At 40.9% G+C, this 72089-nt stretch overlaps 1 protein-coding gene across 1 annotated transcript; it reads left to right on the forward strand.

The window, feature by feature from the left end:
• The first annotated feature begins 21123 nt into the window (after positions 1-21123).
• On the forward strand, positions 21124-51397 carry STMND1 (stathmin domain containing 1). The gene is made up of 5 exons (XM_003263542.3): positions 21124-21267; positions 35216-35393; positions 40862-41013; positions 49332-49463; positions 50623-51397. Exons 1-5 carry the CDS (start codon positions 21187-21189, stop codon positions 50908-50910), a joined length of 831 nt encoding a protein of 276 aa, XP_003263590.1. The 5' UTR covers positions 21124-21186; the 3' UTR covers positions 50911-51397.
• The last annotated feature ends 20692 nt before the right edge of the window (positions 51398-72089 follow it).

Raw genomic sequence — 72089 nt, forward strand, 5'->3', positions numbered from 1 at the left:
GCTGAAATGCAGTGAACCACAATGAGGATGTTCTCAAAATTGGTAAGGTACTGGCACAAGCTGGGAAATCTTTTGCTTACTTAAATTTTCATGATGAGGTTGATCAGGGTGTGTTTGTAAATCCTTGGCACATTCACGAAGGCATGTCCTGAGTCTTCCTCTTCCAAACACTGTTTACTCCATTGGCAGATATTAATATTGAAACATATTTGGGTGGAGGTTCTGGGAAAATAGATGAAGAACAGCCTCTGCCCTCAAGGGGCTCGCAGTCTAGGGAACACTCAGAAACTTACATGATCAATGGCAATACAGTGACCCTGAAAATAAGGACAAAAGGTGCCAAAAAAAGAAAAAAATCACTGACAGGAAAAGCCTGACTATTCAAGAAAGTTTCAGGGAGAAAGTGTCATGGCTGACTTTTGCAAGACAAATAAGAGTCGGCCAGTTGGAGAAGGATAAAGGATGGATGTTTGCGGCAGAGGAGACGGCTGGACGAAGATGGGGATGCATAAAAGAGCATGCTGAATTCAAGCACTTATAAAGTGAAGATCCTATTCTGAAGATCCTGTATTGCTCATTTTCTTTTATTCGCACTTAGGGATAGTTAGTAACAGATCAGTGGTAGGTGATGGGGAGAAGAGTAAATTGGTAACATTCTACGCATGTTCCCTGCATTATAAAATACTCCCCTTCAGTTGAAAAATACAATGTAAAACTCTGGATCTATCTATAACTGTCTCCCAAATTGCTTTTTATCTTCTGAGTCACTGCAGGGGTTTCGTGCACCTCCTTTGTACCCATGAAACCCAACCCCTTCCTAGGATGGCAATAGCACCAGCTCCAAGTCTCTTATTTCCTGCCAGTGGCGAATTTCTCCCTAATCTGATTACTACTTTGTTATTAGACTCTATTTTCATATTACCCTTTTTAGCATATAGATGGAATTTTTAGTTTTTTCTAAATGCTTCAGATAATCTTTATCCCTTTAAACACCCTTTAAATGCTTTTTCAATGAATGTTACTCATTACCATGAGATTCGTTCCCCTCTGGTTCTTTTCAAAGGGCAGAGCATTGAGGAGATAACAGATTTTGACAAGTTATTAAAGAAGCGTTAAGTCCACAGATTTCATTGTATTTTCTCGCACAGAGTCTGGAGTAATATTTTATATTTATTTTGTTACATGGGGCCTTATCATATAATCCCCCCACCTGCCACCACCACCAAAGGAACCTACTATGTGGGAGTTCCTGTGACAATATGTGGCTTGCGAGTTGCCTGAAAGAGATCAGAGAGTATCTTAGAAACAAAGTAGAATTTGTCTCTCTCTGATCACGATAACCAGAAATGGAAAAGAACACTGAACCAAAAATAGTAGCACCATTTACTCTGACAGAATAGGAAACTAGCAGCTTCTGCTTGTGAGTTTTAGGATCTCAAGCAAGCAACACCTCTGTGACTCCTTTTACTCATCTGTCAAACAGAAAGGATGATATAGATGCAAATGTATTTCCCTAAACAGAATCCAGAATTAGTACAATTTTCAGTCCAATTTGTACAGCTCTGCATTTTACCAAAAGAAAGGACTAAAATAGTGGAGTAGTCCACCAGCCAAATGGTGAGCAGAGATTGCCACGGGCTTTAATAAAATTCTATTTATAGTCAGAATTCTGGAGCCATATTCACCATTGTCTGTTAGATAAAATGAATACCTGATTATTGTATACACCATTTACAGTGTAGCTTTAATAGAACATTCTAACACAGAAATGAGCAATCTTTAAGCGTTAGATGTTATGTGGGAAGGTAGAAAAATCACATACTTTGGAGTCCAAAAATGTGGTTCCTACTCTCTGCTTGGTTTCTTTGTGAGTCTCACACCCACCATAGCCTAAGTCATTAGTTCCCAAATTTTGTCACATAGGTATCCCTCTCGGCAAAAAGGAGCAAACAGGTCGCTTGCCCGGGAATTTGGGGGAGATCCTGGAACCACCTCTTGTCATCAGAACATCCCCCATTGAAAATATTCTGATTTACTGTAAAAATCTATTTGACCTTTGTGGTCAAATCCCTTTTATATGTATTCTTGGTTTCTAAATAAAAATGTTTAAAATTCATTATTGTCATCTAAAATTTTTTAAAGTTGTTCAGAGCTGTCCCTCACGTAGCCTCCATTTCCTCACCTCCCTTCACTTTTAAAATTATTTCTGGCCAAGCATAGTGGCTCACACCTGTAATCCCAGCACTTTGGGAGGCTGAGGAGGAGGATCACTTGAGGCTGAGTTCAAAACCAGCCTGGGCAACAGAGTAAGACCCCATCTCTACAAAAACATTAACAATTAGCCGAGTGTGGTGGTGCACACCAATAATCCCAGCTACAAGGGAGTCTGAGGCAGGATCACTTGAGCCCAAGAGTTTGAGTCTGCAGTGAGCTGTGATGGTACCACTGCACTCCAGTCTGGGCAACAGTGAGACCCTGCCTCAAACAAACACAACAACAACAACAAAAATATATATATACTTATATATGTATACATATGTATACACACATTTGTATTTTAAAAATCCATGTATATATTTTTTAAAATTCAAATATTACTACAAAGTATTTATTGAAAATCTAGTCCCCTTACTTACTCTCGAAGTCCAAGTCTGCTGACCAAGGGCAAATACTTTCCATTTTTTTAGCTTTTTCTTTGGATATTTATGGTCATATTTTAAAATAATATTCTTGGACTTCAGGGAACTGAACACACAGTATGTAATCTTCTGCACATTGAATTTTTTGTTCAATGTTATATGTGTAAGAGGCAGCCATGTGGTTCATTTACTTTAATTACATGTTGTGTTGTTGTGTAACATTTGGTTCAATAATTATACCACAATTTACATATCAATTCTCTTGCAATTGGTCACTTGAACTCTTTCTATGTTTTTGCTATTATAAGCAATTTACTATGAACATTCTTATACATGTCTCCAAGGAATACAGGCAAGATTTTCTTTCCATCCTGAGATGTAGAATAGCAGGATCACCAATATACACATTATCAACTTGTGTGTTTCACTTTCTTAATAAAACAGAAATTCTTTCTTTAAAATTTTATTTTTAAATTTTTAATTACTATGGGTACATAATAGTTGTATATATTTATGGGGTACATGTGATATTTTCATACAGGCATACAACATGGAAGGATCAAATCAGAGTAATTGGGGTATCTATCTCCTCAAACATTTTCCATTTCTTTGTGTTAGGAACATTCCAATTTTACTCTTTTAGTTATTTTTAAATATACATGTTATTATTATTATTATTTTGAGACAGGGTCTCACTCTGTCACCCAGGCTGGAGTGCAGTAGTGTGATCTCAGCTCACTGCAACCTCCACCTCCTGGGCTCAAGTGATTCTCCTGCCTTGGCCTCCCAAGTAGCTGGGACTACAGGTGCGTGCCACCATGCCCAGCTAATTTTTGCAGTTTTTGTAGAAATGAGGTTTCCCCATGTTGGCCAGGCTGGTCTCGAACTCCTGACCTCAAGTGATCCACCCACCTCGGCCTCCCAAAGTGCTGGGATCACAGGCATGAGTCACCGCACCCAGCCAAATTATTGTTAACTATAGTCGCCCTATTGTGCTACTGAATAGAAACCAAAATTCTTAATATAAAAGTAGGCAAATTCATCAGTCTTAGCTTTATGATTTGTCCTTTTCTTATGTATTCAGAAGTTGTTTCTTACTCTAAAATCGTGAAAACATTCTTCCATTTATTTGTAAATAAGTCCTGAATCCACCTGTGATTTATTTTAAGTACTGTGTGTCTATTTCCCCTTCGAACCCTCTCATCTGGCTCCCAATTCCACCACATAACTGAAAGTGCTCTTGGGAAGGTAACCAATGGCCTCCACATTGCTTTATTCAATTCTCCTTTCCAGGCTTTATCTTAGATAATCACTCAGCAATTTTGACACAGACGACTCCTCCTCCTTTGTGAAAGGTCTTCTGTTCTTAGCTTCCATGAAACCACATTCTCCTCGTTTTTCTTTTACACATCAGGCAGCTCCTTCACTTTTGCATGTCTCCACTCCCTTCATGACCTCCCAGGTTCAAGCAGTTCTCCTGCCTCAGTCTCCCGAGTAGCTGGCCCTCTCTTCTTCTCTTTCTATGCTGTTTTTCCAGGCAATCTCGTCTGTTCTAAGGGCTTTATGCTGATGATCCTTAACATTGAATCTCTAGCCTATACCTTCCTCCTGAGCTCCAGACTTATAACCCCTTATGGATGTCTCTTGGCATCCAAAATTATTATGCCTAAAACTGAGCCCTTGATCTGACTTTCCCAATTCCATAAATGTCACCCACATCCACCCTGACATATACTAAATATCTGGTGAAGTCTTCCTTGACATCTCCCTCAGTATCCAGCACAATAGTGAGTCTTACTGAGTCTCACTAAAAGGCATCTGAAATCTGTACACCTCTCTCTATGCTCACTACCAAGCATTCATTATCACTCGATGACTCCTAGTCATTCTCCCTGCTTTAACTCTTGTTCCCTCCAATTTTTTTCCCAGATGAAAGCCAGAATGATCTAAAAAAAATATAATTGGATCCATGTCAATCATCTATATAAAATCCTTCAAAACTTATTATTGCATTTAGGATAAAAATCCCAAATCCTTTATGTGACCTAGAGGATACCTTGCATCAAATGATACCAGCCTCTTTATATATAATCCAGTATACCATAAGGTCAACTTACAATACCCTTTCCCCATTTTTTTTGTTTGTTTGTGTCTCTCTTCCCTCAAGATTCACATTAAGTGTCCTCCCCTCTGTTATATGATCTCGTAGTAACTTGACTTTCCTTTATATCATCTAATATGATTTGTGATTAGATGTTTGTCTGAAAATTAACTTATTTTCTGTATCCCCACTAGATCCTGACTTCCTGGGGGCAAGAACCATGTCTGCATTATTATTATTATTATTTCTCCCATACACCCTGGGCCTAGCACAGTGCCTAGCCATGTTAGGAACCCAATAAGCCCTGTTAAACGCCAAGGGCACGTGGAGAAGGCAATGCCCCTCTCTTCTCTGAGAAGACTCATAATCTCACAGAGTTCCTAGCAGCTGAGACTCAGAGTCTTGGGGTTGCATTCCTGTTTCCAGGAAGATGATGCTGGGGAATTCACTCCTCATGACTTCATCTTCATTTTTTTTTTTTTTTTTTCTGAGACAGAGTCTTGCTCTGTCACCCAGGCTGGAGTGCAGTGGTGAGATCTCAGTTCACTGCAGCCTCTGCCTCCCGGGTTCAAGCAATTCTCCTGCCTCAACCTCCCAAGTAGCTGGGATTACAGGCACGTGCCACCACACCCTGCTAATTTTTGTATTTTTGTAGAGACGGAGTTTCACCATGTTGGCCAGGCTAGTCTTGAACTCCTGACCTCAGGTGATCCGCCCACCTCAGCCTCCCAAAGTGCTGGGATTACAGGTGTGAGCCACCACATCCCCTGCCTGGGCTTCATCTTCCTCATCCGGAAGCTTCCCCGTTCCCTGCTCCTGTTTACGTCCCCTGCCCCATAGTTCCCACTACACTCCCTTTTGGGGCTAGGATTTCTTTCTAAGAGAGAAGACAGCAGAAGGGGATAAATTTTCCCCACAGAAGCCTGCCTGACTGTACAGGCTGTGTACACTGATTATTATTGTTACTTTAAATCGGAAATGTAATTAGTGTATTAGTACTTAATTGTATAGTAGTCTATTAGTAGCACAAAATCCATTCACCTAAGATTATTCTTGTGGGTGATTTGGACACAATAAAGTCAAGCTTATTACTATTTCATCATCGCTGTGGTATTATTGCCCCCTGGTGGCTATGCTAATTACTTAGCCCTCACCGACTGGGAGCTATTGCTCTTCAAACAGCAGCCAGGATGTTCCCGGAGGATTGTGGTACTTGCTTCCCTCCAAACAAACCTAGAGACAATCCGGGCGTGGTGGCTCACGCCTGTAATCCCAACACTTTGGAAGGCCAAGGCAGGCGGATCACTTGAGGTCAGGAGTTCGAGACCAACCTGGCCAACATGATGAAACCCTGTCTCTACTCAAAATGCAACAATTAGCTGGGGCGCACACCTGTAATCCCGGTTACTCAGGAGGCTGAGGCAAGGGAATTACTTGAACCGGGAGGGGGAGATTGCAGTGAGCCAAGATCGTGCCACTGTACTCCAACCTGGGTGACAGAGTGAGGCTCTGTTTCAAGAAGAAGAAGAAAAAAACAAAAACTAGAGACAAAAAGGGCATGAGAGCATTTTTTTTTTTATGAAAGTCTCTATGTCAACCCCACCCACATCTTTGTCTTTAGGGTGACCCACTCCAACCCTTTATTGCCCTTCCCCTAGACTTTTCTGTCTCTTCTTAGGCATCACTCAGCCTGGCAACAACTAGAGTCATGAAGCCATGTGGTCTCCAAGAACAACAGTTGGCGACCCCCAGTTTAGAGAACACCTGCAGTTCAACCTGATAGGCAGCATTTCCATGGCCTTAGGCTTTCAGGCAGCAAAAAAGTTTCAAATGTGTAAAATCATAGAAGCACTGCCAGTCATCAGCCAGGTGAAGTTACCTATGATAATTACTGTGCACTCTTAGGAAGTGTCACCTGTGCACTTTGGTTTAATGTTTCCAAATGCATACTCACTCTTCAAATCAGAAACTTATCCACAAGACACAATTCAGCCAGTCACAATCGTATAGCCTGGTTCTAGCCTTTAAGATGAAATAGGAGAAAGGTGGATATGGGGAATTTTGTGTCTAATCGACAGAAAATGCTTTGGCCGAGTTGAAAATATATATATAGCAGTTTTTGCTATATGTTCTTTCCAACAGAGAGAAGCATTTCCAAAAAGCCAGAGGTAGTAGCTTTTATCCAAAAAGGAAGCAATTCAGTTAAATGGTTGTTCACAAAGCAGAACCCAGGGTTCCTTGCTGCCTGCATTCCCATTTTTTTCTCTCTAGCACTGAATTAAGAATCAGACAGCAACTGGCTCTGATTCTTGATCCCTTCGTTACTAGCTGTGTAAGGCAAGTTACTCAAGGATTTCTGAGCCTCCAGATCTTCCCTTTATGTCCATAAAATGGGTATAATAATACCTACCTCATATGTTTGTTGTAAAGAACTTATGCCAGGCACATATTAACCATTCAAGAGGCAGTAGCTGTCATCATTAACATAATTATTCTTATAGTTATTCAAGACCTTATGATTGATCTCAAGGAAGAAAATAACAAAAAGCCTGTCAAAGCTCATTGTTTGCATCGGAGAACAATATTTAGTTACTTAGAAGAGATTGTGAGTAACAGCTGACCAATGATATCCTTCCCCTGCCCTCCTTTTCTGTCTCTCTGTGGCAGGTGGAATTCTCAAATGGAACCTAAAATTCCAGGCCCCTGGTATACGACCCTGGATAATCCCTTTTCCTTGGATGTGGGTAGAGCCTGTGATTATGATGGAATGTCACACTCATGAACAGGTTACACTGTATGGTAAAGGGGAAGGCATTCTGCAGATATAATTAGGGTTTCACATCAGTTGATTTTTGAGTTCATCAAAGGAGATATTATCCTGGGTAGGCCTGACCAAATCAGGTGAGCCCTTAATTTTTATTTTATTTATTTATTTATTTATTTATTTATTTATTTTTGAGACAGAGTCTAGCTCTGTTGCCCAAGCTGGAGTGCAGTGGTGTGATCTCGGCTCACTGCAACCTCCACCCTCCACGTTCAAGCAATTCTTTTGCCTCAGCCTCCCAGGTAGCTGGGACTACAGGCACACGCCACCACACCCAGCTAATTTTTTATACTTTAGTAGAGACAGAGTTTCACCATGGTGCCCAGGCTGGTCTCAGACTCCTGAGCTCAGGCAATCTGCCTGCTTCAGCCTCCCAAAGTGCTAAGATTACAGGTGTGAGCCACTGCACCCGGCCTGAGCCCTTTAAAGGAGGCTCTAGAGGTTGGAGACAGGAGAAGCAGAGCTCTCTCTTGCTGGCCTTGAAGAAGCAAGTTGCTGTGAGTTCCACAGCTGCAAGGAAATGAATTCTACCCATAATCACATGAGCTTGGAAAAGGATCTCAAGTCCCAGATGAGACCCCAGCCAACACCTTGATTGCAGCTCATGAGGCCCTGAACAGAAGACCCAACTAAGTCATGCCTCGACTCCTGACCATGAAACTGTGAAAAAAATAAGTATGTATTGTTTTAAGCCACTGAATTTGTGGAAATTTGTTATGCAGGTATAGAAAACGAATACACTGCAATACCTCGAAAAATATTAACATGGTACTCACTGGTGTTTAATTTCCCAAAGAACTAGGAAAAGAGCCCAGATGCCAAGACTCTTATCCCAGTATTTGATTGCTTCTTTGACTTGTGGGTTATTTATACAATATTTTTAGTTTCCAAACAGTTGGGAGCTTATCCAGAGATCATGTTATTGGTTTTTACATTATACTTCCAGTATGTTTCCATTTCTCCCCTCCTGGCCTCTGTGCTATCATTGTCATCACATATTGTACATTCACATATGTCATGAACTCCACACTGTATTGTTATTATTGTTCTTTAAACAATGAATTCTCTTTAAAGAAAATTAAGAAATAAGAAAAACTCATATTTACACATGTAGTTGCCATTTCCAGTGCTTTTCATTCCTTTGTATAAATCCATAGTTCCATTTGGTATTTTCCTTCCACTTGAAGGACTTAACATTTCTTATATATGGGTCTGCTGGTGATGAGTTCTTTCAGCTTTTGTATGCCTAAAAACGTATTCATTTAGCCTTTGTTTTGAAGAGATATCTTCACAGGGTATAAAAGTATAGGTTGCCATATTTTTCTTTCGATATTTTACAATGCTTAGTACTTTAAAGTACCTTGGCACATAGCATGTTTTATTTCTCTGTCTGCTTTTAAGATTTTTCTTTTTATCACTGGTTTTGAGAAATTTGATAAAGATGTTCCTTGATACAGTTTTTTTTTTTTAATGTTTCTTGTGCCAAGGGTTCCTTGGGTATCTTGGATTTGTGGGTTTATCATTTTCATCAAATTTGGCATTTGATGCCCATTATTTTTTCAAAACTTTTTCTGTTTCCACCTCCCGCCCCCACCACCTTCTCTTCTCTCCTTTGAGGACTCCAATTACATGCATATTCATTTGTGTGACGTTTTTCTTCAGTTTACTTACACTGTGTTCATTTTTGTTCTTAGTCTTTTTTCTCTGTATGTTTGATTTCGGATAGTTTCTCTTGCTATGCCTTCAAGTTCATTAATCTTTTCTTATGCAAAGTCTAACTGATCATTAATTCTACTCAGTGTATTTATTTAAATACACTCTATTTAATATTTCCTGTAGCTCTTTGAACATATGGAATACAGTAATAATAAGTTTTAATGCCCTCATCTGCTAATTTGAACATCAGCTCTGGGTCGATTTTGATCAGTATATTTTTCTCCTAATTGCAGGTCACATTTTCCTGCTTCTTTTGCATGCCTGCTAAGTTTTGTATTAGATGTCCGACATTATCAGTTTTACCTTATGGGTGCCACATAGTTTTGTGTTCCTATAAATATTCCTGAACGTTGTTTTGAGAGGCAGTTCCATTAGTTCAGTCCTTGCTTTTGCAATGTGTTAGGTGGGACCATAGCAATGTTTAGTGTAGGGCTAATTTTTCCCCACTAGCAAGGCCAAACCTGTCTGAGTACTCTAATCTATGTCTCATGAGTTTTCTGGTCTGGTTGGTAAGAACAAGCACTGTGAGAGCTCTGAGTATTATTGACTCTAGGCCTTTCTGTAGTTATTTCCCCAGCCTCAGGCAGCCTTCTCATATGCATGTATTGACCAGTCCTCTGTGGAATACTCAAGGGGATCCTCTGCAGCTCTCCGGAATTCTCCCTCTTTCTCCTATCAGCTACTTTGCCCTGCAAACTCTAGACACTTTTTCCTCCCTTGATTCTCAGCTCCTTCTCCTCAATTCAGGCAATCCACAGGGCTCCGCTGGGGTTTCCTCTCCCTGCACTACCATCTATAAACGTCTTCAAGGTAGTTAGCTGGGGTTAATCATAGAGCTCACCCTCTCAGCTTTCCATCTCTCAGGGATCATTGTCCTTCATCACCTGATGTCCAATGTCTTGACAACCATTGTTTTATATATTTTGGATTTTTTATTATTATTTTTTCCTTGAGAGGGTAAATCTAGTCTTTGTTACTCTATCTTGACTGGAAGCAGAAGTCTATCTGAACCACGTTGCATCAGAAGAAAGGGCAGAAGGTGAGAGTGATCATTCTACTGAATTTCTAGAAGCTGTCTAGATATATGATAATCATACAATTGAGATAGTTTTTCTGTTTTACTCCCCGTTTCTTTTTACATAATAGACTGAGAAAAGGGGACAGGTCAGATGCATCTATTTTTCTCTTGCAGGAATTTATAAATATTTTTAAACTTGTTTTCCTAACAGAATGAGAAATAAAAGAATTCTAAAATTATTGGTGAATTTAACTCAAAGCAAGCTAAAAGTCTAAGAAGGTAACAAGCTGAATTTTTCCTTCTAGTAGTTTGAGGTGATACCACATCTGCTCTGAACCATTGAAAGTACAATCTTACTACATTATGTAGAATCCTTTGAAATTAAGATTCTCCCTGCTAGGCGAACATCCTTGCTAAGATCACTGCAAATACCTATCACTGTTGTCCGTTTCGCATTTATCTGGTAAATATTCAGTCTAATTAATAGTTCAGTTGGGATTAACTCTAAAGGGGAACAAGAAGAAACTCAGCAGGAAAGGTTTAGGCCCTCCCATTATTGATAATTCTTCAATTACTCCTTTTAAGTTTTCAGAGACTGTGCTAAAAAGGACTGATGATGCTGTTAGCTATAAAACCTGTCAGGGGAGAAGAATGTTCCCTGCTGCAGTGTTTGCTGAAGTTACATCAATGTCTGAGCAACATCCCCATCACTAAGAACACCACCTGGTTGTAAAGTAAACTATATTTGGAAAAAAAAAAAATGAAGGCATTTTGTCATGCAATACGGTATCATCCTCTGCTGAGTGCCAGAGAAATTCTACAAATGGAATAAGAACTAGCAGGATCTGGCCGGGCGTGGTAGCTCACGCCTGTAATCACAGCACTTTGGGAGGCCAGGGCGGGTGGATCACGAGGTCAGGAGATTGAGACCACCCTGGCTAACACGGTGAAACCCCGTCTCTACTAAAAATACAAAAAAATTAGCTGGGCGTGGTGGCGGGCGCCTGTAGTCCCAGCTACTCAGGAGGCTGAGGCAGGAGAATGGCGTGAACCCGGGAGGTGGAGCTTGCAGTGAGCCACGATCGCGCCATTGCACTCCAGCCTGGGCAACAGAGTGAGACTCCGTCTCAAAAAAAAAAAAAAAGAAAGAAAGAACTAGCAGGATCTGTGCAGTCGTGGTAGACTTAGGGACAACAGGAGCAACCCATATCCTAGGCTTGTACCTTGATACATTATCCCCTTTTTGACTCTCTTGTACCTCATACAATCAATATATTAACATGTGACCTCCTCAAGGACAAAAACTAGATGGTACTATTTAATACTTCTTTTGGGGTCCCACCCAGTCCTAACAGCAATGATGCTGACATTGGCTACCTCTCTGACCTTGTCCCTCCATCTTCCAAACCCCCATGCAGCCACACTGGCCTTTATGTAGTCCCTCACATGTGCCAAATATGCTTCTGCCACAGGGCTCTTTCACTTGCTGTTCCCTCTGCTTGGAGCATTCCACTCACTTACATCTGTAACAGTCTTTCTTCTCTGCTTTTCTTGACGCTCCACCCTAAAATCACACCACCCCTCCAGTACTTTCCATCCTTTTCCAACCTTTATTTTCTGCCCAGCTCTTTTTACCACCTCACATGATATATATTCACTTATGTGTTTATTCTGTTGACCCTTAAACAATAAGGCACTTGAAGGCAGGGGTTTTATTTTGATCTTCCTGTCTCCCCAGCACCTGAGACAGCAGCTGGTGCACAGTAGGGGCTCAATAAATACTTGCTGAATGAATAAATAAGCAAGCATGCAGAACAAATTGTGAGCTAAACACATGTGTGTGCATCATAAGGAAACTGGCTTGGTTAGATGGAAGTAGCGAATGATGGTTGGTTATAAAGTTAAAATTTAACGCAGCACGTGATTGGAGACACTATTGGAGTTTGTTTGTATGGGGTCAGCTGAGATGCGGAGTAGCAATCTAGGAAGGAAATGAAGGATTCATGGGAAAATTGAGGCTGGTTGAGTCTGAGACCCTCCCTCAAGAAAGGCTTAGTACGAAGATCCTCAACCATGAATCCTGCAAAACATTCCTCAGCAGGCTGATGTACAGTTGTCCCTCGATCTCCCCAGGTTCCGGGACCCTGAAGACACCAAAATCCATGGATGCTCAAGTCCTTTATATAAACTGACATATCATTTGCATATAAACTACACACATCCTCCCATATGCCTTAAATCCTCTCTAGATTATTTACAATACCTAATACAATGTAAATGTTATATAAGTACTTGTTATACTGTATTGTTTTTAATTAGCATTATTTTTTATTGTTGTATTCTTATTTTATAAATTTTCAACCTGTGGTGGCTGAATCTGTGGATGCGGAACCTGCAGCCACCAGATACCCAGATACCGAGGGCCAACTGTATACCCTGTGGAGTGTGAAACAGCATAACCTTTTTTTGACCGACACTCTTACTTAATATTAGCACCTGGAAGTGTGGTGGCAAAGTAGGTAACCACATTTAAAAACTGACCTGAGCAGTAGTTGCACAGGACCATTTAAAAACTGAGCTAGAGTTTTCCACTGGCACATTCCCCTTCCAAAATGGCACCAACTTTGTTATTTTATTTTTTTAAGAATAAATGGCATTTTCATATTCACAGTGCATCAGTCTCGCCGTGGCTCCTCTACTCCCTTAATGGTTGTCATTATGAGGATTCCATGTGCCGACTCACAGCTGAAGGTGGGCCAACAGGAGGGCCCAGCTGAGCACTTAATAGGTGCACAACACACGTTTCAGAAATTAAAAGTGGCAGAGCCACTTCTGCAAGCAATGACGCTGGTGCCACCTGGTGTGAGGATGAAGCCCCTTCAGGCAAAGGAAGGTTGAAGAATGGAATTTCTCTTTACCAGTGGAGGCTGGTCCCCAGCACACTCATCTGTTTGGGAAAGGTGTCCCAAACCTTTCTCAATCCATCTCTCTCTCTCTCTCTCTCTCCCTCCCCTGCCCCCCCTGCCCCTTCCTTGCTTCCCCACCCCACTCCCACCCTACTAGGCTTGTACCTGAGTTTCACAGTCCTTGCAGAGAGAATTGGTGGCAGCCTCCCTGTGAGAATCTCCTGGTGAGACTCAGCAGACTTTCTAGGGGAGAAGAGCTGTAATTTTCCTCCAAGTAATTTTGACTATCAGGCCCTCACTGCAGCTTGTTCTGAAAAAGAATAGAGAACAGGCAGCTCTCTGTAGCTGCTATAATTGCAGAGCCAAATGAGAGAAGACAGAGGGAAGGAGGGTGTGAGCAAAAGAAGCGAGAATCATGGGACTTATGCAAACCCCATCCGTGCTCAGGAGGGAGCTTCCCTAGAGGAACAGTGGGGACAGCCACTGTGACAACGGTAATCCTTGAGTCTAGTTGGTGATATATGCCACACAGTACTTGCACATTTTTCTGATTTTCTTTTTTTTGTTACTTTTTATTTTTATTTCGAGACAGGGTCTTACTCTGTCACCCAGGCTGGAGTATAGGCTACAGTGCAGTGGTGCAATCTCAGCTCACTGCAGCCTCAACCTCCCAGGGTCAGGTGATTCTCCCACCTCAGCTGACCAGGTGGCTGGGACTATATGCCACCACACCCAGCTAATTTTTTGTATTTTTTGTAGAGACAGTGTTTCGCCATGTTGCCCAGGCTGGTCTCAAACTCCTGGGCTCAGTTAATCTGCCTCAGCCTCCCAAAGTGCTGTGATGGCAGGCATGAGCCACCACACCCAGCCCTGATTTTCCTAAAGCTTTGTGTCTTGATATATCAGTTGAATTATTTTGGTCTAAAAATGAGATGTAATCAAACTTGTGGTTTAAAAAAAAAAATCCTGTTTAAAACCAGATTATCTGGCCAGGCGCGGTGGCTCACGCCTGTAATCCCAGCACTTTGGGAGGCCGAGGCGGGTGGATCACAAGGTCAGGAGATTGAGACCATTCTGGCTAACACAGCAAAACCCCGTCTCTACTAACAAATACAAAAAATTAGCTGGGCATGGTAGTGGGTGCCTGTAGTCCCAGCTGCTCGGGAGGCTGAGGCAGGAGAATGGCATAAACCCAGGAGGCGGAGCTTGCAGTGAGCCGAGATTGTGCCACTGCACTTCAGCCTGGGCGAGAGCGAGACTCCATCTCAAAAAAAAAAAAAAAAAAAAAAAAAAAAAAAACAGATTATTTGACAAAAAACTTTTTCTTCACTTGCAGTAAAGCTAATTTGATAAATTTGTGAATTTCAGCCAGAATTTATAATTTTATCTACTTTACAATAAAAAATACATCTACCCTAAATGTCAAATTTGTAAATCATCTCAATTGCCATATATTGCATAATTGTTGTGCAGGAATATTGTGAAGGAAGCACTTTTCAGGGCTTTTTTTTTTCTAATTTAATTTTGCCAATAACCCTAGAAAGAAGATAGGTATTATTACTAGCTTCTTTCTTTTTTTTTGATACAGAGTGTCACTCTGTTGCCCAGGCTAGAGTGCAGTGGCGCAATCTCAGCTCACTGCAGCCTCTGCCTCCCAGGTTCAAGCAATTCTCCTGCCTCAGCCTCCCAAGCAGCTGGGACTATAGACACGTGCCACCATGCCCGGTTGATTTTTTGTATTTAGAGTAGAGACGGGGTTTCACCGTGTTGGCCAGGGTGGTCTCGAACTCCTGACTTCAGGTGATCTGCCTGCCTCAGCCTCCCAAAGTGCTGGAATTACAGCCGTGAGCCACTGTGCCTGGCCTACTATCTCCTTTCTTAAAGAAGAGTAAACTAGGACTTAGGAAAGTGAAATAACGTCCCAAGGTCAAAGTTGAAACCAGGTCAGTCTCCCTTGGAAGCCCAAGTTCTTCTCTGCTCTGCTCTCTAGAATGTGTCAGTCATCCCTGCGCATGTGAATAACCTAAGGTACTTGTTGAAAACACAGATTTCGAGGCACCAGTACTGCAGGTTCCAATCTAGCACCCTTGTCCTTGTTGCTGGGAATATGCATTGATGACAAGCAGCAGAGCCTATTCTAAAACAGATGCTGTAGTGCCTCGCTTTGAGAACCAGAGCTCCAGGAACTATTAAACATCCAGCACCTCCTAGTCCAGCCCCCAGAGATTAAATGGCTTCCTCAAGGCTGCTCCATGACAGAACAGGGCTGGGATCAGAAGGGACCCAGCCGGCCCAGCATTCTTTCCACCACATTCCAGCGGAGAAAAAATTCAAGTTTCTGAGAGAGCTTTGTTCTTCCCCTCATTTTTTCAGTTCTTCAAGCAGCCAAACTCCCCTGGAGCATCAAACAATATGTTCGAGGCCAGCACAGAAAAATCACACCACTAATTCGAAAAGTCTCAGTGCTTTGTGCCCACGTACTGCCAAAATTGGAAGCAGTGAAAATCATTTAAATATTACTTTTCTTTAATTGTGAGAATATCAGTGTGTGAAAATTGCCATGTGTAACCTTAAGAGTTGTTACAGCTTTCTAAAAAGCAAGCTTGCCTTTTCCAACTGCCATTCAGCAAGTATTGTTTCTCATTTTACACATCCCCATTAAACTCTCAGCACAGTGTTAGACCTATACAATATCTAAATGCAGTTCAGAACTGCTTCTTAACATAGATGTAAATGGAAGTCTTATAATTCTATGAGATTATTATAGCTAAATTTACTGTTACACTGCCGTTCTCTGAGTTATTACCCTGAGATTGGTGTTTTACTCTCTGTATTTACCCAGTTTGTGTTGAATGAGCAAACATCAAGATTGCTGGCTTAATGCCAAAGTTCAACAAACAATTGTTCCCCTGTTTGTGGGCTTATTTATTTATTTCTGGTTGTTCTCTGCAAGAATCTGTCAAACCAGCTCTCTTAAAGGGATACCTAAAATTTGGGGCAACACCATTCATTCATTACTGGTGTTATTGCAAGTGTTGGCAAATGAATTGCAAAAATCTTGATTACGTAAATGTGTTGTCGTGTGTGTGTGTTTTTAATGACAATATTCTGATACAAATTTCCTTTAGTAATAGTAGTTTTCTTTATCATACAACTGTTCACAGACAGATTTGTGAGCTTCCTAAACGTGCTTGGTAGAGTTACTGAGGTAACCTGCCCCAGCAGATTCAGAAGCCAGGAACTTCAGAGACCCCTTATAACTGAGCAACACAATGTATATGAGGGATGAGGGGTGACTGTTTTCAAGCAATGGAATGTTTGGGTTGAAATGTCTGGCAAAAGGATGTGAAGAACCAGAACAACATGGGATTTTAAAATTAGATCTTAGACCAGGCGCGGTGGCTCATGCCTATAATCCCAGCACTTTGGGAGGCCGAGGCAGGATCACCTGAGGTCAGGAGTTCGAGACCAGCCTGGTCAACATGGTGAAATCCTGTCTGTACTAAAATACAAAAATTAGCTGGGTGTGGTGGTGGGTGCCTGTAATCCCAGCTACTTGGGAGGCTGAGGTAGGAGAATCACTTGGACGAAGGAGGTGGAGGTTGCAGTGAGCCGAGATAGCGCCACTGCACTCCAGCCTGGGCAACAGGAGCAAAACTCCATCTCAAAAAAAAAAAAAATTTTAATTTAATTTAAAAATAAAATTTGATCTTGAATTCAAGATGACACTCAAAATGCCACCTGTTTCCTACAAGCTGGTGCCCTCTTGTCTTTTTCCAGAAGCCACGGTGCTCCCTGCACTACATCTCAGATACAACACAGCAGGGCAATACAGTGAAGTGTCGTTCCCGCCCTATAGCCCTCCTGTTGAACAGAGTGCTTCAGCAAAGAATGGGAGGGCTTATCAGCTGAACGAAGCCACTTAACATGTTTTACAGGCCTGGGAATTCTGTTATTTAATGAGATAAATTCCCTTGTGTGGCATTTATACCCTCAGAGTTTTTTGCCCTTCTGAAAGTAGCACAAACTCTTTCTGGCTGCTCGAGTTCCTTGTAGTGATTTAATAAGTTTGTGGAAGCTACTTTATCATTTTAAATCTGGGATCAGCAAACATGTTCCATAAGAGGCTGGATAATAAAGATTTTAGGCTTTGCAGGCCATATGATCTCTGCCATAACTACTCAACTCAGCCAGAAAAGCAGCGGCTGGATGATAATATGTAAACAAATGGGAATGTCTGTGTTCCAATAAAATTTTATTTACAAACACTGACATTTGAATTTCACATAATTTTCACAAATCACTAAATCGTACTCTCCTTCATTTTTTTTTTCAGCCACTTAAAACACAAAATCCATTCTTAGCTCATGTGTCCTATAAAGACAGAGTGGGCAAGATTTGGTTGGTGGGTTTTCTAGTCTTTGCTTTAGACTAATAGTAGGCTGATAAAATAGAAATGCCAACATTAGCCACTAGCTGCCCTCATTTACCTAATCCTCAACAAGCACTCAAAATATTAGCTGTTATTGTAATAATTAGTCCATTGAGACATGTTTGGGAATGAAAATCAGTACATAATTTTTCTATTTATGGAAAGATGCCAGTAAACTCGGTAAATGTGGTATTGGGATTAGAACTGATTTCTCTATGTGACTTTCCACTTCTTAGAAAAGCTTGGAGTTGGAACTGAAATCAGAAAGCTTCCACCGTGAAATTTGAAGCCTCTGGGCTGCCTATGACTCACCCTGCCCTAATACCCTGCCCTAATACGCTATTGCTGAGTGCTGCAGGGAGACAAGGTTGCTCTCTGGTTTATCCTGCATCTCACGTGGGTTAAATTTCTACCAGAACAGAGAGAAAACCGACTCCTAGGTTGGGTGATGGCAGGCGAGGATTTTCTTTTCTCCTTCACCCTGACCCACTAAATACAAAGATCCTTTCTCTACCGGGGAAGAGAAATAAGCAGCTGGTGTAACATCAGCGCTCCTAGTTGTAATTTTATGCATAACGATCTTCCTAGACTGAAAATTCCTTGATAATATGAGGCCAGTGTTTCTTTTCTTCTATACTTGATTGTCTAATGGACTTTGTCTTGATTCTTCTCCTTTATTTTCCTCCTCACTTCTTTCTCCTGTCTTCCATTTTTCTTTTCTATTTTCTGTTTTTGCAGTAATGATTTAATATTCAGAGGTGTTCTACACCCTTGCTACTCAGTCTTGTTGTATTTATTACCTATAGTTTTTTTAACATAGCTAGTTGAATTGTAAGTTTATATAATTTAATTTTAATAACAGTTGTATTTAACAACTAGGGCCAAATTTCCTGTTAATCAGCTCTCATCAGCCAGTAAAAACTGGCCCTAACAGACCCCCAGAAAAAGGGCATTTTCACAACTTTGGATATGTTAACTTAAAAAACACACACAGTATCTAGAAATGTGGAAAGGAGAGAAAACTTCATTTCTTATAAAGGGTTACAACCTGCAAGGTGGCCATCCTTCAGGCTGAGAAGCTTGCCTCATGCAAAGAACAGAGACAGGCGCTTCAAAGGAGTAGGGGTTGGGGTAACAGTTTTATCCTGAACCGGCTGGCTAAACATACATATTCAACAGGTTGTAGGAGGAGCTATGAATATTCATAAAAGTAGTTCGGAGGCATATGTATTAAACAAACATGCATGTTAACATATGACCCCATGTTCACTTTGGAGTAGAGACGGTGATTCGCCAGGTTGGCCAGGTTGGTCTTGAACTCCTGACCTAAGGTGATCCCCTGCCTTAGCCTCCCAAAGTGCTGGGATTACAGGCATGAGCCACCGCCTGTTCTGTCAATCTTCTGGTCTCTATTTTAACATTAATGCTGATCAGTTGTTGTGTCTAAACCAAGGGGATATTTAAAAAAAAAAAAGACATGTCTGACCTCTCATTCCATCATAACCAGGAACTTGGTTTTTACGTTGTTCTGGGGTCCCCTTGGCTCAGAAGGGGTCTGTTCAGTCTATGGTGGGCTTAGGATTTTATTTTAGTTTACACGCTGTAGTCCTAGGATGCTGCAGACGACACCTGCACAACACACTTGGGTACCACCTACTCGTTCTCAGCAAATCTCTGCAGAGAGCCTTAAAAGAAAAAAAAAAAAAAAAGTTGTGTGCAGTATCTTACCCTTACAGTTCTACAAACATTCATTGAACTTGTTCAAGAACATTTTATTGGTGTTCTTTGTGTTGGAATATTCTAATCGAGAATTTCCCCCAGTTTCCAGTTGGGGCATTACATGCGACTTATGACACCCATGAGTTAATACTATCACAGCTGTTCCCCCAATACCTTTTTTTTTTTTTTTTTTTTTTTTTTTTTGAGACGGAGTCTCGCTCTGTCGCCCAGGCTGGAGTGCAGTGGCGCAATCTCGGCTCACTGCAAGCTCCGCCTCCCGGGTTCACGCCATTCTCCTGCCTCAGCCTCCTGAGTAGCTGGGACTACAGGCGCCCGCCACCACGCCCGGCTAATTTTTTGTATTTTTAGTAGAGACGGGGTTTCACCGTGGTCTCGATCTCCTGACCTCGTGATCCGCCCGTCTCGGCCTCCCAAAATGCTGGAATTACAAGCGTGAGCCACCACGCCCGGCCCCCAATACCATTTTAGCTTTGTTTCAACTCTTCATTCAATAAATCTCCAATATTTCTTGCTCCATAATTATAATACTTTGAGCTGAGTTTCATTTAGTTGTCTTCCCTCTTCCTCAATTTTAGTAGAAGGAAAATTGACAACAATATACAATAACAGTGAAATGAGTTTAAATGCTGTAAGTAATCAGCTTCCTATCACAGAGCTGAGCATTAGTTTCCTTGGAAGGACCCAGGATTTTTACACCTCCAAGAATCCTCAGTTGTACTTTCCTGGTATTGTGGAGACACAGAGAAACTGAGTCAGGCCACCTAGTTCCTCATCCTACCTTCATTAACTAGCTTCCCGTTGACCTTGGGAAAGTCACTCAACTTCTCTAAAACTAAAAAAAAAAGAGTTGATAGGAGACCTCTAAGATTCCTTTTAGTTCCTGTTTTAATTCTTTAAAAAAAAATAAAAATTAAGATTAAAAGAAAATATCCAGAAAAGACAAACTTGTTCCTCATTTGAGCAGTCTTCCTGGTCTGCCTTTTTTGACGGATAACACCTTCTTGATTTAATTCTCTGCTAGAAATATGCATAGCCATGCTCTTTCCATAAAGCCTAACAGCTCATAAAATGCACCTGCCATTAAAATGATTTCCGTGACCCATTTGGCGGCTGCTGAGCTGTTTACGGTCCTAACTATATGCTTTTCTTCATCGTATGGGTTTCTGCTTGTGCGACCGTCTTTCTGAGGTCGCTTTGTGCCACTGCCTTCTGGTGCTGTCGGGGCCGCCTCCACTCTGTCCTCCGGCCCTCAACAGCCGTCTCTGCGACTGGACACCTGCCTCGCATTCCACACGATCACCTTCACTACGGACAGTGTCTAAAAACAAGGATGTGGTCCAGGCACCAGGGGTAGGGGCGTGTCACACACACCGTGTCTTACAAAGAGGAAAAATAAGAGGTTCCCGCAAGATGCTTGCGACTCTGGTACTTTTCAAAGTAACGCAGCCAGGCAGCGGGCCTTCCACCGGCCCCTCGCTCTGGATAGGGCTTTTGCATCCTAGCTGTGATTTAGACGCCTCCAATCTTCTAGTTTTCAGTTACCAGAGTCCCATCTCCGCCCAGGTCCCAGGTCTGCATGACGTAATTTATTGTGGCAACCATTCCTGACGACTGCCCAGAAACCCAGTGCGTCCTGCCCGGAGTTTAAGCGCGGGAAGTGGGAGAGGCGGGTGGCGCCCGAGCGCAGCGGCAGGGGCACAGGGCGCAAAGCGCAGGAGGGCGGGACCACTAGCGCCGGAGCGCGGCAGGGAGCGCTCGCGGGGTCGCACAGCAGCCAAGCCCGCGGAGGAGGAGCGCGCGCGCGCGCAGCATGGGCTGCGGACCTTCCCAACCTGCTGAAGACCGGAGACGTGTACCTGCGCCCAAGAAGGGCTGGAAAGAGGAATTCAAGGTAATAAATAAATAAATAAATAAATAAATAAACAAACAGACAGACAGACAAACGGACATAAAGCCTTTTGTCTAGGAGGTCTCGCGATTCCCACGCTTGGGGGCGACCAGAGTTGGCTGGAGCAGGGTCGGTCGAGGCTAGTTAACGGGTGGGAGCAACTTTATTCTGCCGGTGTTTAACTGCTGTCTTAACCGGGACTAGACAGATGGATGGATAAATATCAAAATATATCTATCTATATCGATAGAGAGTATAGATACAGATATATGGCTATAGGATCAATTTTGAGAGCCTTTGGTGTTTAGAGATTGCGAAGGTGGTCACACCCCAGGGCAGAAGCAAGGAATAACCGGATGAGCAGTATGTTCTGCACAGAGCTAGGGTTGACCGTGATTCTCGAAGGAAGGTTAGCGTCCCTAGGAACTGCCATATATTATTGGCTTCTGAAAAATAGGCCCTTTGGTCGTTTCTTAAAGCTGGGAGAGATCTCAGAACCTATCTGGCTGCATCCTCTCGATTCATAGATAAGGATCATGAGGCCCAGAGAGATAGGCGACTTGTCCGAGGCTGCACAGCTAATTTGGGGGCACAGCGAAGGTAGAATTTAGTTTTCAAGAGTTTCGTTCCAGTACTCTTTTCCCTAGTTCCTCAAAGCTGCATGCCCTGTAATTCTTCTAGAGACATTATGGGGAATTTTTTCCAGAGCGAGACCTAGAGGGATGAGTTGGTTGAACAGAAATGAGGTCCATGATTTCTTTGCATCCTTACCACCCTCCAGATTCCACAGACAGCGCTAGCAACCCTCAAAGGTCCACCTAAGAGGGGTTACACCGAAAGATAAGGCTACCATATAATTTATCATCAAAATTATGCTTTTAAGAGTGAAAGGGAACCCTATTAATACATTTTCCCAAAGACCCTGGCTGAAGCACAGCAAACTGGGACTTATGGCCACCTTTCCGAAGGGTCATTTTTGGAGCTACTGTTCAGAGCACACACTTGGTCTCAGCAGGCACTGTGCAAGACACTATTAAGTGCCAGCTGCAGCACCTACTTCATGTGGGGCACATCTGTTGGGCTCTTGGAGTACATTTGGAAACAAGCAAACCAGAATCTAGTGAAGGCTGACTCCACATTTAGTACCTGGTGCCCTGGGGGAAGCCTGTGCCCAAATGGCCACCCATCTTAACACTGTTTTCTGCTTTCCATCCTGAAACTGCCACTGTCTCTGTATAGGGACCCATTACTTTTTTTTTTTTTTTTTTTTTTGAGACGGAGTCTTGCTCTGTCACCCAGGCTGGAGTGCAATGGCACGATCTCAGCTCACTGCAACCTCCGTCCGCCGGGTTCAAGCAATTCTCCTGCCTCAGCCTCCTGAGTAGCTGGGATGACAGGCGTGTGCCACCAAGCCTGGCTAATTTTTATATTTTTATTAGAGACAGAGTTTCTTCATGTTGGTCAGGCTGGTCTCGAACTCCTGACCTCATGATCCACCCGCCCCAGCCTCCCAAAGTGCTGGGATTACAGGTGTAACTCACCGCACCCCGCTAGGACCCATTACCTTTTATGGGGTATTTCTGCCTCTCCTGCCAGGATCCTAACAAGTTTCTCTTCCACACTGCCACCTATCTTGCCAAGGGAAAAATTTCTCTTCGTGTGCAAAACCCTTTAGTTTATAATCTATCCTGTCCCTCTAATGTCATCCTCTTCTCTTGTCTTCTGCCAATGCCTGTCACTCATGGGCTCTTGGGTCTGCTAAACCAAATGACTCTCAGGGCTCAGTTCTTCCAGGCTTCTCACACTTCCATGCCTTTACCTGTTCCATTCCCTCTTCCTGAGATGCCCTCCCTGGGACCCTCTCCTATTGGCCTGGTGAACTCATGATCACTTTGGACTAATACGCAGAAATACTTTTTTCTCCCATTTTTCAAAAACACATTAATGTCACTTAAAAGTGCTAATCCATTGTTCTTGTCCCCCTTTTCATACAAAAATCTTTTTTATTTTTTATTTATTTTGCTGGCCTGATTACATATAAGACTTCAACAGAAGGAAATGTGTTTCTTTTCTTGCCGTTATCATTTGTTCCATCTCATGGTTACTGCTGAAACTAATTTCGTTGCATAGCATAGGAGGGGATGCTAAAAACCAATCCTCTCCAAGCGTCAAATACAAGATGTCTTCTGGGCCAAGCCATTCCAAGGCCCAGGAGGGTTCCTGGGTTTCTACCTAAATTTCTTGGGTAAGATAATTATCACTTCTTGCTTGGATTTTTGTACAAGTCTCCTAATTGCGCTCCCTGGATCCTTTTTCTACTTCCTGCTCCACCTGACCTCCTCCTCTAATCACCCACATGACCTCCAGAAGGATCTTTCTCAAATGAAATCTGATTATCTCAGTCCTCTGTCGAAAAGAAGTCACCAACCCATTAGGTAGGACACATAAACCCATGGTAAAGAGTATGACAAGCTAGGTTTGATTTCTAGATTTATTATTTATTTGTTGCGTGACCTTTTTCAAGTTATTTAACCTCCCTGTGCCCCAGTTTTCTTATTTGTAAAATGAGGGCAGTAATAATACACATAGTGGGGCCTCTCTATCTGTGGTTACCACATTCAGGGATACAAGAAGCATGGCTGGAAAATATTTTTTTTTTTTTTAAAACTGTGCTGAACATGTACAGACTTTTTTCTTGTTATTGTGCCTTAAACATACAGTACAACAACTATTTACATAGCATTAACATTGTTTTAGGTATTTATGAATAATCTACAGATGACTTAAAGTATACAGAAGGATGTGCATAGATTGTATGCAAATACTACACCATTTTCTATAAAGGACTTGAACATCCATGGGTTTTGGTATCCGAGGGAGGTCCTGGAACCAATCCCCCACTAATGCTGGGGATGACTGTACTTACAGAGTTGTTGCGAGGGTTAAATAAACTCAATATACGTAAAGTGCTCATACCAATGCCTGACACAGAATAAGTGCATGATGTAAATTATTTCAATTATTATTATAAGATAAAATCCTGGCCGGGTTTGATGGCTCATGCCTGTAATCCCAGCACTTTGGGAGGCCGAAGCAGGCGGATCATCTGAGGTCAGGAGTTCGAGACCAACCTGACCAACATGGAGAAACCCCCTCTCTATTAAAAATAAAAAATTAGCCGGGCGTGAGGGCACATGCCTGTAATCCCATCTATTTGGGGGGCTGAGGCAGGAAAATAGCTTGAACCAAGGAGGCAGAGATTGCGGGGTGAGCTGAGATTGAGAGGTGACAGCATGCTGGCAGTCCTCACAGCCCTTGCTCGCTCTCTGCGCCTCCTCTGCCTGGGCTCCCACTTTGGTGGCACTTGAGGAGCCCTTCAGCCCACCGCTGCACTGTGGGAGCCCCTTTCTGGGCTGGCGAGGGCGGGAGCCGGCTCCCTCGGCTTGCAGGGAGGTGTGGAGGGAGAGGCGCGAGCAGGAACCGGGGCTGCCGGCAGCGCTTGCGGGCCAGCTGGAGTTCCGGGTGGGCGTGGGCTTGGCAGGCCCCCCGACTCAGAGCAGCCGGCAGGCCCTGTCGGCCCCGGGCAATGAGGGGCTTAGCACCCAGGCCATCGGCTGCGGAGGGTGTACTGGGTCCCCCAGCAGTGCCGACCACCAGTGCTGCGCTCGATTTCTCACCGGACCTTAGCTGACTTCCCGCGGGGCAGGGCTGGGGACCTGCAGCCCGCCATGCCTGAGCCTCCCACCCCCTCCATGGGCTCCTGTGCGGCCAAGCCTCCCCGACGAGCACCACCCCCTGCTCCACGGCGCCCAATCCCATCAACCACCCAAGGGCTGAGGAGTGCGAGCGCACGGCGTGGGACTGGCAGGCAGCTCCACCTGCAGCCCCAGTGTGGGATCCACTGGGTGAAACCAGCTGGGCTCCTGAGTCTGGTGCAGATGTGGAGAACCTTTATGTCTAGCTCAGGGATTGTAAACACACCACTCAGCACCCTGTGTCTAGCTCGAGGTTTGTGGATGCACCAATCCACACTCTGTGTCTGGCTGCTCTGGTGGGGCCTTGGAGAACCTTTGTGTCCATACTCTGTATCTAACTGATCTGATGGGGACGTGAAGAACTTTTATGTCTAGCTCAGGGATGGTAAACACACCAATCAGCGCCCTGTCAGAACAGACCACTGGGCTCTACCAATCAGCAGGACGTGGGTGGGGCCAGATAAGAGAATAAAAGCAGGCTGCCCCAGCCAGCAGTTGCAACCCGCTCGGGTCCCCTTCCACATTGTGGAAGCTCTGTTTTTTCGCTCTTTGCAATAAATCTTGCTGCTGTTCACTTTTTGGGTCCACACTGCTTATATGAGCTGTAACACCCACTGCGAAGGTCTGCAGCTTCACTTCTGAGCCAGTGAAACCACGAACCCAACAGAAAGAAGAAACTCTAAACACATCTGAACATCAGAAGGAACAAACTCCAGACACACTGCCTTTAGAACTGTAACACTCATCGCGAGAGTCCGCGGCTTCATTCTTTAAGTCAGTGAGACCAAGAACCCACCAATTCCCAACTAAAGATCATGCCACGGCACTCCAGCTTGGGCAACAAGAACAAAACTATCTCAAAAAATAAAATAAAATACCTGTAATCCCAGCACTTTGGGAGGCTGAGGCAGACAGATCACAAGGGCAGGAGATCCAGACCATCCTGGCTAGTGTGGTAAAACCCCATCTCTACTAAAAGTAGAAAAATTAGCTGGGCGTGATGGTGGGCTTCTGTAGTCTCAGCTACTCGGGAGGCTGAGACAGGAGAATGGTGTGAACCTGGGAGGTGGAGCTTGCAGTGAGCCAAGGTGGCGCCACTGCACTCCAGCCTCCGTGACGGAGCCAGACTCCATCTCAAAAATAAAATAATGATAAAATCCTAAATCCTTACTTAGCATGCTGTCCTGGCCCATCGGGAGCTGCCTTCTGCTAACTCCTCCAGTCTTGTCTCTCCCCACACTCACACTGTAGACAAACCTTAGGACTTGTTCTCCAGGCCCTTTCTGTCCCTAGCTCCATGCCTTTACACCTACTGTTTCCTCTCCTTCCAGACTTCCTTCTCCCTCTCTTGGGTCACATGATAAATGTGTACCCATTTTACAAGACACTCGAGGTCACTCCTCCTGAAGCTCTTCATGACCTCCCACCCCTAACCTCTGCCACCATGCTGGCAGGGTTGATGTTATACTTTCTACTATCATATTTCAAAGCATTTTATTATATGTGTTTGTTTCTATATTTGCCTTTCATCCTGTGCGGTTACCTCCTTGAGGACAGGCACTGTTTTTTAATCTTTGTGTCTCCAATTCTTACTACACTGCCTGATACTGATCAGGCACTAATGAATCTTTCTTGAGCAAATGCATGTCCCTCCTGGTTCCAAGATTCCTTAATGTCTTCTTGTCTCCTAGTAGCATAACTAGACTAATGACAGTCTGCAAGAAGGAAATTCAATTTTAAAATAACCTGAAAATAGACTAAGAGTCGACACATGCATATACCTTCTTTCCTAGCCCCAAGCACTTGACTTTGGAAATCTGATCTGGGAAAGGTATGATTATTAATTAAACACTCTATAGCTATTGGAATAATAATAATTTCTTTCACAGCTTTCATAAATGCATAAGGCTTAGGGTTCAGTAGTTCAGCAGGATCTTTAAAATGAAATGAATGTGTTTGCTTGCATGAAATATTTATGTTTCTTAGTAACATGACTTTAAAATATTCTAAATCAAATTTCTTGAGACCTATATACAGACTTCCCTTTCACTTTTACTTTAGTCTAAAGTGGTGAGAAGATACAGTAATAAAATAATGCATAATAATAAGAAAAGCATGGAAAACTTCTTAGTTGGAGAAATGTTATTCTTCTATAAGAATAACTCAAAATTCCTTGCCTGTTATAAAAGAGGAGAGGCTGGATTGGAATAGATGGTCTCCAAGGACCCTGCACAGTTTTTTCCCAATACCTGATAAGAAAATTCTAGTTGATTGTCAGTAAAGGGGAGTAAATTACTTCTTAAAAATCAAATTTTGAAGAAATTCTTATATGTCTATAGACAAATATATTCACAAAATACATCTGCTAATAATTTGACTTAAGAAGGTTTTAACTCCAGGGTACCTTGACAAATTATTCCCTTCAAGCTGTTTGGTAAATATGTTTCCCAAAACCTATAGAACAAATGTAGTACATCCATACCAAAAAACAAATAAGCAAAAACACACAACAAACAAACAAAAAACACCTGTCCGTAGTTTAAGCAATACCTTATTTGGAATGCTGATTATTTCTGTGCATAGCTGTTAGCTTATAATTCACAACTTTTAAATTCTACTTAAAATTGATAAAAAGTTTATCCCTAAGACACTGAGGTATGAAATAAAGTTCATAAAATGTAGAAACACATTGAATCTCTACCCTCAAGGAAAAAATAGAACATTCCACTCACCATCCCATCCCCTCCCCAAGTATCATTACCTATATAATAATGCAGGTGACTTCTTTTCTTCTTCTTCTTTCTTCCTTCTTTCTTCTTCTTCTGAGACAGAGTCTCACTCTGTCACCCAAGTTGAAGTGCAGTGGTGCAATCACGGCTCTCCGCAGCCTCAACCTCCCCTGGCTCAGGACATCCTCTCACTTTAGCCTGCTGAGTAGCTGGGAATACAAGCATGAGCCAACACGCTTGGCTAATTTTTGATATTTTGTAGAGATGAGTTTGGCCATGTTGCCAAGGCTTAATGTAGGTATACTTCTTACTGGTGTGAAAATATAAATTCTTCATGTATGTGTAGAATAAGAACACTGCTATATCCCTGAGAGGCATAGATCTAATTAACTTATAAATATGTCTGGTCTTTAAACTATGTCTGTTCTCAAGTCTACACTCATTATGAAATTGGGTTAAAATTTCCAGAATGTGTTACACATGGGTAAGATATTTGAAAGACATTCTGAGTTTTCAAAAGAGAAGAACCTTAAATTTCTGCTCTGGTTTATGTTGTTTCATGATAAAAGACTGTGTTTTGTCTGCTACAATTTAGGTTTTGGTCACCAGCAGAGCTCAAAGGCAGACTGTCTCTAAGTAAGAACAGATGGGTAGAGATCCTTGCTAAGGCCTGGATTCCAAATCCAAGTAGTTATAGTAGCTTTGATAACACAATTGTGAGGTCATTGAGGTTGTGGTATTTAAATCTATGCCAAGTTGTAACGTACAGAAAGTCTTTGTGAAAAGCCATCATTTAGATGAAAATATTCAAATTCGCTCTCAATTCCAACGTGGGCGTTTTGCTATTGTTGTTGTTGTTACAGTCGTTAAATCATTAAATTTTTCCATTTGGAAAAAGTCCAAGAGTCTTTCAAGAGTCTCCACTTGGAAATGTTAAATGACAAAACTGCACCCTGTTTGTAACTCAGTGCTTCTCTAGGATCAAAAAATGATGGATCTGCAAACCAAACTAAACTTGTGAAAATACTTGTCTTACCATCACTGCAGATATTGGTTTTAGTAGTTTATTTGGAAAGAAGGAAAACAGTGTTCAATATGACTTACATGATGTGCATCTTTACCTTTAGCATGAACTGTGAGCATCAGATATGGTCTCCTTCCTGTTCTTTTCTTTTTCTTTTCTTTTCTTTCTTTTTTTTTTTTTTTTTTTTGAGATGGAGATGGAGTCTCGCTGTGGCCCAGACTGGAGTGCAGTGGTGCAATCTCGGCTCACGGCAACCTCTGCCTCTCGATTTCAAGTGATTCTCCTGCCTCAGCTTCCTGAGTAGCTGGGATTACAGGTGCCTACAGCCACACCCAGCTAATTTTTGTATTTTTATTGGAGATGGGTTTTGCCATGTTGGCCAGACTAGTCTCGAACTCCTGACCTCAGGTGATCTGCCTGCTTCGGCCTCCCAATCTCTTCTTTTATTATATGTTTTATATACATATAAAACACACATATATATAACATATGCACATATGTTATGTGTAATATGTTGTATGTAAAGACTCCTTTCTTGGTTCTGCTTACTCTACAGGGACAGGATGGGCAGTAACTGTGTCCATGAAGAAGGACAGATGGATGGAGACAGAGAAAAGCACATCGGCACATCGTTGCTTTTAGGCTTTCTCTTTTTGCCAATTCCAATTTCATATCCACTGAGTTTTTGATTACTTTCTTGTTTGTTTGGTTGGTTTTTCATTATTTCCCATGTAGCCCTGAGACACAGAACTAATTAACCCTCAACACAATGAACTGATATTGGTTTAGCTGGAGTTATCATTTTGCGTAAACACAGTGATAAGGAGCTATGTAACTCCCACTACAAGCATGCAAGAATCCCTAACTGAATTATGAAAACCTGATTGTGGCAGACACCACCATAACCTAGCCATTGCGATTTCTACTTAGGCTCTGAGGAACTTCAAACGTTAGAGTAATTCCAGAAAGTGGTTAACACATGCTTGTATATATTTTTTAAATTTGTACGACTTTTACTGTGAAAGTACCAAGAGTTTCATGACAAGGCCTTATTTTTAATTCATTTTTCTTAAAGAAAATGTTTCCTGCCTAGAGTCATAATTTTAGAGCCAGAGGACCTCCCGTCTTCAAACTGAAGCTCTGAGAGGTTGCTTCTCACAGTACACTGTCTAATATTTCTGGACCCACTTCTTTCCCCTATTTTCACTGCCACCATCTTTGCTCATGTTTAATCACTTCTCACCTTGACAACTGCAATAATTGCAACTGATCGCCATGTTCTGTTCCTTCCGTCCACTCCTGTCACTTGCAGGAACCCAAAAGTGATTTTTCTAGAAAACCCTCCTGATGATTTTCATTTATTTCCATGGATAAAAATCCTACACAGGATTCCTGTTGCATTCAAAATAGAATCCATCTCCTTTGCTTGTCACACAATACTTCCCTTTTTCACCTCAGCGCCTTCTACTGTCTACCCCAATCTGTCTCTGCTACACGGGAAAATTTCATGTTCCTGGACACACAATATGGTTTCATTTCTCTGTCTTGTGTATGCTTTTCCCTCTGCCTAGAATGTCCTTTTCTCCTTGTCCACTGGAAGCTCATTTATCAAGAACCAATTCAGGCATTTTTTCTTCTTTCATACCTTTTGCTCCCTCCAACAAGATACAAACTTTTATCACAGTACAGCAAAGCTTTGCTGCAGAGAGTGGGAGGTTGGGCATGGCGTCACATGCCTATAGTCCCAGCTACTGGAGAGACCAAGGCAGGAGGATTGCTTGAATCCATGCACTTTGATTGTGCCTGTGAATAGCCACTGCACCCCAGCCTGGGCAACATATGAAGACCCTGTCTCTAAAAAAAAAGAGTAGGAAGTGGAGGGCAGAGTCCTAAGGCCCTTCAAAGACTCGGCAGGAAAGAAAAGTGCCCCTTGGGCCAAAAAGTCAAATCAACAGACATTAAATGAGTCCGGTCGCGGTGGCTCACATCTGTAATCCCAACACTTTGGGAGGCCGAGGTGGGCGGATCACGAGGTCAGGAATTCGAGACCAGCCTGGCCAACATGGTGAAACGCTGTCTCTACTAAAAATACAAAAATTAGCCAGGCATGGTGGTGCGTGCCTGTAATCCCAGCTACTCGGAAGGCTGAGGCAGGAGAATCACTGGAACCCGAGAGGCAGATGTTGCAGTGAGCCGAGGTCGCACCACTGACTCAAGCCTGGGTGACAGAGCAAGATTCTGTCTCAAAAAATAAAAAAATAGACATTAAAAGAATTCTGAGAAGACATTACCAAGTGGAAGATGCATGTGTTCTTTGTGTTCTTATCTTTTCTGGAGACACTGAGGAGACCTCCCGTGGTGTGTGTGTCTTAGATGGAGAAGACCTTGATAGCATCCATTGAAATGAGAAGTGGGAAACTTGCAACGAAAGAGGGCCAGCACCTGGAGAAAGAAGACATGGTAGTCAGGGGAGATACGATAAAAGCTTTTCTGAACACGTTAGCATTTAAAATTTACTTACTCTAAAAATAAATGACAGTTCCTTAAATTGAATTAATTCAGCTTTGTGGAAAAACTCATTACATTGTTCTTATTTTGATGTGGAACTGTGAAAAATTTAACACGGACCAGCATTTTGTCATCAATGGTTTACTAAATCACCGAGAGGCCATTTTTATGCTTTGTTTTGACCTATTTACAAGCAATGGAACTGTGGTTTGAAGAAACAGACACCCTTGAAAGGAGAAGGTGGAATTATAAATTAGTGCAGCATTTATGGAATGCCTTCTGGAAACACATATTAATATAAAATGTGCACATCCTTAGACCGAGCATATCCACATCCAGGAATGTATTCTCATGGAATGATTGGATGGATTCATGGGTTCACAGTGATGTATATTCACAGATATTATTCCAACACAGTTTATAATATTGAAAAGTTAAAAACACCTACATGTCTTTCAGTAGGACTTGGTTAAATACATTGTGGCATAGTTACATAATGAGCTCCAATGCCATCATCAGATAAGTAGCTACTCCTTATCACTAAATAGAATGAGGTAGACCTATGTATGTTGACATAGGTAAATGTTTCTTATATATTGTTAAACAGGTTACAGAAACATAATTTAATATGTAATTCTTTTTATTATCTTTAAAACAGCTTTATTAAAATATAATTCACATGATTCACCTACTGTCTTACTCTGTTTGTGCTGCTGTAACAGAATACCATGGACAGGGTAAATTAGAAAATACAGAAATTTCTTTCTCATAGTAAGTCCAAGATCAAGGCAATGGAAGGTTTGATTATCTGGTGAGGGCTGCCCTTCTGTGTCCTCACATGGCAGAAAAGCAGAGCAAGTTAGCTGAAGCTATGTGAAGCTTCTCTTTATAAACACCTTAATCCCATTAATGAGGGAGTATCCCTCATGGCCTAATCAACTCTTAAAGGTCCCACCTGTTAATATTATCACATTGGTAACACCTGAATTTGAAAGGGACACATTCAAATCATAGCATCCATTTAAAATGTACAATTGACAGCCATTACCACAATCTAATTTTAGAACATTTTTGCCCTCTGCAAAGAAATGGCTACCCATTAATAGTCAATCCTCATTCCCCCACCCTAAGCAATCAATAAATCTGTCTTCTGTTTCTATAAATTTGCCTGTTCTCAATATGAATGGCCTTTGTGATTGGCTTTTTTCACTTAGCATAATATTACCCAGTATCATCTATGTTGCAACATATGTCAGTGTTTAATTTCTTTTTCTTGCCATACAATATTCCTTTGGATGACTGTACCACATTTTATTTATACATTCATCGGCTGATGGACACTTGGGTTGTTTCCACTTTTGGGGTATTATAAATAATAATTGTGAATATTTGTGTGCAGGTTTTTTGCAAGAACAGATGTTTTTACTTTGCTTGGGTACATACTTAGGGGTGAAATTTCTGGGCCAGGCACGGTGGCTCACGCCTGTAATCCCAGCACTTTGGGAGGCTGAGGCAGGTGGATCACGAGGTCAGGAGATCAAGACCATCTTGGCTAACACGGTGAAACCCTATCTCTACTAAAAATACAAAAAATTAGCTGGGCGTGGTGGCGGGCACCTGTAGTCCCAGCTACTCAGGAGGCTGAGGCAGGAGAATGGTGTGAACCCGGGAGGTGGAGCTTGCAGTGAGCCAAGATTGCCCCACTGTACTCCAGCCTGGGTGACACAGGGAGACTCCGTCTCAAAAAAAAAAAAAAAAAAAAGAAATTTCTGGGTCACATGGTAACTCTATGTTTAATTTTTGAAGAGCTCTCAAAGTGTTTTCTAAAGTGCTGCACCATTTCACATTTGCCCAGCAATATATGAGGGTTCCAATTTCTCCACATCCTCACCAACACTTGTTATTATGTGTCATTTTCATTATAGTTATCCTAGGGGATATGAAGTGGTATCTCACTGTAGTTTTGATTTGCATTCCCCTAACAATGAATAATATTGAACATCTTCTTGTGTGCTTATTGGCCAGTTCCAATTTATTTTTAAAGGTTATGTGAGCAGACACATCTGGGCAATGATATACTAAAATGTTAGAAGTGCTTCTGTCTAGAAGATACTATTTCTTATTTTCTACTGTGTTTCTCTATCAATCAAGGTTCTACCAGAAGGAAAGAACCAGTAGGATAGACAGATAGATAGATAGGTAGATAGGTAAATTGTAAGGAATTGGCTGATACAGTCATGAAGGCTGGCTAGGAAAATCAAAATCCATAGGATAGGGCAGGCAGTCGAAAAGAACAGACTGGAGTTGAAGCTACAGTTCACAGGCAGATTTTTTCCTCTTCCTCAGGAAGACCTCAGTTCTACTCTTGAAGCCTTTCAATTGACTGGATGATACCTACCCAGATTATCAAGGGTAATGTCCTTTACTTAAAGTCAATTGATTATTTATATTAACCACATCTACAAACTACATTTACAGTAACACCAAGATTTGTGTTTGAGGGAATAACTGGCTACTATAGCCTAGCCCAGTTGACACATAAAACTGACCATTGCAATTCTCTTTTATATTATTTAATTATTTTTTACAATAAGTCTGCATCACTTTTTTTTTTTTTTTTGAGATGGAATTTCGCCACCTTGCCCAGGCTGGTCTCAAACTCCTGGGCTCCGGAGATCCTCCCTTCCCAGCCTCCCAAAGTGCTGGGGTTACAGGCATGAGCCACCACATCCAGCCTGTATTACTTTTTTAATCAGCAAAAACAATATAGCTTCATTATTATAAATCATTTTAATACCATAGTACCTCTACTCTCACACTCAGTGCTGAACTTGTCTATCTTGGTATCCTCCAGAATGCTCAGCATAGTAGCTTTTACCTGGTAGATGCCTATTACATACTATATTAGTTTTCTATTGCTGCTATAGCCAATTCACACAAATTTAGTGGCTTCAAACAGTAGTCGCCAACCTTTTTGGCACCAGGGACCAGTTTTGTGGAAGACAGTTTTTCCATGGACTAGGGTTGTGGGGATGGTTTCAGGATGACTCTACAGCATTACATCTATTGTGTACTTTATTTCTATTATTATTACATTGTAATATATAATGAAATAATTATACAACTCATCATAATGTAGAATCAGTGGGAGCCTTGAGCTTGTCTTCCTGCAACTAGACAGTCCCATCTGGGGGTGATGGAAAACAGTGACAGATTATCAGGCATTAGATTCTTTTTTTTTTTTTTTTTTTTTTTGAGATGGAGTTTCACTCTTGTGGCCCAAGCTGAAGTGCAGTGGCACAATCTCGGCTCACTGCAACCTCTGCCCCCTGGGTTCAAGCGATTCTCCTGCCTCAGCCTCCCGAGTAGCTCAGATTACAGGCACCCGCCACCATGCCCATCTAATGTTTTGTATTTTTAGTAGAGATGGGGTTTCACCATGTTGGGCAGGCTGGTCTCAAACTCCTGACCTCAGGTGATCTGTGCACCTCAGCCTCCCGAAGTGCTGGGATTACAGGCGTGAGCCACTGCGCCCAACCACATTAGATTCTTACAAGGAGTACGCAACCTAGATCCTTCACATGTGCAGTTCACAATAGGGTTTGTGCTCCTATGAGAATCTAATGTCACTGCTGATCTGACAGGAGGCAGAGCTCTGGGGGTAATGTGAGTGATGAGGAGCAGCTGTAAATAAAGATGAAGCTTTGCTGGCTAGCCCGCTTCTCACCTCCCGCTCTGCAGCCCAGTTCCTAACACGCCACGGACCAGTACTGGTATGTGGCCCAGGGGGTTGGGGACCTCGATCTATGGCTTTCTGGGTACTATACAGCCCACCACAGATACTAGCTGGCTAAATATTCACAAAGCAGACCCTGCAACGTTGTTTTTATTTACCAAGAAATCTTGACTCTAACAAAACTGTTCCCTTTTCACAGGCTGATGTAGGTGTGCCTCCTACTGGGGAAAATTGCAGCCCCCAGATGGAAGCTGCTCTGACCAAGAATACTGTGGACATTGCAGAAGGCCTGGAACAAGTCCAGATGGGAAGCTTACCTGGAACCATTTCAGAAAATTCTCCATCTCCTAGTGGAAGAAACAGACGAGTAAATTCAGGTAACCTCCCTCTGCCTCCACTCACGTAGATCTTCACAAAATACTGTTTCTCTAAATACTTTTACAAGGTTTATTTGGTGGTCCTTTTATCATTGCTTTCTGGGCCATGAAGTACATTAAATAGCAGTGTTTTTGTCTCTGAAACATTAGAATTTAGCCTTAGGCCTTCATTATGTGAGTAAATAATGCTAAGCATTAATCTTCTTGTCGATGAAGTAATTAAGACCATCTTTAAAAAAAAAAACTAAGAGGCTTTATTGGGAGTTAAGACCAGATTTTGGAATGGGACTTGCACAGTTCAAAGGAATTTAAACTCCCACGATGATAACATCTTTCCAAGGGAAAGTTCTACATTTACAAAGATAAATAAAACCTACAATAAACTGTTTTCCCTGTCTTTTCCCATCCAAAGTATCAGCAAATATACAATAAAAGAATCTTTCAGAAATGTGAAAGAGGTAGTTATGACTTACTGTGCTATTTAGAAACTATTTGTAGGTTTTCCTATGTTGTGTTTTCTTTTGACTTGAGTTACCGCCTGGTGTCGATTTAAGTCATCTTATTTATATTAGGTCAGCCTTTGAAACATATTGAACTTCACAGCCCTCAAGGAAAAGTACTCTTTTTATTTCGGGGGGAAGACTTTTGCTCCCCATCACTGTTGTTTCTTCTCTAGGTACAAGTTGGGATTGGAAAACAGATGGGTTCATACATGTGATTCTATTTCTTGAACTTTCCTGGCATACTTAGGTTATCACAGATTTTCTATTCGTCCTCCCCTTGCTGTTCTGATGTAGTCAGTGTGACCTCAGAGAATGACTAGGAGGTTGAGGAATGCAGCACAGGAACGGACTCTCCCTCCCTTCTATGTGTTAGGTTGACAAATACATTTTTTTTCTTTCCAATAATTGTGTTGATGCAACTTCCCTCTAGACAGCAACATGAATGCTAAATATCAGTGTTGGTCACAGACTGCAGAGTGTCAGGCAGACAGGGACCTGGTGACCCAGGACAGTCAGTGCTGCCAGCAGTGTGTACAATGTTAAAGGTGGCATGAAGAGGGTGACAGATAAGCAGAAGGGTGTTGAGAGAGAACAGCTAGGGAGGAAGTCAGCCACCAAAGCAGATGTTTCTAAAATGCAGCGTCAAGGAGTCCTCAGGAAGCATCTTACCACAGAGTGAGTAGGACCTAGTACCCTGAACTTTCTATTTGTCCTCTGCCCAGTTTTCTATGTCTCAGCCCTTGGCATCCTCCTTTTTGTGTCTCTGCTCTTCAAATCTGCAGAGTATACTTCTTTTTTTTTTGAGACAGAGTCTTGCTTTGTCACCCAGGCCGGAGTGCAATGGTGCAATCTCCACTCACTGCAACCTCCGCCTCCCAGGTTCAAGCAGTGCTCCTGCCTCAGCCTTCTGAGTAGATGGGATTACAGGCATGCGCCACCATACCCGGCTAATTTTTGTATTTTTAGTAGAGACGGGGTTTCACCATGTTGGCCAGGCTGGTCTCGAACTCCTGACCTCAAGTGATCCACCCCCCGCTCAGCCTCCCAACGTGTTGGGATTACAGGCAAGAGCCACTGCACCTGGCCCTGCAGAGTATATTTCTTAAGACTATCAAGTTTCACACTAACATTCCCCAAGTGTTTCCTTGTTTAAAAAACTTTTTATTTTGTATAATTTCAGAGTCAAGAAAAGGTGCAAAAAACAAAGAACACCTATATATTCTTTCACTCAGATTCCCCAAATGTTAACCTTCTGCCACACTGCATTATCACATCCCCCCTTATGCAAGTAGATATTTTTCTGTTAATAAGTTAGAGACATAATGCCACTTTGCTTTCACATACTCCAGTGTGTATTTCCTAAAAACAAGGATACTCTTTGCATAATCTCTGTACAAGGATCAAAATTGGGAAATTACCTTTTTTTTGTTTGTTTGTTTGTTTGAGACAGAGTTTTGCTCTTGTTGCCCAGGCTGCAGTGCAATGACGCCATCTTGGCTCACTGCAACCTCTGCCTCCCGGGTTCAAGCAATTCTCCTGCTTCAGCCTCCTGAGTAGCTGGGATTACAGGTGCCCGCCACCATGCCTGGCCAATTTTTGTATTTTTAGTAGAGACAAGGTTTCATCATATTGGTCAGTCTGGCCTCGAACTCCTGACTTCAGGTGATCCACCCGCCTTGGCCTCTCAAAGTTCTGGGATTACAGGTGAGCCACCACACCCGGCCAGGAAATTACCTTTGATGTAGTACTATTATCTCATCTATAGATCATATTCAAATTTTGTCAATTGTCTCACAATTGTTCTTTATAAATGAATTTCTGATTCAGGATCTATCTAATCCAGGATCACATGTTTAATTTAGTCATCTATGGTCTTTAGTCTTCTTTAATCTGAACAACTCCTCAGCTTTTCTTAGACCTTGATATATTTGGAAAGTATAAAACATTTATTTTGCAGAATGTTTATCAATTTGGGTTTGTTTGAGCTTTCCTCCTGATTGGATTTGGGTTACGCATTTTTTTTTTTTTTTTTTTTTTTGGAGACAGAGTCTCGTTCTGTCACCCAGGCTGGAGTGCAGTGGTACAGTCTCAGCTCACTGCAACCTCCACCTCCCAGATTCAAGCAAGCAATTCTGTCTGCCTCAGCCTCTCGACTAGCTGGGATTACAGGTGCCCACCACCACACTCGGCTTTTTTTTTTTTTTAGTAGAGATGGGGTTTCACCATGTTGGCCAGGCTGGTCTTGAACTCCTGACCTCAGGTGATCCACCTGCCTTGGCCTCCCAAAGTGCTGGGATTACAGGCATAAGCCAGGATTACACAATTTTAGCAAGAATACCAAAAATGATATTGTGTCTTAATACATCCAATTAGGAGGTACATTATGTCTATATTCAACTCATTATGTTTATAGGGTTTTTGCTATGCAAAAGTTTATTTTTAATCTAGTAACATTTATAAATGTTTAAAATTCAATTTGGATTTTGAGTCACAATTAGAAAGCCTTTCCCTACACCAAGGTTAAAGATAAATTCACCCATGTTTTCTTGTATAATTTCACTTTTTACACTTATGCTTATGAAGAGTTTCCAATGACACCAGAAAATGCTAATATAAATGTTAGCTAGATAGGAAATGAAACTGTATGTTCAGTATGATGTTGAACTTAAAATAAAATTTTGCATATTAACAATGGTAATCTCTGGGTGGTGAAAGCATGGGTGTTTTTTTAATCTTTTACTAGTTTCTGTATTTTCTAAATTTACTACAGTAACTGTCACTTTTATAATCAAAAAGAAGCACAACATGGTTTTTAAACAATCCCCAATATTCTCCAGTGTCCCAAGAAAGCATGAAAATTCGTTGAAATGACTGACATATTCCAGGAATCTCTGTATAAGTTAGCTGCTGTAAATATCAAGCCAAACACTTTAGAGAACTCCAGAAAGAATGGATCGGAATGGTTACGATAATTTTATTATGTTAGCGACAGATGTCAAACATGACATTCCCTTTAGAAACATCCTGGGACAGAAAGGAACCACTGATAGTGGAGCCGCTTACATGACCTATTTGGGAGGAGAACAGTGGGACAGTTGAGAGCATGAGTGTTGGAGCCAAGCAGACTTGGATGTAGCCCTGGATAACACACATGCTACCTGTGTCACCTTGAGTAAGTTAATTAGCTTCTCTCACATCAGTGTTTATTTCTAAAGTAGGGATAATAATAGCACTCTCAGAGTTGATGTTTGCATCTGATGTCATACAGTGTATCAAGTACTCAGTATAGTGCAGGTGCCTAAGTGCTTAGTAAATAATCATTATTATTATTTTGACCCTTCCAGACAAGGCTACCTTCTAACCAAAAAATCATTCCAATTCCTTGAAGGGGATTCACCTCTGACCTTTTCATTGAAATCTTCTCCATTGTTTCAAGTTTCTAGTTGACCTCCCCGTACAACATGTTTTACTAGCCGGTGCCAAAATCTGTACAGAGCACTTTAAAATGAGAAGCGGCTCTATTACAAACACTTGCAGGAGTAGAAAAAACAGCACTGGACAGATACTGAGATAGGAAGAAAACTGTTGGAGTTACTTGCAGCAGCCAGTCCTAGAAATCTCTTATACCATAGAGGTTAATATGCTGAAGTGAGAGGCATCTGATTAGTGTGTGTGTGTGTGTGTGTGTGTGTGTGTCTGTGTGTGTGTGTGTTTTCTATCTTCCCAGCACAAATTCATGAAAGGTCTCATTGCTAACCATTGAGATTAGAAATTTTTGCCGAGCAAGGTGGCTCATGCCTGTAATCCCAGCACTTCGGGAGGCCGAGGCGGGCAAATCACCTGAGGCCAGGAGTTCGAGACCAGCCTGTCCAACATGGTGAAATCCCATCTCTACTAAAAATACAAAAATTAGGCATGGTGGCACACACCTGTAGTCCCAGCTACTTGGGAGGCTGAGGCAGGAGAATCACTTGAACCCGGGAGGAGGAGGTTGCAGTGAGCTGAGATCTCGCCATTGCACTCCAGCCTAGGTGACAAGAGTGAAACTTCATCTCAAAAAAAAAAAAAAAAAGAAAGAAATTATTATGGGAAGATGCCATCCACTAAATGGAATGGACTTGGTTACTATCAGGACTTCCTGATGATGTCAGCATAGAAAATAGCTCATTTCTCAGGACTTCCCATTGCACTGTTACTGATGGGAAAAGCAAAACTGTCTTTGGCCCAACAGGCCAGCGCCATTTATTTTATAATGTGATGGCATAAACTCGGCTGCTTATTTGCTTATTTATATAATTGTATTATTTGTAATGGGGGAACCTCTCTCATTAGTGCAGCTTATAAAGACTCCCCCATAAACTGTTTCAGTGCTCATTTTTAGAATCATGAATAAAAATTTAGCTGATATCATTCTAACTCCAATTCTGATTTGGTTCAAAGACTCTTTTCAAAAAGGCATACTTTTACTTATGTAGACTTAGCAGATGGCGTAATTATAAACTTAGGGTTGCAGAACTAGAAGTCTCTTGGCAACATCACGCTGTTTATCCTTTGTATACAAAGCATGGAAACCAAACCACAACTCAAAGAATCACCAAGAGTATCTGATTCTTAGCTATGGTTTAGCTTCATAATTAGTCGAACAAACCAACGTCGTCGTACCCAAGTGTATAAGTGTTGTTACAACAAAAAGGCAGTCCACAGCAGCACACAGAAAGGCTTTTTGTTATCTTAATATGTGATCTGCTAAGTAAACAGTATATTATGTTGATGTGTATCCTCTGTAAGAACATGAAGAATTTGAACTTCAAAGGATCATAAAGACTTATAATAGAAATATATTAAGTGTTGAAACTAAGATCTAATTAAGTAGCATGGTTTAGAAGGCATCCATTTAGCATTTGATTGAAAAAAATCTTCATTCTTAAATTTTGCTTTCTTTTTTCTTTTCTTCTTTTTTGGAAGACCTAGTGACCAATGGATTAATCAATAAACCCCAACCCCTAGACAGTCGAGAGCGACAGAAGTCATCAGATATCCTGGAGGAACTAATTGTTCAAGGAATTATACAAAGCCACAGCAAAGTATTTAGAAATGGAGAATCATATGATGTCACGGCAAGTAATTCTGTAATTAACATTAGCTCATAGTTAAAATTAGCAATAGAATATGATTGATCATGAGTCATTATTTCCAGCATATGCAAGTTACCATACAGATAACAGCATTTATTTAAGTCAGATTTTTCTCCCTTAAACTCCCCCCACACCTCTGCACACCATCTCATATGGGTTGGTTCTGTGCTCCCACCCAAATCTCACCTTGAATTGTAATCCTCAGGTGTCAAGGGCGGGACCAGGTGGAGGTAATTGAATCATGGAGGTGGTTTCCCCTCTGCTGTTCTCATGATAATGAGTGAGTCTCACAAAATCTGATGGTTTTATAAGTGTCTGGCATTTCCCCTGCTTGCACTGATTCTCTCTCCTATCGCCTTGTGAAGAGGTGCCTTCCACCATGATTGTAAGTTTCCTGAGGTCTTCCCAGCCATGTAGAACTCTGAATCAATTAAACCTCTTTTCTTTATAAATTACCCAGTCTCAGGTATTTCCTTATAGAAATGTGAGAACAGACTAATACACCATCCTTCTTTGTGGACTCAAATTGCTCCAATTATTAATGATTAATTGATCCAGTAAAACATGTACTGGGTTTTACTAAATTTGAGAAACAATAGGTCCCACTGAATACCATACTTTCATTCTTTCAACAATTTTTCTTGAGCACTACCTATGTAATAGGCATTGTACAGGGCATTAGAAATGTAAAACTGAATCTGATTTATTCAGTAAGAAAATAGGCCTGACAAGTTTTGAGGTGATGGATATGCTAATTACCCTGACTTGATCATTACACATGTATCAAAACATCATACTGTGCCCTATAAATATATACAATTATGTGTCCATTAAAAATAAAGTAAAACTTTAAAAAAGAAAATAAATAGGCCTAAATGCCAAAGCTAAAACCAATATGGCTATACATTTATCCATATGCACACCCCAAAATCAAACATGAGGAATTAAATAGAATTCTAGAAATTGCTATACTATTATTTTTCTTTGTTAATTTATCCTGATTAATCTGTCATAGTTTTTCTTCAGCATGAATAATATTTTTACTCTGATTTTAACTAGCTTGGCTAAAGTCTAGAATTCTAAATTTTTTTTTTTTTGAGTTGGAGTCTTGCTTTGTCACCCAGGCTAGAGTGCAGTGGCACGATCTTGGCTCACTGCAACCTCTGCCTCCTGGGTTCAAGTGATTCTTCTGCCTCAGCCTCCCAGGCAGCTGGGGTTACAGGTGCCCGCCATCACGACCATCTAATTTTTGTATTTTTAGTAGAGACAGGATTTCGCCATCTTGACCAGGATGGTGTTAAACTCCTGACCTCGTGATCCACCTGCCTCCGCCTCCCAAAGTGATGAGATTACAGGTGTGAGCCACTGCACCTGACCGAGTTCTAAATTTTTAAATACATTCTGTATAAACCTGTGAAGAAGATAGCAGACTTAGGTGTTGCTGTTATTTTGTTTTGTTTTCTTGCTTGTTTGGGTTTTTTTTTTAAGCCAATGCTCCCAGGCACTACCAGTAGTCCTTGAAGTACAGGCAGAAGAGAGAAAGTGAAAAAAAGAAATAACAATGAAAAGAAGTCAGAGAAAAAATGAATGAGAAAGAAAAGAAAGAAAAGGAAATGGTGGAAATAGAGACCAGAAATTACCCCAAAGGCTACTTAATGGTTGTCTATCCCTGTGTTGTAGGGAAAACAGTCCATTTGGAATTAACAACTCGTTATTTAAATCAAATTTGCCACCTAGACTGAGTCACTTAATGTTTGAATGAAGTTAATTTCCTTCTTTGTGTATGGGGAACGTTGAGAACTCATGAATAAAAGCCAAAGTGGCATTTTCTTTTGAAAAAGGAAAATAAATCCTGCAGAAAGTATTTGGGGGAAAGGAAAGGAGATTGCCAAACCTTGTGAATAACATTATCAGGCTGCCAATAATAAGAGGATGTCGGGGGGCGGGGGGAGGGCGGAAAGGAAGGTAAAAATGGATTATATAATGGGAAAGATAATGCCAACATAGTGACAATTTACATTTGCACAACGCTATCATGATACAAGGCATTTTGGAGTGCCTTATCTTATTTGAAAGTGCTAGAAGAAGGATGGGTTTTTAATATCAAAGGGGAGAGGAAAGATTTTTTTTCTAGCTATAGGTGAGTCTGTAGAGGTCAGGAAAAAAGAAGGCATGTCAAAAGAAAAAGGAAAGCAAGTCTGAGAGGAGGCAGATAGATTGTGGAAACATTCAGTAGCTAAGCAATGTGTTCTTCAGGGAAATGCTATAGACACTTCGATGTCTACATACATACGCCAGTAGGAATTACATTAAAACATTCTCTGTGATTCAATTGCCAGAGATGAATGAGTTCTGGCTTAGACTTTGCAAGGGAGCCTGCAAGGTTAATTAATATAAACTACCTTGTGAAAGAGATGCACCTTTAAAAAAATAATAACTATGAGCTGGACTTTTAATAACATCATTAAGTGAACCAAGGATGAAAACTATTTTTCATACTATATAGGCATATAGAATGGTTGTTGGGAACGTTCTCAAAAGGATTTAAATGTGACAGGCTTCAGGAATAGCACAATTTTGTTTTTTTGGCTTTGGTATTAGGCCAAGATATCCCAACATAAGCCAGGCTTGCAACAGACCAGGCAGCAACACACAGCTCTCTTGTTTCATCGCCTAATCCAGTGGTCCTTAACCCGCCGGTACCTTGGAGTCACCTGGGGATATTTCAAACATCCCAGTGTCTAGGTACCACTTCCGACCACACAGCCTGGGCGTGTGGCCCTGCTTTCACACTTCTGAAAGCTCCCAGGTGATTCCCATGGGCAGCCCAGGTTGAGAACTACTGCCGTGAAGTTTCACCAAAACTCTACACAACGCTCTCAAATCCATTACCAAAGCTGGGAAGGGTTAAAGCTTTTGAAATCATTCTTGATTCTCTATTCATTGTGAAAGAGAATGCTGAAATATTCCTGAAAATATACCATTTCAGGAATAGGAACTAAGATTATACTCAGGAAGCCTAAGGAAATAAAAGAGATGCAGTTTCTGTGTCACGGATAAAACTTCTTTCAATTCAGAGGTAGCTGAGAACATATGTGTGTCAGACACCAGGTGTCTTGCATATTTTGGGAAGAGTTATGAGGCTAATGTAAAAAGATGAGAATGAATATTGAAGGACTGAGAGGGGAACCATATTAAGAATGGAAATATTATTAGATAATATTAATCATTAATAATATTAATACTTTGAATATCTAATATTTAATAAGTTTTTTCAAACCCAGACTGATAAAACTGGCTAAAAACAAAACAGGAAGTCAAGGGAAACAAAAAAGGGATAGTCAAAAAAAAGATATTATTATGTCAGCAGTTACTACAATGTGGTGAATCTTAACAGGCATGTAAATATTATTTCTTCATTGCTCTAGGGAAAAACGTTCTTTTAAATAAAATATTATGGGAAATATAGAATAAATTGTGAAAATACTTTGAGTCTCATGCTCTACCAACTGAACTAGCCAAGCAGCCAAGGAGAATAGTTTAAAAATAAGACTTCTTATGTGGGCCAATAGTATATTTAAATACAACTGCATTTCAGACTTAGATCTGGCTGCTTCTTAGCCAGGTCATTATCTTTCATTGAGTTATTAAGAGTAAAATTGAATAAAGGATGTTGAAAATTGAGGGCTCACCTTCATGAAGGTCCTTCTTCCGAATCAGGGGCATCCCCCATAAGCTAGTCTGTCCCTAGAGGTAAGGGGAGGATCTGTGTCCACCACAGAGCCCACTTTGTCTTTTTTCTTAATTTTCATCATAAGCTTGCTGGTGAATACCACAGTAATTCCATAGTACTCTCTGGATAACCAGCTTTCAAGAATGTTTATGCTAGAATATTTTATGTTTACTTAAGGGTTAAAATCAGGCTGGGCAAGGTGGCTTATGCCTGCAATCCCAGCACTTTGGGAGACCAAGACAGGCAGATGGCTTGAACCCAGGAGTTTGAGATCACCCTGGGCAACATGGTAAAACCCTATCTCTACAAAAAAAAAAAAAAAAAAATTAGCTGGGTGTGGTGGTGTGCACCTGTAGTTCCAGCTACTTAGGAGGCTGAGGCTGGAGGATCACTTGAGCCTAGAAGGTCGAGGCTGCAGTGAGCCTTGATTGTACCACTGCACTCTAGCCTGGGTGAAAAAGCGAGACCCTGTAAAACAAAAAACCCAATTTAAAAAAAAAAAAAGTTAAATGTGCTAGGCATGGTGGCTCACATTTGTAATCCTAGTGCTTTAGGAGGCTAAGCTGGGAGCATCCCTTGGGGCCAGGTGTTCAAGACCAGCCTGGGCAACATGGTAAGAAGCCATTTCTACAAAAAAAAAAAAAAAAAAATTAAGAGTTAAAATGATATGTAAGAAATATAAGATTAAGAAGCTAAGTATCAGATTGTTGAGTGAATCTTACAGTGTATTTTCAAACATTCTAATTAGACTTAAGTGACCATATTGTAAACAAGAATTGGTTTTATGTACACATGTCAATATGTGTATGGATTGGTATAGACCTCTTTAGAGAGATGTGATTGGCTCTCATTTATCCACATAGGTATTATTGAGTTCGTCTTTTATCCCAAATTCATTTCTCCCTGCCACTTAGCATGTCCTGGGTCTCCCTACCTGAGCCTCTGTGAATTCACTATTGACCTCTGTGTCTAGTCAGTTTATTTCCTTCTCTGTGCAACTTCTGTACTTGGAAACCTGAAATGTAGTTAGACAGTTTGTTCACATTACATAAGAGTCTCTAACATTATTTGTTGAACCTCACGGAGAATTTTTTAAGGAGGAGGAAGTTGACTGAGTTAGGGCTCAATAACGCCAGCTAATGATCAGAGTGACTTTCCCCAGGAGGTCTAACAGTGACAAAACAAGAATGAAGGTATCTTTTGCAGGACTGGCCTATTCTATCCACAAGACTCCTTTAAGGGAACAAAATGAAATTCATCTGTAGGTCAATAGTTAATTAAGAAAGCTCTCTGAGGAATACACAATGTATGTAAGAAGTAAAATATACAAGTTGGTAGCTAGAAACAGGATTCTAATCTAATTGTAGCATTTTGAACTTGGCAGTCCTCTAAAAGTATTCTTTAAGAAAATAATTGAACTGGTAACTTCTGTAGGTTGATTTTGTTGTTGTCGATTTGTTGTTGTTTCCACTGGTAACACCTCCCTAAGCATAAGGTGATCATTGTTATTTTTTTATTTTTATTTTTTAAAGAGACAGGGTCTGACTACGTTGCCCAGGCTGGTCTTGAATTCCTGAACTCAAGTGATCCGCCTGCCTCGGCTTCCCAAAGTGCTGGGATTACAGCATGAGCCAATGTGCCCAGCCCATTGTTAACATTTTTAAGTGCCGACATTTGATAAATTCTGACTTCATAAAATTCAGTTGTAAAGAATACAGATATCTTTCTACAGGTTTTTTATTTTTTTACTTAAAATGTGGAACTCAAGAAAGAACATGGCTTGCACAGGTAGGATTAACTTCCTCTGTGGGGAGGATCATTTTGGGATTAAGCCACGGGAAGAGGTGACCAAAACAGAAAAATCCAAGTTCTCTCAGAACTACTGATCTCAGAATTTTAGTCAAGGTTCAGGCTCCTATGTATAGCCTAATCTGGCATTTCTTTAGTGGATCTTGGATTGCTACTTAATTTACTTTTAGCCTTCTACACATGAACATCCCTAAAAAATCATTTTCTTGCTAATTTCATAGTATCTCTAGTTGAGCTACCATAGCAAGTATTTCCCTCTTTTCAGCGGGTGGTTTTTGCCAGCAGGAAACAAGAGCCAATTGTCATAAAAATAATACAAGATGATGATGGGAGAGGGAACTTCCTTTGACAAACATTCCATGGTTTTCAAGCAGTGAAAAACTTTGCACCCCATAAACTGTCGGATGGTTCTAAAGGAGCCAAAACATCAATAAATGTTTTTTTGTTTAGGAGACTTCCTGAGAATCATCGATTTTAAAGCTGAAAGGAAGCTTAACAGGCCTTTGCCCCCTTGCTGCTTCACAGTTGAGAAAATTGAGTCCAAAGAGAAGAGCTGCCTGGGTCTCCACTATGCGCTGGGCATTCCTGCTGCCCCAGAGTTGAAGCTCATGCCTGCTGCCTGATGGATTCCCCCAGCTGTAGGCTCTCCTTCCTCCCCTCTGTGCTTCCGCCCCTTTCTGCTTTGTCCTGGTTATGAGTTTGTGTTCTGCCTTTGGAAAAAGTCACTGCTTTGACTGAATGAAAAGTAGCTATCATTTGCAGAGTGGCTACTTTATCCTTTTCTTTCTTTTTTAAAACCAATCCCACAATATGTATTATTAAACTTATTTTACAAATGAGGAAACCATAGCTTGCAGAGTTTAAGGAATCATAGAGAGTCAATGCACACGCTGGGCGTGGAGGCTCACGCCTGTAATCCCAGTACTTTGGGAGGCTGAGGCAGGTGGAACACCTGAGGTCAGGAGTTCAAGACCAGCCTGGCCAACATGGTGAAACCCCGTCTCTACTAAAAATACAAAAATTAGCTGGGCGTGGTGGCACACACCTGTAATCCCAGCTACTTGGGAAGCGGAGGCAGGAGAATCGCTTGAACCCGGGAGGCGAAGGTTGCAGTGAGCCGAGATAGTGTCAATTTACTCCAGCCTGGGTGACAGGGCGAGACTCGGTCTCAAAAACAAAAACAAAAACAAAAACCGTCATTCCATAGCCCAGCCAGGATTCAAACCCAGGGCTAAGTCTCGGTCTGGTGCCTTGTTTTACTCTGCTAAACTGCCTCTCTTTGATTTATTTTCTTGGTACCTATAGCATTATAGTCTGGATAAACAGTCTTTTAGAAATTACAATGAATATTAATAGCTCCTTTGTCTTTAAAAAAAGTCTTTAGAGAAATTATCTGGAACAATATTCAGTTCCTTCTGTAATGCAGCTTTGGAGTTAACTACCCCCACCCAGTTGTAATAAATCTATATTTATATAGAAAGACATCCATATTAAGTTAATTGAAGAAAGTGAATTGCAGAGCAGTGTGTATAGTATAACTCCATTTAGGTTTTGTTTAACATTACAGATATCCTTAACATATGTATGTGTATATATATGTATATGTGCAGAGTAGATATCTGGGAAGACACACACTAAACTCTTTACAAAGGTTCATGCTAAGGACTGGGATTGGAGGCCAGGTGGTTAAATAGAGGATAAGGAGATGATTTATGTATCAGTTATATTTTTTATAATCAATCTATATTATCTGAAAACAAATTTTTAAAACAAAAACACCTTAAAACTTTCTTCATAAATACTTTGTGACAATTTTACTTATTTTGGAACTAGAAATTATAATTAGAAAGTCATCATTACTGCTTTGAACTGTTGAAAGGGTAGTTGATCATATGAAGTGGGATTTTTCCCCTGCTGTCATGAAAATGTTTGTCAAGTGCCTCCAGCAAAGCCCAGCACAGAGTTGTTGTTCAGTAATCGTTAATTATCTCTTTCTACCACAAAACCAGAAGCAGTGAGAACTAATCTCTATCCCAGATGAAAGTAACTTGTAGCTTGTGGAACATTATAAAATCATCAGGTTGAACTCTTCACCTTAAACTACAAATTCACCCCCATTCTCCACTGCTTTTCATCTTATATTCATTCTCAAGATTTTTTCCTTCTAAGGGGTCGTCTTCTATGCAGTCTGAGAACACCTGCATTCATAGGGCCTTTTTCTAATAGCCTGATGTTTTTAAGGCATCTAATAGATCTTATCGTTATCATTCTGTTGTTACCAACTTTCACATTGGTTTTTTTAATCTGCCCCTGGAAAGTTAGATTTTTAGAATTTACTTTATTTATTTATTTATTTATTTATTTATTTATTTATTTTGAGACAGGGTCTCGCTCTGTTGCCAAGGCTGGAGTACAGTGGCACGATCTTGGCTCAATGCAACCTCCACCTCCTGGGCTCAAGCGATCCTCCACCCTCAGCCTCCCAAGTAGCTGAGACTACAGGCACACACCACCACGCCTGGCCAATTTTTTGTATTTTTGTAGAGACAAGGTATCACTATGTTGCCCAGGCTGGCCTTGAACTCCTGGGCTCAAGCAGTCTTCCCACCTTGGCCTCCCAAAGTGCCGGGATTACAGGCATCAGCCACTGCACCCAGCCTAGAATTTACATTTTAAACTGTTTATTCTAACTCTTTTGCCCTTCTCTTCTGCCAGTGAATATGATTGTTTCTTCATGTAAAAAGATGTTTTATTCCAGTTGACTACGACTGAGAAGCCATTGAGAAAGCCACCTGCCAGACTGAAAAAACTCAAGATCAAAAAGCAAGTGAAGGATTTCACAACGAAGGACGTTGAAGAGAAGATGGAGGCTGCTGAGGAGCGCAGGAAGGTACTGAGCTCTCAGATGCTCTAGGCTTGAGGAGTTCGCTGTCTGTTAAAATGATCTCATGCCAGACCTTTCCTATCAGCAGTTTTAAGACAAACTGCATGGATCTATAATCAGGTTTATTTTTATTATTTTACTAATTTTTTTAAGAGACAAAGTCTCACTATGTTGCCCAGGCTGGAGTACAGTGTCATGCTCAGAGCTCACTGCAATCTTGAACTTTTGGACTCAGGTGGTCCCCCTGTCTCAGCCTCCTGAGTAGCTAGGATTACAGGCCCATACCATTACATGAGGCTGATTAAAAAAAAAAAAAAATTGTTGGCCAGGCGCGGTGGCTTATGCCTGTAATCCCAGCACTTTGGGAGGCCGAGGGGGGCGGATCACGAGGTCAGGAGATCGAGACCATCCTGGCTAACATGGTGAAACCCCTGTCTCCACTAAAAATACAAAAAATTAGCCGGGTGTGCTGGCGGGCACCTGTAGTCCCAGCTACTCGGGAGGCTGAGGCAGGAGAATGGCATGAACCCAGGAGGCGTAGTTTGCAGTGAGCCGAGATCGCACCACTGCACTCCAGCCTGGGCGACAGAGCGAGACTCCATCTCGGAAAAAAAAAAAAAAAAAAAAAAAAAGATTGTTTAGAGATGGGGTCTCATTATGTAGCCCAGGCTGGTCTTAAATTTCTGGCCTCAAATGATCCTCCTGCCTTGGTCTCCCAAAGTGTTGGGATTACAGACATGAGCCACTGTGCCTGGCCTATAGCTAGGATTTTAATGATCTTTATGCCTTTTATTATATGTTATTATGTTTAGTGGTTTTTCTTAAAAATTTCCTTTCTGTTGTAAAGGAATAAAGCAGGTTGGGTGAAAATTACAGTTCATCCATATAGCCTAAGTAAGCAACATCCAATTCTTGGAATTAAATGAAGTATGGAGGCTTCATTTCCCAGCTCTCTAATTGGCCTATCAGAGAGCAAGGACCAGACTCCAAGCTCCATGAGGGCAGGCCCCCTGTTTGCCTTCTGCAACAGGAGTTTCTCAACAAATGTTTGTTATTTGACTGAATAATGACATATAGAAACCATGAATGTTCAATACAAGCAACATTAATCACAACTTGTAGAAAGTTATTCAGGCTCTTTTTCACTCTTAATACTGCATTTCAGACTAAAGAAGAAGAAATAAGAAAAAGGCTACGGAGTGACCGACTTTTGCCTTCAGCCAATCATTCAGATTCAGCTGAACTAGGAGGGGCCGAGGTTGCATTTGCCAAAGGACTTCAAAGGGTGAGGACTGCTGGATTTGAACTGTCTAACCTGAAGGGAGGAAAACCATTGAAGAGGAAGAAGAGTAAAAGTGATGCAACCTTGATTGATAGAAACGAAAGTGATGAAAGTTTTGGGGTCGTGGAGTCAGACATGTCCTACAACCAAGCAGATGACATAGTCTACTAAGCCATTTTTTGTGAATTTCATAAGAAAGCATTCATTCTCCCCATTTGTAACATTTGTAGTATGTCTCATATTCTTTGACTGACTGACCTCATTCCACTGGGATTTCTCCCTTGGGCTTAAGGATGATTGTGTGGGCTGCACAGGCTGAAGGTTAGTTGAGTAAATTAAGTAGCTATGCTAGCTTTAAAAAAAGAGCCAGGGGGAGACTTGACCAGCATAGATATTTGGCACTCTCCTTTGTGTGGCTTCAAACATTATGGAGATGTCTTTAATTTATAAGTGCCTTCAGCTTACATTAATAAGTTCGTGCCAAATGAATTCATTCCTGTTTACTCCTGCCTTGTGGCAGGGTCCATCCTCTGCTGGTCCTTTAAGACAAATTGCATGGATTTGTATTAAGTATTTTAATGGTTTATATGTTTATTATGCTGTATGTCTATGGTTTTATAAATTTTTTTCTCTGTGTTGTGAAGGAATAAAGCAATGTCTTGAATTGGCTGAATTACAGTTTTATCCATATAGTTTAAGTTAGCAATATCTAATTCTCAGAATTACATAAAGAATAGAGTTTTCTTCTTGTGAAAACAGAAGAACTTCAGTTGAGGCTAGGTATGGAAGGAAGTTGTGAGGGTGCGGGTAGACAGGGAGTCAGCCCTGCTACCAGTGTCTGTCTTCCCTGCAGACATGCTGAGCTGAGAAGCTGCTGGTCCTCATCTTATTGAATTATACCTTGGTTCCTCCCTCCCTTACCACTCACATCCAATCAATTATCTGGTCTTATGATTCTAGATGCTTTTTTTTTTTTTTGGAGACAGTGTCTCACGTTGTCACCCAGGCTGGAGTACAGTGACATGATCTTGGCTCACTGCAGCCTTGACCTCCTGGGGCTCAAGCGACCTTCCCACCTCAGACCCTCAAATAGCTAGGACTGCAGGCACGCATCACCACACCTGGCTAATTTTTTGTAGAAATGGGGTTCGTCATGTTGCCCAGGCTGGTCTCAAACTTCTGAGCTCAAACAATCCACCCACCTCATTTGCTTGCAAACACATATCAAAAATCAGTGAGTGGCAAGTGACAATGAAGCTGCATCTGGTGGCAGGCTTTAGAATGGCAAGTGAGTTGATGTACTTCAATTGTACAGCTGCATCTGGTGGCCTTAAAAGTATGTTTGAGGCAACTTCAAATCTCCGTATGTTCTGAATTAGAGTCCAGGTGGAATATCCTGACATTGCCACAAAAGCACTGAAAAGCCTGCTTCCATTTCATCCTATCTTTGTGCAGCAGGTTTTCTGCAATGACAGCAAACAAAATGAGATTATGGAGTAGACTGGACATAAGCAACACATTTCAGATGTCACTGTCTCCCATCACCCCAGATGGGCCATCTAGTTGCAGGAAAACAAGCTCAGGGCTCCCACTGATTCTACATTATGGTGAGTTGTATAATTATCTCCTTATATATAACAGTGTAATAAGAATAGAAATAAAGTGCACAATAAATGTAATGCACTTGAATCATCTTGAAACTATCCACACCCCCTCCCCCACGTTCATGGGAAAATTGTCTTCCACGAAACCAGTCCCTGGTGCCAGAAAAGTTGGGGACCTCTGTTGTATATGTTCGTATAGCCTGTAGAACTTCAGACACCTACACCCAGTGAGGTGTGATGATGGTGGCAGAAGGGGGTAGTGGGGCTTCTTCAAAACTCATTGGAGAGCCAAAACATTTAGAGTCAGTCTACTTCTTACAGTGTGACCCTGAGGCATGCAGGCTCTCTGTGTCTCAATTACCTTACATGTTAATTTGGGATAGCCACAGTCACAGAGTTGAATCAGATGAAATAATGTGTTTAAAGATACTGTGTAACTGCTTGCCTGGTTCAGCAGACTGAGTTGTCCCACCCCTTCTATGCAGATATCTTTATTCAGGGGTGCCCTGTCCACTCCATGCCCAGACAGCTCTCCAGGCATTCGGAACACACACTCACCAAGCAGCCTGAATCACCCCACCCTTCCTGTGCAGAGATCTTGGTGCAGAGGGGCCATCTCTGCTCTACTCCCAGGCAGATCTTCAGGCATCTGGAGCACCTAATCTCCTGCATTAGGAATTTGGGCCAACTCCCATCCCTGTGCAGAAAACTTGGGATTGAGGAGGTTTACCAGCTCCACACCTAGGCACAACTCTGGATGCTTGGTGGCCACCCACTAGATTATCCCTCAGAGCTTGTGCTTGTGTCTGCCACTAGGGAATGGGCAGGCAAACCTGCCTAGTCGGGCCCCACCCATCATGGCCCCCGCCCCGGCCCCCTCCAGGGCTGCACAGGGGAGCTCAGACCACTGTGAATTCCACAAATCACCCCATTGCCTAAGGTAACAAAGAGCTTCTGCAACAAACAAAGATCAAGTATATACACAGCCATATTGGCTGGCTCCTACCTATAAGTGCCATCTAAGGGCTTGTAGGTCAAACTGCACAGCCCAATATAAAACCTGCTGAAAGAAATGCACAGGGCTATATAGAAGCAAAGCCAAAAGACCCTATCCTGTTGGGGTACAGTACAGTTCCTCTACAGTAACAGGAATTTCAAATACAACTGAAAGCTTTATCAATAAACTGAACAAAGCAGAAGAAAGAATTTCAGAGCTTAAAGGTTGGTCTTTCAAATCAACCCAGTCAGACTAAAATAAAGAAAAAATAAATTTTAAAAATGAACAAAGTATTTGAGAAATACGGGATTATGTAAAATGGCAAAACCTATGAGTTACTGGTATTCCTGAGAGAAAAAGAGAAACAGCAAAAAACCTGGAAAACATATGTAAGGGAATAATTCAAGAAATTTTCTCTAATCTTGCTAGATAGGTAAACATCCAGATACAAGAAATCCAGAGAACACCTGCATGATACTATACAAAATGATCACCAAGGCATACAGTCACCAGATTGTCCAAGTCAACATTTAAAAAAAAAAAAAACTTAAAGGCAGCTAGAGAAAAATGTCAGATCATGTACAAAGGGAACCCCATGAGGCTAATAGCAGACTTCTCAGCAGAAATATTACAAGCCAGGAGAAATTGGGGGCCTATTTTTAGAATTCTGAAAGAAAAGAAAATCCAAATAAGAATTCCATATCCTGCCAAACTAAGCTTCATATTCATAAGAGAAATAAAATTTTTCCAGATGAGCAAGCACTAAGGGAATCTGTTACCACTAGACCAGCCTTACAAGAGATTTGTACGGGAATTCTAAACATGGAAATAAAAGAACAATACCTACTACCACAAAAATGCACTTAAGTTGACACAGACCTTATAACCACACAATAGAAACTGCAAAGCAACCAGCTAACAACTTCATGATAGAATCAAAACCTCACATATCAATATTAACCTTAAACGTAAATGGTTTAAATGCTCCATTTAAAAGGCACAGAGAAGCAAATTGGATAAAATAACAAGACACAAGACCCATTTATCTGCTGTCTCAAGAGACCCATCTCATACATAATGACACCCACAAGCTCAAAGTAAAGAGTTGGAGAAAGATCTACCACAAAAACAGAAAATAAAAAAAGAGCAGGGGTCACTATTCTTATATCAGATAAAATAGACTTTAAACCAACAATAGTAAAAGGTGACATAGAAGGACATTACATAATGACATAGGGTTTAATTCAATAAGAAGACTTAACTATCCTAAATGCATACGCACCCAATATTGGAGCATCCAGATTTATAAAGCAAGTACTTCTAGACCTGTGAAAAGAGTTAGACAGCCACACAATAATAGTAGGGGATTTCAACACCCCAGTGACAGCATTAGACACATTATTGAGACAAAACACTAACAGAGAAATTCTGGACTTACATTCAACACTTAATCAATTGGACCAAATAGATATCTACAGAATGAATATGTCACCCATCAACCACAGAATATACATTCTTCTCATCTGCACATAGAACATACTCCACGATTGACCACATTATCCACCATAAAGCAAGTCTCAATACATTTTTAAAAAATTGAAATTATACCAACCATACTCTTGGACTACAGTAGCATAAAAATAGAAATAGATATCAAGAATGCCTCTCAAAATCACATGATTACATGGAAATTAAACAACTTGTTCCTGAATTGCTTTTGGGTAAACACAAAATTAATGCAGAAATCAAGAAATTCTTTGAAATAAATGAAAACAGAGACACAATATACTAAAATCTGTGGGATTGCAGCAAAAGCAGTGTTAAGAGGAAAATTTAAAGCATTAAATGCCTACCTCAAAAAGTTATAAATATCTCAAAAATGATCTCACATCACACCTAGTAGAACTAGAGAAACAAGAACCAACTAACCCCAAAACTAGCAGAAGAAAAGAAATAACTAAAATCAGAATGGAACTGAACAAAATTGAGACCCAAAAATCCATACAAAGAATCAATGAAACCAAAAGGTAATTTTCTGAAAGAACAAGCAAGATCAATATATGGATAGCTACATTAACAAAGAAGAAAAGATCCAAATAAGCAAACTCAGAAACAACAAAGGTGACATTACAACTGATCCCAAAGAAATACAAAAGATCCTCAGAGACTATTATGAACAATGCTATGCCCACAAACTAGAAAATCTGGAAGAAATGGATAAATTCCTAGAAACACACCATCTCCCAAAATTGAATCAGGAAGAAATTGAAACCTTGAACACACGAATATCTAGTTCCAAAATTGAATCAATAATAATAATTTTAAAAACCTACCAACCAAATAAAGCCCCAGACTAGATGGATTCACAGTGGAATTCTCCAGGTATACAAAGAAGAACTGGTACAAATCCCACTGAAACTATTCCAAAAAAAATGAGGAGAAGGGACTGCTTCCTAACTCATTCTACAAAGCCAGCAAAAATCTAACTCATTCTACAAAGTCAACAATTAAAAAAGAAAACTACAGGCCAATATTCCTGATGAAAATAGACACGAAAATCCTCAACAAAATACTAGAAAACCAAATCCAACAGCATATCAAAAAGTTAACTCATCAAGATCAAGTAGGCTTCATTCCTAGGATGCAAGATTGGTTCAACATATGCAAATCAATAACAGTTATTCACCACATTAACAGATTAAAAACAAAAACCATATGATCATCTCAACAGGCATGGAAAAAGCTTTTCATAAATCTAACATCTCTTCATGATAAAAACCCTCAAAAAACTAAGCATCAAAGGAACATACCTCAAATTAATAAGAGCCATCTATGAGAAACCCACAGTGAACATCATACTGAATGGACAAAAACTGGAAGAATTTCCCCCTGAGAACTGGAAGAAGACAAGGATGCCCACTCTCACCACTCCTATCCAATATAGTACTGGAAGTGCTAGCCAGAGCAAGCAGGCAAGAGAAGGAAATAAAAGGCATCTAAATAGAAAAAAAAAAAAAAAGAAGAAGTCGAACCATCTCTCTTCACAGATGATAACATTCTACATCTAGAAAGGCCTAAGAAGATTCCATCAAGAAGCTACTGGAACTAATAAATGACTTCAGTAAGGTTTCAGGATGCAAAATCAATGTATAAAAATCAGTGGCATTTTGGCCGGGCGTGGTGGTTCATGCCTGTAATCCCAGCACTTTGGGAGGCCGCAGCAGGCAGATCACAAGGTCAGGAGATCGAGACCATCCTGGCTAACACAGTGAAACCCCGTCTCCACTAAAAATACAAAAAATTCTCCTGGCATTGCGGCGGGCGCCTGCAGTCCCAGCTACTCCAGAGGCTGAGGCAGGAGAATGGCATGAGCCCGGGAGGCAGAACTTGCAGTGAGCCGAGATTGCATCACTGCACTCTGGCCTGGGCAACAGAGCGAGACTCTGTCTCAAAAAAAAAAAAATCAGTGGCATTTCTATACACCAATAACGTTCATGCTGAGAGCCACAGTCTGAACACAGTCAAGAACACAGTCCCATTTACAATTGCCATTCACAAAAACATAATACCTAGGAATACATCTAACCAAGGAGGTGAAAGATTTCTACAAGGAGAACTATAAAACACTGCTGAAAGAAATTATAGATGACACAAACAAAAGGAAAAACATTCCATGCTCATGGATTGGAAGAATCAATATTGTTAAAAGAGCAATACTACCCAAAGCAATTTACGGATTCAACCCTATTCCTATCACAACTATCAACTAGAAAAAAGTATCCTAAAATACATAGAACTAGAAAAAAATTATTCTAAAATTCATATGGAACCAAAAAAGAGCCTGAATAGCCAAAGCAATCCCAAGCAAGAAGAACAAAGCAGAAGGCATCACATTACCGGACTTCAAACTATACTAGAGGCTACAATAACCAGAACAGCATGGGACTGGTAGAAAAACAGAGATATAGACCAATAGAACAGAATACAGAACCCAGAAATAAAGCTGCACACTTACAACCATCTGATCTTTGACAAAGTTGACAAAAATAACCAATGAGGGAAAGGACTCCCTATTTAATAAATGGTGCTGGGACAGCTGGCTATCCATATGCAGAAGAATGAAACTGGATTCCTACCTTTCACCATCGACAAAAATTAACTCAAGATGGATCAAAGAGTTAAAGATAAGACTTCAAGCTATAAGAATTCTAGAAGAAAACCTGGGAAACACCATGCTGGACATCAGCCTTGGGAAACAATTTATGACAAAATCCTCAAAAGCAATTGCAACAAAAACAAAAATTGACAAGTCGGAGCTAACTAAACTAAAGAACTTCTACACAGCAAAATAACTATAATCAAAGTAAACAGACAACTTACAAATTGAGAGAAAATATTTATGCCTCTGACAAAAATCTAATCTCCAGAATCTATAAGGAATTTAAACTATAGGACAAGCAAAAAACAAACAACTCCATTAAAAATGGGCAAAACACATGAACAGACACTTCTCAAATGAGGACACACAAGTGGTCAACATGAAAAAAGAAAATGCTCCACATCACTAATCATCAGAGAAATGCAAATTCTAACCACAATGAGATACCATCTCACACTAGGCAGAATAGCTAATATCAAAAAGTCAAAAAACAACAGATGCTGGCAAGGTTTGTGCAGAAGAATGTTCATACACTTGGTGGAATGCAAATTAGTTCAGCTACTATGGAAAGCAGTTTGGAGATTTCTCGAAGAACTGAAAACAGAACTACCATTTGACCCAGCAATCTCATCACTGAGTGTATGTCCAAAAGAAACAAATCTTTCTACCAAAATGACACATGGACTCACGTTCACTGCAGCACTCTTCACAATAGAAAAGACATGGAGTCAACCTAGGTGCCCATCAATGGTGGACTGGATAAAGAAACTATGGTACGTATACACCGTGGAATACTATGTAGCCATAAAAAAGAATGAAATCATGTCCTTTGCAGCAACATGGAGGGAACTGGAGGCCATTATCCTAAGTGAGTTAACACAGGAACGGAACACCAAATACCACATGTTCTCATTTATAAATGGGAGCTAAACATTGGGTACTCATGGACATAAAGATGGCAATAGAAACTAAGGACCACTAGATGGGGGAAGAAGGGAAGGAAGCAAGTGTTGAAAGACTAACTATTGGGTACTGTTCTCAGTACCTAGGTGATGAAATCACTCATAGCCTAAACCTCAGCATCATGCAATATACCCATGTAACAAACCTGTGCATGTGCCCCCTAAATCTGAAACAAAAGTTGAAAAAAATAAGTAAAATTTAAAACTTAAAAAAGCTATGTCAGATTTAAAACATAAATAAATAATAAAAGTACCATATAAACTAGAATATGTCACTATTTTTATGTCATATAAGTTATCTAAAATTCTATGTAAGCAACATGATGTTTTCCATCCATCCTGAGGCTTTTCTATGGAAGAGTTCATATTGTAGCATGTGTCAATCTTATAAAATATTAGAGTAGCTAAAATAATTGTACAAGGACAATTTTAAAAAGATTTGGGTGTCATTCACATCTCTGCAAATAATAAAATTTAAATGACCACAAAATATGTTCAACACAAATTTATAGTACTTCCAAATTAAATTCCCAAATTTGACAAATACTGAAATAATATTTTCTCTTGAAATCTTATGCTGTTACCTATGCTATTTATAGTGGCTCAGATGACATGTTCATTGCATTAAAATCTATATAGTAGGCTGGGCGCAGTGGCCCACACCTGTAATCCCAGCGCTTTGGGAGGCCAAGGCAGGTGGACCATGATGTCAGGAGATCGAGACCATCCTGGCTAACACAGTGAAACCCCGTCTCTACTAAAGATACAAAAAATTAACCGGGCATGGTGGCGGGCACTTGTAGTCCCAGCTACTTGGGAGGTTGAGGCAGGAGAATGGCGTGAACCTGGGAGGCAGAGGTTGCAGTGAGCCAAGATCGCACCACTGCACTCCAGCCTGGGTGATACAGTAAGATTCTGCCAAAAAAAAAAAAAACTCTATGGTATAAATGTGAACATTATCATTGATATCCTGACTTGAAAACCTCTCTACATATATGGAGTTACATACGCAAAAGACAAACACATCCTAAATGATAATCTGTATATTTTCTTAGTGACATATATATAAATGATGTATATCATCATTTATATGATTATATCATTTATATAATTATATAACTAGGAAAATATACAGATTATCACTTGTTGTATATTTATAAAATAGAAATTACTTTGTATTACTTTGTATATTTACTTAGTGATATCATTTTCACAGGATGGGAAGAGTGATTATTAGACTGCAGAATGCCTGGGTCCCGGAAATGTCTCTAAAGTTCCAAGTGCGTTACTACTCACAAAAACCATCTCAGGATTTGGAGATGAGGAAACAGAGATCACAGACTCTGAGCAACTTCCCACCCTCACAGAGCCATTACCATCAACCAGGGAGGGAGTTTGTATTTGAATACTACTCTGCCTTCAAAATGCTATCAATTCCGTTACTCCAATATTTTTTGAAAACTTCAAATGTATATGTGGCTTTTTCCCTGATCATATTTCTTCTTAAAGGATGATTTGTACTGATGAGTAATCTAAAAGAAAGACTGACATATCTAAAATACAGCCTCTGGGATAATGTCAATTTTTTGTATCAAAATAATGTTGGTTTTCTAATGCTTAAAAGCTAAATATTTGAACAGCCACCAGGGTATTTCAACTAAAATCAAACCACAACCTTCAGGTAGTTATGAGGCAGGGAACACAACATTAGGTAAATCTTTATAATCATCTGAATTGGTAGCAACTGAAAAATGCCCATATAGTTTTCCTTGTGAAAGGGGACCTTGCTGTGTCTAACAGAATATACTTTGATAGTTAGCAATTCTTTAATTTTAGGTGGGAAAAATACTTATGGATAACTCATATTTAAGGTAATATATTTAAAAAATATTTGAGGTGTATTTTTAAATATTTTACATATATTTGAAATAACTCACATTGTGAGATATTTGGTTTGCAAAAGTAATTTTGTAATCACAGGGATAAAATCAGATTTATCACAGTGTTGCTATAGTGACTACCAGAAATGTATTACTGTGCCTATTTCTGTGTTTGTTATTTCATTATCAGTAAATAGCTAGTATTTGAAGAAGTGTTTATACAGTAAGTACTATATTCTAAAGATGTGTAATGCTCAGTTGTGTCAGTGTATACATCACTTTTGCATCCACATAATCTGTACACACAAAACCTTCATGTAGGGCAGAGTGGAGCCTATAACTCAGACAGCTCAGTAAAGGGCATTATTGTAAAATAAAGTGTGAGAGATGATAGTTATATTCTCTGTGTGTCATTTGTATCTGCTTTTTAAAAATAATAGCTGCCTCTTTGGTTTTTAAAAATGATATGAATAATATGTAATAGGAAATATTAAAAACCATGACTGGGCTCGGTGGCTCACACCTGTAATCCCAGCACTTTCGGAGGCTGAGGCGGGTGGATCACAAGGTCAGGAGATCGAGACCATCCTGGCTAACACAGTGAAAGCCCGTCTCTACTAAATACAAAAAATTAGCCGGGCGTGGTGGCAGGTGCCTGTAGTCCCAGCTGCTTGGGAGGCTGAGGCAGGAGAATGGCATGAACCTGGGAGGCAGAGCTTGCAGTGAGCCGAGGTCACACCACTGCACTCCAGCCTGGGTGACAGAGCAAGACTCCGTCCAAAAAATAAAAAAAAAAAAAACATAAGAAGAAAACAACACCAAGAATCAAACATTTTCCCCTCCCCTTAAAATAACTGCAGCAACATTTTTTTATTTCAATAGTTTTTGGGGAACAGGTGGTATTTGGTTTCATGGATAAGTTTCTTTAGTGGCAATTTCTGAGGTTTTTGTGCACTCACCACCCAAGCCAGTGTACACTGCATCCAGTATGTACTCTTTTATCCCTCACCCACCTCCCACCCTTTCCCCTGAGACCCCAAAGTCCATTCTGTCATTCTTATACTTTTGTGTCCTCATGGCTTAGCTCCGACTTATGAGTGAGAATATATGATGTTTGGTTATCCATTCCTGAGTTACTTCACTTAGAATAATGGTCTCCAACTTGACCTAGGTTGCTGCGAATGCCATTCTTTCATTCCTTTTTATGGCTGAATATATATATATCTCACATTTTTCCTTATCTACTCATTGATTAATTGGCATTTGGGCTGATTCCATATTTTTGCAATTGTGAATTGCTATTAATTCAAGTATCTTTTATGTATAGTGACTTCTTTTCTCTGGGTAGATACTCAGGAGTGGGATTGCTGGATCAAATGGTAGATCTACTTTTAGTTATTTAAGGAATCTCCACACTGTTTTCCATAGTGGTTGTACTAGTTTACAGTCTCATCAGCAGTCTAAAAGTGTTCCCTTTTCACCTTATCCACACCAACATCTATTTTTTTTATTCTTTGATTATGGCCATTCTTGGAGGAGTAAGGTGGTATCACGTTGTGGTTTTGATTTACATTTCCATGATAATTAGTGATGTGGAGCATTTTTTCATTGGTTGACCATTTGTATATCTTCTTTTGAGAATTGTCTATTCATCTCCTTAGCCCACTTTTTGATGGGACTGCTTGGTTTTTTCTTGCTGATTTGTTTCAGTTACTTGTGGATTCTGGATATTAGTCCTTCATCGGATACATAGTTTGCAAAGATTTTCTCCCACTCTGTGGGTTGTCTGTTTACTCTGTTGATTATTTCTTTTGCTGTGCAGAAGTTTTTTAGTTTAATCAAGTCCCATCTATTTATCTTTGTTTTTTTTTTTTGCATTTGCTTTTAGGTTCTTGGTCATGAAGTCTTTGCCTAAGCAATGACCAGGAGGGTTTTTCTGATACTATTTTCTAGAATTTTTATGGTTTCAGATCTTAGATTTAAGTCTTTGATCCATCTTGGGTTGATTTTTGTATAAGGTGAGAGATGAGGATCCAGTTTTATTCTTCTTCATTCCTGTTGGACTAGTCCTTTTATCATATAATAAGGGGCAGTATCATATAGTGTCCCTCTTTGTCTTTTTTAAAGTCTGGGGTTTTTTGTTTTTTTTTGTTTTGTTTTGTTTTGTTTTTTCTGAGATGGAGTCTCACGCTGTTGCCCAGGCTGGAGTGCAGTGGTGCAGTCTCGGCTCACTGCAACCTCTGCCTCCTGAGTTCAAGTGATTCTCTTGCATCAGAATCCCAGGTATCTGGGATTACAGGTGCCCACCACAAGGCCTGGCTAATTTTTTGTATTTTTAGTAGAGATGGGGTTTCACCATGTTGGCCAGGCTGGTCTCAAGCTCCTGACCTCGTGATCCACCTGCCTTGGCCTCCCAAAGCACTAGGATTACAGGCAGGAACCACTGAACCCAGCCCTAAATTCTGCTTCATCTGAAATAAAAATAGTTACCCCTGCTCCTTCTTTGGTGTCCATTTGCATGGAATATCTTTTTCCACCCCTTTACTTTAAGTTTACATGAGTCCTTATGTGTTAGGTGAGTCTCTTGAAGACAACAGATATTTGGTTGGTAAATTCTTGTCCATTCTGCCATTGTATTTTTTAAGTAGAGCATTTAGGCCATTTACATTCAACATTAGTATTGAGATGTGAGGTATTATTTTATTTATCATACTAGTTGTTGCCTGAATACCTTGGGTTTTTTTTTTTCATTGTGTTACTGTTTTATAGGTCCTGTGAGATTTGTGCTTTAAGGAGATTCTATTTTGGTGTATTTCAAGGATTTGTTTCAAGATTTAGAGCTCCTGTTAGGAGATCTTGTAGTGTTGGCTAGGTAGTGGTAAATTCTCTCAGCATTTGTTTGTCTGAAAAAGACTGTATCTTTCCTTCATTTATGAAGCTTAGTTTCACTGGATAAAAAATTCTTGGCTGATAAATATTTTGTTTAAGGAGGCTAAAGATTGGACCCTCATCCATTCTGGCTTGTAGGGTTTCTGCTGAGAGATCTGCTATTAATCTGATAGGTTTTCCTTTATAAGTTGCCTGGTGCTTTTGCCTCACAGCTCTTAAGATTCTTTCCTTCGTCTTGACTTTAGATAACCTGATGACTATGTACCAAGGCAATGATCTTTTTGCAGTGAATTTCCCAGGTGTCCTTTCAGCTTCTTGTATTTGGATGTCTAAATTTCTAGCAAGGCCAGGGAAGTTTTCATTGATTATTTCTTCAAACGTGTTTTCCAAACTTTTAGATTTCTCTTCCTCAGGAATACCAATTATTCTTAGGTTTGGTCATTTAACATAATCCCAACCTTCTTGGAGGCTTTCTTCTTTTTTTTACTTTCTTTTCTTTGCCTTTGTTGGATTGGATTAATTTGAAAACCTTGTCTTCAAGCTCTGAAATTCTGTCTTCTGCTTGTTTGATTCTGTTGTTGAGACTTTCTATAGTGTATTTTGCATTTCTTTAAGTGTGTCCTTCATTTCCACAAGTTGTGATTGTTTATTATTTATGCTATGTATTTCTCTGGAAATGTTTTCATCCACATCCTCTAGCTTTTTTTAAATTTCTTTAAGTCGGTATTCACCTTTCTGTGGTGCCTCCTTGAATAGCTTAATTGACCTTCTGAATTCTTTTTCTGGCAATTCAGAGATTTCTTCTTGGTTTGGATCCACTGCTGGTGAGCTAGTGTGATCTTTGGGGGTGTTAAAGAACCTTGTTTTGTCATATTACCAGAATTGTTTTTCTGGTTCCTTCTTATTTAGGTAGACTATGTCAGAGAGAAGACCTGGGACTCAAGGGCTGTTGTTCAGATTCTTCTGTCCCACAGGGTGCTCCCTTGATGTGGTGTTCTCCCTCCTTCCTCTAGGGATGGGGCTTCCTGAGAGCCAAACTGCACTGATTGTTGTTTCTCTTTTGGGTCTAGCTACCCAGCTGAGTTACCAGGCTCCGGGCTGGTACTGGGGAGCATCTGTAAAGAGTACTGTATCTGTCTTTAGGTCTCTCAGCCATGGATATCAGCATCTGCTCCAGTGGAGGTAGCAGGGGAGTGAAGTGGACTCTGTGAGAGCCCTTGGTTGTAGTTTTTAGTGTGCTGCCTTAGTGTTGGTTGACCTCCAGCCAAGAAGTGGCACTTTTAAGACAGCATCAGCTGCAGTAGTGTAGGGAGGATAAAGCTTGCCCTAAAGTTGCCTGGATAAGTATTGAGGTTTCTCAGGTGGTGGGCGGGGCCACAGAGCTCCCAAGAGATTATGACCTTCATCTTTGGCTATCAGGGTGTGTAGAGAAAGGCCATCATATTGGGGCAGGGCTAGGCATGTCTGAGCTCAGACTCTTCTCGGGCTACTGTGGGGGTTGGGTTGTGGTTCTCAGGCTGATAGAGTTATGTTTCCAGTGGGGTTATGGCTGCCTCTGCTGCATCATGCAGGTCTCCCGGGGAGTGGGGAAAAGCTGGTAATGACAGGCCTCACCCAGCTTCCATGCAGCCAGCAAGGCCATTCTCATTCCAACTGTGTCCCCTCGACAGCACCAAGTTTATTCCAGGCAGCCAGTGAGCAGGGCTGAGATCTTGCCCCAGGCTACAAGCCTCCCAACTGAGAAAGCAAGCAGGGCTTTCAGGTTTCACACCTCCACACCTGCCATGGCTTCTGTATTCCTATCTGTACTCCCAGATTGCCTCCTCCCCCCAATTCTGTCCATGAAACCTTGTGTTTGGTCAAAATAGTTACAAAGTTTAGCTGGAAATTTCCTTCTCCCTGTGGTCCCAGTTCCACTGGCAGCCCTTCCCAAGGACCCCTGTGAGATAAAGTCAGAAATGGCTTCCCTGGGGACCAAGAGTGCCCACAAGGCTCTTCCCACTGCTTCCTCTACCCCTATATTTCACTTGGTTCTCTAAATTTCATCTCAGATCCAGGTAAGGTCAAATCCTTCTCCCATGATATGGCCCTTCAGGTTCCCCAGTGAGGATGTACATTTGGGGGCAGACATTTCCCCTTTGACACTTTGGACACTCACAGTTTTTCAGCTGTCTTATGGAGCCTGCAGTGGCAGGCCGCTTCCTTCAAAGGGTCTGTGGATTCTCTCAGCTTTCCTGGTATGTTCCTATGGTAGTTCTTGGAGCAAAAGTTCATGGTGTGAGTCTCCACACACTGCTCTGTCTGTCCGAGTGGGAGCTGCAAGTTAGTCTTGCCTCCATCTGCCATTTTTCTTGATCTTGCCACATTGTGTTATACCTACTTCAATACTTTCTCCTTGCAAAAATAGACTTATCCTACATAAGCTGCTTGGTATCTTGCTTTTTTCACTAAAGAATACAATATCTCCCCATATAAATAAATCTGCTTCCACAGTACCATTCTTAATGAACTGTCTGTTCATGTCTCTCCTATTACGGTCTCTCTTAATATTGATTAGTCTCTCCCATTGTGTTTCTAAAGGTTCCCATAGTTAATGACAGTCAAAAACGTATGTTTCCATTTCTATTTTGAAAGTGGGTGAAACGTAAAATAATTTGAACATTTCCCCCATCAAAGCAGAAGGGAGCAGAAGCTGCTATTCTCACTTTGCCCAATTACCCCTTTCCATTGTTTTTGTTCTTGATCAGGGCTCTTAGCTCAAAGACTATGAATGCAAACGAACACTAAAGCTTGATGCCACCAGTTTTGCAAATTCACCTCCAGACTCTTCTCCTGTTCAGGAAGTTGAATTCATCTCATGACAATTTTAGTTCAGCACACTGAGACTTCAAGTATGCTTGATTTTTAGAAGTCCATGTGATAAAGAGAAAAAAAATGAGTGTTATTTATATATATCCGAGTTGGCTTTTCATTGATAGGAATAAAGACTAGCCACATTTTCAAAGTGTTATTGGCAGAGAAGTGTTTGCAGATAAGGGTCTGAAACTTTTTCTCTTGTCATTTATAAACAATAAGTGAGTCATGAAAATCAAATGACTGGCTATTTTTAAGCACAAAATGAAATCATTCTAAACATCCAGGTCATGAAAGCAGTAACTCAATTCCTAGTAATTTCCAGTAATTAATATATAAACCTTCTCTCTATATTAATGCAGTTCAATCTCTAAGCCAAACACAACGTATCATGGAAAAATGTATATGACAACAATTTATGCTTTTTCTTGCTTAATTTAAAATAAACAGCAATGCTCACTTGTTAAATGAGGAAAAGACTGTACAGAGGTTATCACTTAACTGAACTCCACTTACCAGCTTGCTCGATCAGCCTATGCCAGTGGATCTCCTTTCTGTTTCTTAATTTTTAAGTTCAGGGGTAGGTACACGTGTAGGTTTGTTACACAGGTAAGCTTGTGTCATGGGGGTTTGTTGTACAGATTATTTCATTACCCGGGTATTAAGCCTATTACCCATTAGTTATTTTTCTGGATCCTCTACCTTTTCCCAGTCTCTGCCCTCCAGTAGGCCCCAGTGTCTGTTGTTCCCCTCTGTGTGTCCATGTGTTCTCATCATTTGGCTCCCACTTATAAGTGAGAACATGCAGTATTTGGTTTTCTGTTCATGCATTAGTTTTCTCAGGATAATGGCCTTCAGTTCCATCCATGTTCCTACAAAGGACATTATCTCATTCCTTTTTATAGCTGCATAATATTCAATGGTGTATATGTACCACTTTTTTTAATCCAGTCTATCATTGATGGGCATTTGGGTTGATTCCATGTCTTTGCTATTGTGAATAGTGATACAATGAACATATGTGTGCATGTGTCTTTATAGTAGAATGATTTATATTCCTTTGAGTGTAACCCAGTAATGGAATTGCTGGGTCAAATGGTCTCTAGGTCTTTGGAATCACCACACCATCTTCCACAACAGTGGAACTAATTATACTCCCACCAACAGTGTGAAAGTGTTTCTTTTTCTCCAAAACTTCACTAGCATCTGTTTTGTGTTGTTTGTTTGTTTTTACTTTTTAATAATAGTCATTCTGACTGGTGTGAGATGGTATTTCATGTTGGTTTGGATTTGCATTTCTCTAGTGATCAGTGATGTTGAGCTTTTTTTCATGATTGTTGGCTGCATGTACGTCTTCTTTTGAAAACTGTCTGTTCACATATTTTGCCCACTTTTTAATGGAGTTGTTTGTGTTCTTATAAAGTTGTTTGCGTTCCTTATAGATGCTGGATATTAGACCTTTGTCAGATGCATAGTTTGCAAACATTTTCTCCCATTCTATAGGTTGCCTGTTTATTCTGTTGCTAGTTTATCTTGCCATGCAGAAGCTGTTTGGTTTAACTAGGTCCCATTTGTTAATTTTTGCTTTTGCAGTAATTGCTTTTGGCATCTTCATCATGAAATCTTTGCCCGTGCCTGTGTCCAGAATGGTATTACCTGGGTTGTCTTACAGGGTTTTTATAGTTTTGGTTTTTTTACACTTAAGTCTTTAACCTGTTTTAAGTTAATTTTTGTATATAGTGTAAGAAAGGGGTCTAGTTTTAATCTTTTGCATATGTGGCCTATGCCAGTTGATCTCAAAATGTGATTCCTAACCAGCTGCATCAGCATCACCCTGGAAGTTGTTATAAATGCAAGTTCTCAGGCCCCACCCCAGGCCATCTGTATCAGATCACAGGGCCCAGAGATCTGGATTTTAACCAGGCCTCCAGGTGATTTTTATTTTTTGACATGGGGTCTCACTCTCTTGCCCAGGCTGGAGCGCAGTGGCAAAATCTTGGCTCACTGCCACCTCTGTCTTCTGGACTCAAGCAATCCTCCCACCTCAGCCTCCCGAGTAGCTGGGACCACAGGTGCATGCCACCACACCTGACTAATTTTTTGTATTTTTGGTAGAGACGGGGTTTCACTATGTTGCCCAGGCAGTTTTTGAACTCCTGAGCTCAAGTGATCCACCTGCCTCAGCCTCCCAAAGTGCTGGGATTACAGGCATGAGCCACTGCACCCGGCCCCTCCTGGTGATGTTGAGGCACGCTCGAGTTTGCTCTATGCTTGCCATTTAGTCTGTAAACACACTGAGCAATGCCCACAATAAGATGCACATTCCAGACTAGGAGACAACTTTCCAGCATGCCTGAGTATACCCTGTCCACAAGAGTCAAGTTGAATACTTACCAAGAGCCACTTACAACTATTCTAAGGCCTATTAATGCTATTTTTACCAGCTGTTATCTTTAATTTTGAATAGCTTCTTTCACAGTGGGGTTAGGGCTGGGCGCAGTGGCTCACGCATGTAATCCCAGCACTTAGGGAGGCCGAGGCACGCGGATCACAAGGTCAAGAGATCGAGACCATCCTGGCCAACATGGTGAAACCCCGTCTCTATTAAAAATATAAAAATTAGCTGGGCGTGGTGGTGGGCGCCTGTAGTCCCAGCTACTCGGGAGGCTGAGGCAGGAGAATCGCTTGAACCCGGAAGGCGGAGGTTGCAGTGAGCCGAGATCACGCCATTGCACTCCAGCCTGCGCAACAGAGTGAGATGCCATCTCCAAAAAAAAAAAAAAAAAAAAAAATGGAGTTAGAAAAGGAATAGCAAATTTGCCAAAAAATCTTCAAAGGATGATTCTACACTCACATCATACTGTAAATTTCCAAACTTCATCCTCTAATTTAAGGTGACTAAAATTATAACTATAGGTAATACATTATGGATATGGTTTATATTATATAAGAATTGTAATCATGCATTGATGTCACATCAGAGTGTTTTCAAATGAAAGTATATATAAATGTTTCAAGTTAAAATATTTGAGATTTATGTGCATTGTTTCTTAAGACTCCTTAATCAACTCTTATTAGGAAAAACCAAAGTGCTTTTCCTACTCTCATGCACTCAATACAACACAGAACACTTCAACGCTGGTCACCAAAATGGGTGAGGTTTTCTCTCCACCAACAATCAAGCAGTTCTCTAGCAGACACCAGCTGTGTGTTCTCTAATCCAATTCAATTATGACACAATCTATCTGGAGAAAGCGTCAGATCCCACAGGCTAACCGCTCAGTCCCACAAGACTGCCTCCCACTTCAGCTGCCAATCACAAACAGTAGGTTGTTAAGTATTCCCAACCTTCTGGCTATAAATCAGGGATCCCACAGTCCCCTTCTCAGGTTCAATTAATTTGCTAGAGTGGCTCACAAAATCCAGGGAAACACTTTCCTTACATTTACCCATTTATTATAAAGGACATTATAAAGGCTATAGATGAATAGCCAGATGGAAGAGATGCATAGGGCAAGGTGTGAAAGAAAGGTCCCAAGGGCAGGAGCTTCTGTCCCTGTGGAGTTGGGGAGGGCACGCTGCCAGCATGGGCATGGGTTTGCCAACCTAGAAGCTCTCTGAACCTCATAGCTGAGGGATTTTTACGGCACTGTCCTCACACAGGCATGATAGATTATTAATTCCATTTCCAGCCCTTTTCCCCTCTCCAGAGAATGAGAGACAGTGCTGAAAGCTCCAAGCTTCTAATCCTGGCTTGGTCTATCTGGTGACCAGCCCCCAGCCAGGAGCCCATCAAGAGTCACCTCGTTAGGACAAAAGACACTGCTATCACCCAGGAACTCTCAACAGATGGAAAAGCACTCTGTCAGAAACTGGGCAGAGACCAAACATTAGAACAAAAGATTTTCCTAGCACCCCATCACTCAGGAAATTACAAGGGTTGTAGGAGCTGTGTGCCCAGGACTGGGGGCAGAGACCAACATGTATATAGCTTACTATTTCATAACTATTTATATTAACTAATAACTTCTCAAACCCAATTGCAGCTATTGTATTTTAAGGAAACTTTATAACACAATCTTTAATATATGGATCAAAAGATTTTTGAGACAGATTCTCACTCTGTCACCCAGGCTGGAGTGCAGTGGCGTGATCTCGGCTCACTGCAAGTTCCGCCTCCCAGGTTCACGCCATTCTCCTGCCTCAGCCTCCCGAGTAGCTGGGACTACAGGCGCCCACCACAATGCCTGGCTAATTGTTTGTATTTTTAGTAGAGATGGGGTTTCACCGTGTTAGCCAAGATGGTCTCGATCTCCTGACCTCATGATCCATCTGCCTCAGCCTCCCAAAGTGCTGGGATTACAGGCGTGAGCCACTGCACCCGGCCAAAAATATTTTTATTGAATAATCCATTCTTGGCTGGGCACGGGGGCTCACACCCATAATCCCAGCACTTTGGGAGGCCAAAGCAGGTGGCTCACTTGAGGGCAGGAGTTCGAGACCAGCCAGGCTAACATGACAAAACCCCATCTCTACTAATAATACAAAAATTAGCCGGGCATGGTGGCACGCACCTATAGTCCCAGCTACTCAGGAGGCTGAGACACGAGAATTGCTTGAACCCGGGAGGCGGAAGTTGCAGTGAGCCGAGATCGCATCATTGCACTCCAGCCTGGGCGACAGAGTGAGACTCTGTCTCAAAACAAACAAACAAACAAAACAAAACAAAACAAAACTGTTTGGTGGTCTGCAAACAGTTGCTAGAAAAACTAACATCTCCAGCACAACACAATGTACAGCAAAGGAAAAAGTAATGTTCTTGGAAGATGGCCTTAGACTATTGGCTTGGTTAAATATTACATTACACAATCATTGGCAATTTCATTTCATTCAGTCTCATAAAACCTGCTATTTCAGGTATGATATGTGAGCATTGTGGGCTCTACGTGGCCAGCACCCCCTGTCCCCTGTCGCCATTCAAAATTGGTGATAATATTTTTAAAATCACTTCAGGGGGTTGCAATTCTGAAAAAGTTAGAAGACATTGCCATTATTCATTTAGCTGATCCGTGTTGTTGGAAGTTTATTTTTAACTTATTAGTATTAGGAGTTAATGTAAATAATTCTACTGTCCACATAAATAGGCTGGTTTATTAAGTTAGTCTTAAATTTAATCTCATAAGTTAGATAAAATGAAAAATTCCATTTTGGATCTTGTATGTAACATTACAAGGAAGTTGGCAAATGCCAGGGAATTGCCATTTCCACAGAAATATTGTGACATCCAGCGACTGCTTAATTAGTCCAAACAACTTGGAACCATTTATTTTAATGTTCCAAGGAGGGTCTGTTTAGTCCTTTGTCCCTCCAAGCTTGCTAAAATCTGTGCAGCTTGAATGCTGGAAATTTACAAAAAAACAAACAAACAAAAGAAATAAACAAGTAATCCCGGTTGCAGCTGATACAGAGAAATTCATTTTGACTTGTGTCCTCAGTCCAAGGTGAACAATTGCTGGTCTGCAAACAGCTGCTAGAAAAACTAACATCTCCAGCACAACACAATGTACAGCAAAGGAAAAAAGTAACGTTCTTGGAAGATGGCCTTAGACTATTGGCTTGGTTAAATATTACATTACACAATCGTTGGTGATTTCATTTCATTCAGTCTCATAAAAACCTGCTATTTCAGGTATGATATAGGAGCACTGTGGGTTCTGCATGGCCAGCACACGCTGTCCCCTCAGACAAGGGTGAGGACAGTAGGGAGAGGAAGAAAAGCTTGGGCTGTCAATGAGGGACACCAGGACCCTTGAGGTGCCCTCTGAAATCTAACAATCAACCAACTTGAGCCCTTCCAGAGTTAGCTGTCAATTAACTGTTTTCCCCTATCCCCCATCATCTCAGCAAGATCAGTGAATATTTTCAATATATTTTTGTCTTCTTCTTCCCATGGTCTGAAGTCTAAAGTTTGGGAATCATTTTAGTTACCACTTCTTCACTCCAGTT

This window comes from Nomascus leucogenys, chromosome 8 (assembly GCF_006542625.1).
Source record: "Nomascus leucogenys isolate Asia chromosome 8, Asia_NLE_v1, whole genome shotgun sequence".
Taxonomy (NCBI): Eukaryota; Metazoa; Chordata; class Mammalia; order Primates; family Hylobatidae; genus Nomascus; species Nomascus leucogenys.

Coding starts and splice junctions, on each gene's coding strand:
- STMND1 (XM_003263542.3), top strand. CDS start 21,187: ATGGGCTGCGGACCTTCCCAACCTGCTGAAGACCGGAGACGTGTACCT. Junction 21,268..35,215: donor GCTGGAAAGAGGAATTCAAG/GTAATAAATAAA, acceptor CCCTTTTCACAG/GCTGATGTAGGTGTGCCTCC. Junction 41,014..49,331: donor GAGAATCATATGATGTCACG/GCAAGTAATTCT, acceptor GTTTTATTCCAG/TTGACTACGACTGAGAAGCC.